Source organism: Aulonocara sp. 'chitande type north' Nkhata Bay, linkage group LG14 (assembly GCF_057382095.1).
Source record: "Aulonocara sp. 'chitande type north' Nkhata Bay isolate Kocher_YH1m ecotype deep benthic linkage group LG14, A_spYH_male_GT1.1, whole genome shotgun sequence".
Lineage (NCBI taxonomy): Eukaryota > Metazoa > Chordata > Actinopteri > Cichliformes > Cichlidae > Aulonocara > Aulonocara sp. 'chitande type north' Nkhata Bay.
Window position 1 is genome coordinate 2600812 of NC_141357.1, and position 72089 is coordinate 2672900.

At 42.9% G+C, this 72089-nt stretch overlaps 2 protein-coding genes across 2 annotated transcripts in view; both read left to right on the forward strand.

The window, feature by feature from the left end:
• LOC147313874 (protein phosphatase 1D-like) overlaps positions 1 to 1891 on the forward strand; it is an 8511-nt gene extending 6620 nt beyond the window's left edge. Inside the window, exon 6 of the mRNA XM_086260591.1 lies at positions 1 to 1891. This exon is cut by the window's left edge and continues 890 nt beyond it. The gene's annotated coding sequence lies outside the window, so the exon portion shown is untranslated.
• Positions 1892 to 9077: 7186 nt separating this feature from the next.
• Positions 9078 to 51329, forward strand: brip1 (BRCA1 interacting helicase 1). The gene is made up of 20 exons (XM_086260592.1): positions 9078 to 9337; positions 9667 to 9765; positions 10537 to 10648; positions 12813 to 13007; positions 14903 to 15045; positions 15196 to 15333; positions 21758 to 22030; positions 23171 to 23392; positions 23829 to 24028; positions 24111 to 24243; positions 24389 to 24543; positions 24649 to 24823; positions 24985 to 25125; positions 25469 to 25630; positions 38252 to 38414; positions 39024 to 39145; positions 48020 to 48132; positions 48212 to 48294; positions 48400 to 48717; positions 50339 to 51329. The coding sequence occupies exons 2-20, from the start codon at positions 9673 to 9675 to the stop codon at positions 51067 to 51069; spliced, it is 3672 nt and encodes a 1223-aa protein (XP_086116718.1). The 5' UTR covers positions 9078 to 9337; positions 9667 to 9672; the 3' UTR covers positions 51070 to 51329.
• The last annotated feature ends 20760 nt before the right edge of the window (positions 51330 to 72089 follow it).

Genomic DNA, 72089 nt, shown 5'->3' on the forward strand with positions numbered 1-72089 from the left:
AGTTTATTTAATCACTGGAGACTTACCTTGAATATAAACTGAAGGTGCTGCTACCATCACAGACCAGTAAGCTACTACATTGTGTGTGTTGCTATATAAATACATGTAATGTTTGCAAGTATCATGTTTTCTCATTTGCCATAATGCACCCCCACCCTGTGAGGTTTCTAATAGTTGTTAATTGCACAGTGCATCTTAAGGGATAGGTGCATCCCCTCGATTATGTTTTTAATGTTTGTTGTTTGGTGTCTTCACTTCCCTGAGCCTGCTTCCTACACCTGGTATAAGTTCTCAGAAAAAGCTTTTTGGCAGCCCTTTGCTTCTGTACATGTGTCTATAATAGTGAACTTCTCTCTGTGTGAACACCCTGGTGGCCCTAAAGGAAATCTTCTTCAATTGTGAGGCACTGCAAACAATGTTTACAAGTAACATTTACTGAGCTATTTCATGCTGCCAGCCTTTCACTGTGCACGAACCTTCCCCTGCAGAGAAGAAACTGTCATGCTCCCCCAGTTCATCCTGCCACTTCGTTTTATCTCATTTGCAACACAACATCACCACCTGCACCACCTGTTTCTTTAATACTCGCCTTCCTACGAGCTGTTGTCCCACCATGCTGCAGCGCAAGTTGTATAGTTACCAATGTATGCACAAGGCTCATCTGTGATTAAATACACTCTGCATGGATGGACTTTAAGAGAACTGTTTTGCACTATTATGGTGACGTTCATTGTCTCTAGGAGTGAGTTGCTTTTAACAAACAATGCAGCTAGTCTGAAATTGAGGATGTCAAATAATAAAATCGTTTTAGAATAGATCACTCACTGAGCTTAGTATAGTTAGGAAAACATGACAGAGCCCTGTATGATTCAGATTTTTCCTGCGAGAGAGTAACGACCATTACACAGGAAAGAAAAACTTCTCAGTCTTTGTTACGTGATGTGTTTCCACTGAGCTAAGTGCAATTTCTAACAGGAATTTGTAGCATTGTGGGTTATTTAAATTATACAGTGATAATTCATGTTTGACATACTCTGTAAATGCAGTCTGTTGCTTGGCTTGGAATTCCTCAATTATGATTTTTTTATATATATTTGAGAATTCTGTTCCTCTTTTTGTTTGCTTATTAATCGAAGTACTCACCTCCCTGATTCGGATAGCTGTGCTAACACCAAGTGCATGTGTACAATGTAAATGTGAAAAACACTTATCTGGAAATGAACCTATTTAAATAAAATAAATTCTCTGAAGTAACTTAATTACAATGCTTTGAAAATATTTAGTAATTAAAAAAATCATTATGCAATCTGAACGGTTTTGCAAACAAACAAAAAAACATTTGCCATTGCATATGTCCCACTGGTTGAACGTCAGAAGAGAAAGAGGAATTCTGGAGTAAGGCTGTGTAGGTTCTCAGTCATGGTAATCTAAGGAGATTGAATAGAAAAGACTTTCTCGAGTCTTCAAGGCGTCTTCAGGAAACTCAAAGGAGTCCAGTCGCTTTTCTATTCAAGCTCCTTAAAGTTCTGGAGTGAGTTAGATGAAGTGGTAGAGAGTATCCCCAGAACATGTTCAGGATGTTCTTCAGTATGTTATTGTCGTTTTCCTTGTTTTTGACTGCACCAGAAGCAAGCTAGAGACAGTCCAAAGTCTGTGGGTGACCATGAAATCTGGAGGAGTGTGACACACTGACCAAAGAAGAATGGGTGGGATTGTTCAGGAGGCTTGTGTGAGACTTGTTGAAAAAAATAGCAAAACACTGCAGACTGTTGTCCTGCAAAAAAAGATACACAACCGCTCGTTAGCATAAGGGGGGCTAATAAGTTTGACCTTGGTTTTTTTTGTTTTTGTGAAATTATTTTGTTTCTGTGTGCAAAGTTAAATAATGTAAGCATCCAAAATAAAACTAAAATGTTTGGAAAAGCTGTGGTAAAAATTCTTTGCTCTGTTTAACGGACAACAAGGGAAATAACAAAGATTTAATATGTTCATAGTCAGGCTAAGAACTCTGTCCTCATCTGTTGACTAGAATATATACATAGACTCAGTTTGTCGTTTGATAAATAGTGCTGCGGGTTGTAAAATGTTTTCAACGTGACAAGGCCAAAGCCTGCTAACTTCTTAGTGATCATGACTGACTATAACTGGTAGTTTCTTTTTCCCATCATAAAAAGGATTTGTTTGACAGCACTTTGACCAACAAAGTAAAGGTAAAAGAGAAGACAGAGAAGTGTTTATTTCAGAGCCCAACATCATTAGTTCAGTTGTACCTCAGTAAAACTGGATGTGTCACCAGTTTGTCAATGTTGACAAGTAGACCCAGTCTGTCACGCTCAGATGACAGGAAACTGGTTAGGATGTGCAGAAGCAACCCAGGAACCACGAACGCTCAAACATGTCAAGAACTGGAAACTACTGGAAAACCAGCATTGCTATCCACAGTGAAGCGAGTTTTACATGGCTATGGACTAGGACATTGCTGATCACGAGATGTTGTCTTGTTCCAAAATCAATCGTGCATGTGGGAAGCGGACATTTGCACGATAAGAGATATGCTAGGTTTTAACAACTGTACAGCAACTGTACCAACTGTCAAGCATAGTAGTGGTGGTGTCATGCTCTGGGGCTATCTTGCTGCCAGTGGTACATTGCACACCATGGACAGAATAATGAAGAAAAATACTTTAACTTCCCCTCAAATAAGACAGTTGAAACTTGGATACAATTAGGTGTTCCAACAAGATAAAACTCCCAAACACACATCAAAACCATATCATCACATTCAGAAAAAAGGTTAAACTCGAAATACTATTTTGAGTTGTTGCTTCAAGGCAAACAACCTTCACGGCTCCTATACCTTCTATAAAATGCCTTGTGTAGATGAGTTTGTGGTTCAACACACATCCTCTTTTTTGTACAAGGGTGTTACCATCAGTGTCCTTGCATCTGCCCATTGTCAGCCATTTCATTTTGTACAAATCTCTCCAACTCTTCCAGGGTTTTGTGGTTTTTCCTTCTGAACAGTTCCAACTTTCTGCACCACCTCTTCAATGTCATTATATTTATCACCACACTGTGTTGATGCGCTAAAAGAGAAATCATTTCCTTTGACTAAAACCGATTATGAAGTACAATTTCACCATCTCATCTACACAAGGCATTTTGTAGAAGGCTTTAATTTCCACATTTGAATTTTATTCTGAAACTCTTATTTGGACTTTACTCTGAAAATATTTTTCAGCTTATATCTCAAAATAGTATTTCAACCTTAGTATTGAAATTTGATCATTTATACTAGGGGTGCAACGATACACAAAATTCACGGTTCGGTTCGATACTTTGGTGTCACGGTTCGATATTTTTTCGATACAAAAAAAATGTTCATGCCTTTTTAATTTGTCATTTATTAAAATTATAAATATATATTTTAACTCAAAAGTACAGTTTTTAAATTTAATGTTGCTGAAACAAAAGTAATTAAAAAAATAAATATATCTCAGGGCTCTCAAAATTTCAAAATCCCTGGTAGCCCTTCGGGCAGGGACTCTTCAGTTTTTGGTAGCCCAAAATAAATGTAAGTAGCCCGAATAAAAAATAGAGCAATTTTTTGATTGATGTTTTGTTTCCTTTACAATATTATACATTAATGTATAATATTGTAAAGGAAACAAAACATTAATCAAAAAATTGTTGAAACACAAATTACAACATTGTATAAAAATTACAATCATCAACTCAAATATTTGGTTCTAATTGAACAGAAATTTCTATGAACTTGTAAGAACTGTGTAGGACATGAATCAGTCTGTGTCAGATCCTGAATCTGACATTTCCGCTGAAGTCACGGGTAAGAGACAAGTGGAACCAAGATCGAGGCCATTTGCTGTTTGAAGTTTGCAAAGACTGCTAAATTTTGCCAGTGGTAGTTCACTCTTTGCAACATAGTAGCTGTTCTAAACAGATTTTTCAGGTTTATTTTTAGTATGTTATTTGCAATTGGTGTTTGTTCTGGGAAAGATATTGCAGACTGAGCAATAATGCATTTCTTGCATTTCTCATGGGTTCTAATGGGGGCCTTTCTTAAAATGACTGGTCCCAGTAACAAAGGCGCTTGTCGACTCAGAAATCGAGAGAAAACCAACAACACACCTGGCAGAACATTACGTTATTTACACGGGTGCACATAAGTGGTCCGCATGTGCGCATTCGCTGTCAAAATAAAAGACGCGCACCAGATAAGAAGTTGCAACGCGCGTTTGCATCCATATAAAAAGCACTGTTGTTGTCCGCTAGAGTGGGATTTTCACGGCACATTCTGCACCACATCTCTGTGCGTTCATCATTTGTTTGAAGCCAGCTCACCTCCTGCAACCACTTTTCCGAGAATACGTGCTTCTTTTGTGGTTCGGACTCCTTCTGACATTTCTTTGGAGGTAGAGGAACACCAAAGTAATTGCTTAAAGGAGCTTCTTCGACATCTTTAAGAGTTTTAAACAAATGTCTGTCCTCCTCCAGAAAATCTTATGTATGCAAACACGCGTTGCAACTTCATATCTTGTGCGCGGTTTTTTGGGGGTTTTTTGACAGCGAATGCGCACCTGCGGACCACTTATGTGCACCCCTGGTTATTTAGCTCATCATATTGCAGCCACAGAAATTCTTTTGTCCATGAAACCATAAAGCTGCACTTTCTTTTTGCCTTATAGTCTGATTTGTCATAACTTCTCCGTTTTGTGGTAAGCTTTTCTTTGGCTGTCACTTCTTCACCCTGACCTGTCTTATTTGGCTCAGCAGAACTAAAATATATATCCTGCTGCTTTTACACACGCACTCACATAACGGTCAGCGATTCTCTGCGTGATCAACCTCTCACATGTTTAAGCTGCGGGAGATTTCACTTGTCATGTTTGCATAGTAAGCTAACGATTGATAAGACGATGTCAGAGGAATTGGTGCACAAATTATCATCACTCACAGATCAGTGCTGTCGCTCTCTATACACAGTTCACGCGATTGCAAAGTGAAAGCAAAAAACAAGCGCAAATTCAAACGCAGATAGATTTTGGTAGCCCGACTGGAAAAATCGCTAGCCCCGGGACGTCGGGCTAGCGATTTTGCAAGCCCTGTATCTGATTGAGGAATCACTCATCTTTGGAAAAGAGAGTTTATTACAGAGAAATGTCTCTTTCCAAAATAAAAGCTATACTATACGCTTCTTCTGGGCTATATTCTCAGCAGCATATTGTAGCGGGTTAGGGCTGTTCGGGGTTCTGTTTGTACAGTTATGTTTTGTTTATGTTGCCATAGTGACGGGTGACGCCCTCTCGCTGCAACGGTGTGTCCTTCCAGGGTCAGAGGGCGCCCTGTGTGTTGTTGTTGCTGTGCGTTACTGCGCTGAGCAGTTAGCTAGCGGCAGTGTTCTTCTGCAGATGTCAATAAACGGCTGTGCTCCCTGGCTAGCTCACGGGAAGCAAGACCAAACGATACCTCCGTCTCCTCCTTGTCTGAGCTCGCCACAATATTAAACATATCAGGTCCCCATAAGGAGAATCCTGTGCTAACGGCTGTCTAAATGACTCGGGTAAAGTTTGTAGCATGCATGCTTGTTGTTTTTGTCTGCTTCCACTTGTCTTTGCACTAGGATGATGTCGGAGTAAATGTGCAGTCATATTCGTTGTGTTCCCACTAGTGCTGTCAGCGTTAATCTCGTTGAAATGACGTTAACGCCACAACACGGCAAATCTCCGTTAATGAGCTACCCCTGCGTGGGGCTAGACGGCCAACACGTTAACGAGCTAACTGTGCTAACACACTAGTTCCCACCCATGTAATTGAGCATTGCGTGGCACATCCAACATACTGTTTTACTTTAGTCCATGACGCGCTTACCTTCAGGGTCATACGTCACATGAAAACCAAAATAATTCCAAATGCCAGATCTGAATGAGGGTGGGGGAGGTTCAATTTGCGATGTTGCAAGGAGAGCTTAACTTCTGTCTAGCTAGCTTGCCCTGCGCTCTTCCTTCTGACGATGCTGTCTGTGTTGAACGCTCAGTGGATCTGCGCTCGACAGTGCAGCCTAGGCGGAGTAGTTGAACGCAGATTCACTGAGCGCTCAACACAGACAGCATCGTCAGAAGGAAAGTTGATAAAATAAATTACAAATGTTGTATTGTTTGATACATATGCGTACCGAACCGAAAGCACTGTATCGAACGGTTCAATATCGATACGAATATCGTTGCACCCCTAATTTATACCTATATTTATTAATGGGGCCCTGATGCTACTTTGTAAGAAAAAAAACTCTTAAAAACATGGAAACATTATCGAGTGAAATATTAGCCAACTTTATCAAAGTCAAAGTCAAAGTCAAAGTCAACTTTATTTGTCGATTCTTCCACATGTACAGGACATACGGAGAATAGAAATTGCGTTACTCTTCAATCCCTAGATAAATAGCAAATGAACATTTAAATATATTTAAATATAAAAGTGATTTAAAAAATGCAAGTAAAATAATTAAAAAGTAAAAATTTAAATAAATACAATTTTACATATAACAAGAAAGCTATACAATATACAATATAATGGGTAAGTGACATTGAGTGTAAACCAGGCAGAGTAGTGCAAATAGGCAAATAGTGCAAATGGAGATTTAGTAATGTACGGTAAGAGAAAGTGTAACAACAAAGTCTTATGAGGTAATGGCAGTCCAATGCTCCACAAAGTGACTGGTAACTGGTGCAGGCCAGTGAGTGAGTCAGAGAGTGTGTGTGTTTGTGTGTGTGTGACAGAGTTCAGTGAGACCGTGGAGGAGAGAGGGGAGAGGGGGCAGAATCGGGAGGGAGTTAAGCTTCCTGACAGCCTGATGGATGAAGCTGTCCTTCAGCCTGCTGGTCCTGGCCTGGAGACTCCGCAGTCTCCTCCCCGACGGCAGCAGCTTGAAGAAGCTTTGCATTGGGTGCGTGGGATCAGCCGCTATGCAAAGGGCTTTTTTAGTGAGACGGGTGCTGTAAATGTCCTGGAGGGAGGGGAGAGAGACACCAATGATCCTCTCTGCAGCTCTCACTATGCGTTGGAGGGTTCTATGACAGGACGCATTGCAGGCTCCAAACCACACAGTGATGCAGCTCGACAGGATGCTCTCGATGGTGCCTCTGTAGAAAGTGTACATGATGGGGGCTGGTGCTCCTGCTCTTCTTAGTTTGCGGAGAAAGAAGAGACGCTGCTGTGATTTCTTGGCCAGTGCTGTGGTGTTGTACGTCCAGGAGAGATCCTCTGTGATGTGCACACCCAAGAACTTGGTGCTGCTCACTCTCTCCACAGACGCTCCGTCAATGGTCAGAGGAGCATGTTGGGTGTGCATTCTTCTGAAGTCCACAACAATCTCCTTCGTCTTCTCCACATTCAGAGAGAGATTGTTGTCAGCACACCACGTGGCCAGGCGTCTCACCTCACTTCTGTAGTCGGTCTCATCCCTGTTGCTAATGAGACCCACCACCGTTGTGTCGTCCGCAAACTTGATGAAGAGGTTGGAGCTGTATGATGGAGTGCAGTCATGGGTCAGCAGAGTGAAGAGGAGGGGGCTCAGCACACATCCCTGCGGGGCCCCCGTGTTTAAAATGATGGTGCTGGATGTATTACTGCCAACCCGTACTGCTTGAGGTCTTCCGGTGAGGAAATCCAACAGCCAGTTGCACAGTGAGGTGTTGAGCCCCAGCTGGACCAGTTTTTGAATGAGCTGTTGGGGGATTATAGTGTTGAATGCTGAACTGAAATCTATGAACAGCATTCGAACATATGAGTCATTTTTGTCCAGGTGTGTGAGTGCCGAGTGGAGTGCAGTGGAGATGGCATCATCGGTTGAGCGGTTGGGCCGATAGGCAAACTGGAAGGGATCCAGGGAGGGGGGCAGGACAGTCTTGATGTGTTGCATGACTAGTCGTTCGAAGCACTTCATCAGGATGGGAGTAAGTGCAACAGGACGGTAGTCATTAAAGCAGGAGGGAGATGACTTTTTTGGAACCGGAATGATTGTGGTGGCTTTAAAACATGTGGGGACGACAGCCTGGATGAGTGATATGTTGAAGATGTCTGTGAAGACATCAGTGAGTTCCACTGCACAGTCTCTCAGTACACGACCAGGAATGTTGTCAGGACCCGGAGCTTTACGTGCATTGATCCTGCTGAGGGATCTCCTCACGCTGTCCGGTGACAGAGTCATCACCTGGTCACCAGGAGGGGGTGGGGTCTTCTGTGCAGTGGTGCTGTTTTGGACTTCAAAGCGAGCAAAGAAAGTGTTCAGCTCGTTCAGCAGGGGGATAGTGCTATCACAGGTCTGTGGTGGGGGCTTGTAATCTGTGATGGTCTGAATGCCCCGCCACAGGCTCCGTGAGTCTCTGCTGTCTTTGAAGTGATGAGATATTTTCCTGGAGTACTGTCTCTTAGCCTCTCTGATGCCACGGGAAAGGTTGGCCCTAGCTGTCCTCAGGCTTGCCTCGTCTCCAACTCTGAAGGCAACATTCCGAGCTTTCAGCAGCCTGTAGACCTCTCCTGTCATCCATGGTTTTTGATTGGCCCGGACAGTTATGGTTTTCGTGACTGTTACATCCTCAATACACTTGTTGATGTAGGCAGTAACAGTCTCTGCGTATTCTATTCAATCAAAATGACAACAATAAATATTAAGTTGTGACTGCTGCTGGTTAGCATGCAATGTTTAAAAAAATAATAAATAAAATAAGTATGGTAAAAGAAATGTGGTAATGAAAGCTTAAATATGTCAAGAAGCTATCACTGATTATTGAATATTATATAATAGTTAGATATACATAGATTTAACTACATGTACTCCACTCTGGTATACAAGTTATTGCAGATCAATGCATTTATTGATCACTACTGAAATGCAGCACCGTCGGCCTCCTTTCACTTTTTCCAATTGCCCGCTAAACTTCCGGGAATAACAACGTGACTCTCCAGTCAACGGCGCTAATGTTTACTGACGTAATTTCCGGCGTTTTGTAGCCACATAAGTTGCAGTCACTGGTCAGCGCTAACTATTCATAATAAAAGCGTAAAATAGCGGGATGAATTTACATTATTGTACACACTATTGCACACGTATTTTTAACGTTGCCTAACTTCTGAGAATTGTATAAGTTAACATGTCAAAAGAATATAGAGCAAATGGGAATTTAACGTACAACATGTTTCGTGATCTTTTCCAATACCAGTTTTATTTTGAAAGCTTTCGCGTGAAGTTTTAATGTGCAATGTAGCCGACTTCCTGTCCGGATCCTTAGCGTGATTTGTGAGAGCGGGAAGAATCACAGTAAGTAAAGAAGATGTAAACAGCTGTATATTTTGCTGTTTTGTTTACAAATATGCAAATATATGTCTTTAGTGACAGGCGTGACCAGTGTAACCATGGGATACTCTAGTAGTACAGTAATGGTGCAGCTCGTAGTATTAGCTCTTGCTTGGTATTCGAGCAAAAACGTTCAAGCTAACGCATCACTTTCTCCAGCTTTACCTATCTGGGTGACGTCTTCAGACAGAAGAAATAGTGTAACTACTGCAGGCTACTTCGCAGTGCGTTAGTTGTATGTTACTGTACCTTACACACCTAACTCGTGTTACTCTGAACTTTTGTCGGGACAGGCGAGCATGACTTCATCACCAGTGGAGTACACCATTGGAGGGGTGAAGATCCACTTCCCCTGCAAGGCTTACCCGTCCCAGCTGGCTATGATGAATTTAGTGAGTCGCATCCATCTGTGCTTGCTTGTGCAGTGACAGAGGCTGTGCCAGGCTACACGTGTCTTTCTTTCAATGTCTCTGGTCATGAAAAAACTCAAAACCACACTTAATGCTGATTAAATGACGCTCACCTCCTGATGCACTGCTTCACTACATTATTAAAATATTTTACCAAAAAAAACAACAGTCTGCTGTGATCTGACTCACTACTAGTACTGTTCATTATACATTATTATTTAGTAATGTGTTTTTTTTCTTGATTTTTTTTTTTTAAGTTTGGATATCAAAACAATTTTTACAGGAAAACCACTTTATTATAAGCTAAATACACAACATGCAATCATAGCATAGTTTCTACTACGATCCTGCAAACCTCGCTGTTCCTTTGTCTGACTTATGCATGTATTTGCATTTTGAAAATGTAAGTTTGGGTCTTCTCCCTAAGTTCTTCATAAAGTTTGGTATGGTTGCACAGTCACATGTACCCTTTGCACAAAGCAAACAGACTGCTACACCTGCAAGCTTAATAACATGTTTCCCTTGAGATAGGCGAAGGGAGGTTTTCACCCATCCTAGACATACTCCTGTACAGTCCTCCAAGATCCTAATCTCACATTCACATTAGCTCGCAGGGAACGTGATAACTGGTTAAAACAAAAATCACCCTGAACATTATAATGTGGAGCATAAACCGTGGCTGTAGTGGACATTTCATTGTTTTTCACTTCAGCGTTGTATGTTTTAACTTAGCTCTTCTCTGTTGTTTTGTAGATTGTACGAGGTTTGAACACAGGGCAGTACTGTTTACTAGAGTCTCCAACTGGAAGTGGAAAGAGCTTGGCGTTGCTTTGTTCAGCCCTGGGTTGGCAGCATGCACAGTTTGGTAAGCCTGGTATGACTGAGTGCATGTACATGTAAAATTCAAGTTGGATGATATACTTGCACTTTATCTATACAATGAAATCTGCTTTTTCTGTCACATTTAAACTGCTCCAGTGGATACTCATAAAACTGTTTAGCTTAGCGTATGGACGAAGACTCCCTGTGAGTCTAAAACCAGGTCTTAAAGTTTTTCTGCTCTTAACTCTTTATGGTGCCAGAGCCGCTCATAGCTCTGGCTGTGAGTATAGAAGCCCCACCGATTTGGTGTTTATACAGTGGGGCAAAAAAGTATTTAGTCAGCCACCGATTGTGCAAGTTCCCCCACCTAAAATGATGACAGAGGTCAGTAATTTGCACCAGAGGTACACTTCAACTGTGAGAGACAGAATGTGAAAGAAAAATCCATGAATCCACATGGTAGGATTTGTAAAGAATTTATTGGTAAATTAGGGTGGAAAATAAGTATTTGGTCACCTCAAACAAGGAAAATCTCTGGCTCTCACAGACCTGTAACGTCTTCTGTAAGAAGCTTTTCTGTCCCCCACTCGTTACCTGTATGAATGGCACCTGTTTGAACTCATCATCTGTATAAAAGACACCTGTCCACAGCCTCAAACAGTCAGACTCCAAACTCCGCCATGGCCAAGACCAAAGAGCTCTCGAAGGACACCAGGAAAAGTATTGTAGACCTGCACCAGACTGGGAAGAGTGAATCTACAATAGGCAAGCAGCTTGGTGTGAAAAAATCAACTGTGGGAGCAATCATCAGAAAATGGAAGACATACAAGACCACTGATAATCTCCCTCGATCTGGGGCTCCACGCAAGATCTCATCCCGTGGGGTCAAAATGATCATGAGAACGGTGAGCAAAGATCCCAGAACCACACGGGGGGACCTGGTGAATGACCTGCAGAGAGCTGGGACCAAAGTAACAAAGGTCACCATCAGTAACACACTACAACGGCAGGGAATCAAATCCCGCAGTGCCAGACGTGTTCCGCTGCTGAAGCCAGTGCATGTCCAGGCCCGTCTGAAGTTTGCCAGAGAGCACATGGATGATACAGCAGAGGATTGGGAGAATGTCATGTGGTCAGATGAAACCAAAGTAGAACTTTTTGGTATAAACTCAACTCGTCGTGTTTGGAGGAAGAAGAATACTGAGTTGCATCCCAAGAACACCATACCTACTGTGAAGCATGGGGGTGGAAACATCATGCTATGGGGCTGTTTTTCTGCCAAGGGGACAGGACGACTGATCCGTGTTAAGGACAGAATGAATGGGGCCATGTATCGTGAGATTTTGAGCCAAAACCTCCTTCATCAGTGAGAACTTTGAAGATGAAACGAGGCTGGGTCTTCCAACGTGACAATGATCCAAAACACACCGCCCGGGCAACAAAGGAGTGGCTCCGTAAGAAGCATTTGAAAGTCCTGGAGTGGCCTAGCCAGTCTCCAGACCTCTGTGGCGGGAGTTGAAAGTCCGTGTTGCTCGGCGACAGCCCCAAAACATCACTGCTCTCGAGAAGATCTGCATGGAGGAATGGGCCAAAATACCAGCTACTGTGTGTGCAAACCTGGTAAAGACCTATAGTAAACGTTTGACCTCTGTTATTGCCAACAAAGGTTATGTTACAAAGTATTGAGTTGTATTTTTGTTATTGACCAAATACTTATTTTCCACCCTGATTTACGAATAAATTCTTTACAAATCCTACCATGTGGATTCATGGATTTTTTTTCACATTCTGTCTCTCACAGTTGAAGTGTACCTCTGGTGCAAATTACTGACCTCTGTCATCATTTTAGGTGGGGGAACTTGCACAATCGGTGGCTGACTAAATACTTTTTTGCCCCACTGTACCTCTTGTTTATGATTGGCAGCCTATTAAAACAATATTAGATTAAAGGTAATGATGAGGGAGCTAAAATGACTTATTTCAAACAATGGATTAAGATCAGTACGGATTATTTTAAATTATGATTCATGTGATAAAAATATTGAGCAAAATGGGTAAATTAAGACTTTAGTTTAACCACTGACTCATTTCTTTTGTTCTTACTGTTTTCTTGTAAGTATAATTTAATTTTTTCTTATACACAAAAAACTAATAGCCACTCAGGGTCAATGTTACTGACAGTTCTCTGTTTCACTATCGGATTATAGCCAAACTGCAGGAAGGAGGAAGCACCGGTCCAGACAAGAGCCACAAGTCCGACTCCCCCACGTCTTGCAAGTGTGGGTGTCACAGCAAATCCAGCAGGAACAAGGCAACAGCAGCAGACAAACATGCTGTTGTGGACCTCACTGTGTCACCCTCTAAAGACACGGCTCAGCCGTCGACTTCAGCACAAGAACCCAGTAAGTAGACCTGGGTTTTAGTTGTGAAACATACAGTACCTGAACCTGTACTCCTGTTGTTACAATGGTACCTGCAGCCACTAGTCACTCGATTAACTCGTAGTTAGCTGTTGATCACCTGCAGTTTTATGTTACACAGTGCAGCGTTTGGTTTTTGTCCTTAAAAACGTTGCAGAACCCGGTCAGTGCTCTGTGTATGGCTTATTTGTGTCAGCACAGATACGGTTCACAGTTTTACTGGTGTTTATGTCCACTGCCACTATCTTTGATTGTTAAATTGGGGCTGGTTGGGCTGCTCTGACTTAAAGTCCGTCTTTAAGGGGCATTCGAGTAGAAATTCAGACGAGCAAATCTGAAATTCTGGCATTAGTAATGTTATTTCTGTGGGCAGAATAATTAAATAGGAGGGAGAGTGGGTATGTCTCTCCTTGCACGGACTATCCAATCAATCACAACAGTTCCAAGGATGACTGATATTTGAACATGTCCTTAATTAAATCACCCTTTCACTTACTGCCATTTAGGGCTGGGTGTCGCCACTGATTTCTAGGATCGATTCGGTTCGATCCACGATTTGATTTGATTTGAATCGGGAAAATTTTGCCTCAGACAGTCAGAAATATTATAATTCTGAGCATTTATCAGCACATCTCTATATTTTTATATCTATAAAAAGACAGCTGACACTTGTGAGACGTCATCAGAGGTGTGAGCATCACAGCAGATGCCTTTGTGTCAAAGTAACTGAGGATAAAACACAGAAGTGCAAAGTTATTTTATTACGACTTTCTTGTTGGAAGTCAGTTAAATTAAAAAAAGAAAAACTGGCCGACAGCGCTGTACATAACGGTAGACTGGTGCGTAACAAGCAAGCGAATAATGCAGAAAACAGAGATTTTTAGATGGGAAACTGTTCTCGAAGTACACAGAGAGACAGAGAGCTCTGCAGGAAGTGCGATTTTCACCGTGGTGGAAGCAAAACAGGAAAAGTCAGGGGGATGGTTGGAGAGACAAAACCTGCCACTCAGAATCTAACGCAAAAAAAGACGTAAACGCAAAGCGCGGACCCGCCGACGCATCAGAATCTGTGAGCTGTCGGCTTTCAGCCCCGACGGCACGTCCACGGTCGGACACGCCGTCGGGAAAGCCGACACCTCATGATGCGTTGGCGGGTCCGCGCTTTGCGTTTGTCTTTGTGCAGAATCCCTGTGCCTGCTCTCACTTTAGCTGTTTGGTGTCTGTCGAAAGCTTGTGAGGTTTAACCTGAGATTCTGGTGTTTCAGGCTAAATAAATGTATATTTAAAAATCGATTCAGGATTTTAATGAATTGATATCACATTTCAAGCTAGAATCGATTTTAATCGGAAAATCGATACTCAAAACCCCCCCTGGGACCATTAGTCCAGATTTGTGTCTTAACTTTAGTTTTTATATGAAGTCATCTGGAAATGCAGCAGCAGAACATACAGAGAAAAACTACAACAACGACCAGCTAACCTCGGCATAACTTTCACTTTGGCATTAGAATGACAACGACTCACAGTTACAATGTTTTTGTTATATAGTCAGTCGACCCTGTGTATCCTCATTAGCTCGGTTATAAAGTAATACGTTCTTTAGAATCCTTTTGGTGGACTTAAAGGAAATTTACACATTTTTAACCAGGAGATTGGCGTCCGAATTACATCAATTTAATTTAGTTAAATTATTTAAGCTCTTAAAAACCAACACCAGTGTTTTGGAGCAACAGGTGCCTCCCAACAACGGCACAGTTGTTAAAGGACTCATCACAGAGGCTTGTGACACTTAAAGCATTTCATTAAACCAGTGTAGAAGATTATCTTACTAACTGTATATAAAACATCCATTTGCATGTGTTGTTTCTGTGTTTTAGTGCTTCTCCCAGAAGAAGGAGGAAGAAAACAGTCTCTAGCCTCTCGACTGTCAGAGAAGTTCCAGGCATCTCTCAGCTCCGACTGTGTGAAAGATGATGACTTCCAGCAAGACAGGAAACGCATCCGCACTGCAGAGAACACGGTAGGCACCGATGCCTGTTGTTCACTAACACCAGATTTACTCTGCGTTACATTTAAACAGTGATCGTATGCAGCATTAGCAGCTTCTGTGCTGGTTTCATTAGAATAAGAAATGCACAGATCAGTAAAGTTTCCTGTGTTTGCTTCTCAGAGCCGTAAAAGGCAGCGACTGGAGAAGGGAGTCGTGTTCACAGACGATGAGCCGGAGCTGGAAAACCAGCCAGCGGGACCTCAGAGTTGGAATGCCGAGACGAAACACCAAGCTCCCGGTTGTTCCTCTACTTCCTGCGTGAGTACGATCCAGACAGGCTCACAGGTCCTCTCCTCACTAATAGCTGAAGTAGTTAAAGTTCATAACACTGAACACCACTTTAGGAGGAATTTCAGAGATCAGCTCCCATTTCAACCACATTAAAATATTAAACAGTTATCATCAATGGTAACCTGACCAGCACACGGGTTAACGTTAGCTGTTTAACTATTAGCAATTACCCGATAGCCACATTAGCCATCTGTTATTATTAACATAGCCGCTAGTCAGGTAAAAGATTAATAATTATTGCAAACTGCACGACTGGCAGATGGAATATTGAGCTGTGACAGAGCGGATCACGGACACGTGGAGAAGCAGAGGGTTGCTGGCTGTGCAGAGCAGCAGGGGAAGTGAAGCTGATCAGAGTTCAGAGTGTGGAGAACCAATCAGAGCAAAAGCAGAGCTGCAGACTGAGGCGCAGCAGTGGGACTGGTGGATGTAGACAGCATGACAAACTCTAATTTTTCTGCTTTTACATTCATTTATTAAAGTGTGTTTCCTGTTTTGTTGTAGCCACCTGTGAGGTCATTTTTACAATGCAGCCTGTGATGGCTGCAGTCTGTCAGTGAGCGCTCTGCTTATTATAGCTTCTTTATTTATAATTCATCCAAATGTCATGAATGCTCTTCTTTTGAATTCTACAGTAACTTAAACAGTAATTAACTTCACCATGTGTAATGAAATGATTTAAACAATTTGTAAATCAATAAACCCCCCAAGCTTGATCTCAAATACCTATTTTGTTAAATCCAATATTAGTTGTTTGAGTTTAGAAAATCTGTTGAAAATTAACAGGTTAACAAGTCAGGATATGACTTCTTCAGCTTTTGTTGTTCCAGGATGGGGTCACGATCTTCCCCGTGGTTTTCTTCTGTTTGAAATTCCCGTATCGTGACAACCGTACCAGAGCCTGATAGTTGAGATGTTCTGTTGCAGAGGCTTTGTGAAAATGCTGTGTGTGAGACAGATCCAGCCTGTGTGCTGGCTCACTGAGACATCGTTACACTGGTGTTAGTTGTGCTTTAAAGGTTTGCTACACGGTGCCGCGGGCTGACCCTCTTATGGTGGATTTTCTCGCTTCGATCATATTAGAGGTTTTCAGATAATCAGCATCACCACTGGGTGGCGGTATACTCCACCAGATTGATAGAGACTGTGGTCAGAGGCTCGAACTTGTTTCGGCCTAACTGAAAATGTAACAGCGTGTGCGCTGTACTTTTCACTGCTGTTTTCATGTCTTTCACCATAAAATGTGTTTTTATTTCAAATGGCTTTAAAAGAATTGAAATCATGAGGAAGGATATGAGTGCCATCAACTTTTTGTGTCACAAAAAAAAGGAATTTGAACATAATAAATGTCTAATGTGGATAAACATGGGACCATCCTGTTTTCAAAGACACAAAGTTAGTAATCAGCAGTCAGCCCTACAAAATGACTCTAACATAATTAATTAATGAAAGAAAATCTGTCAGTATTATGGAATGTAATATATAGATAGTATCACAAATAACCTGTTGAACTTGTCTGAACAGTGTTGCAGCAGTGCAGTTATCAGAAAAGCTGAGTAAGGAATCCATGCACATACAAGACTACGCTGATCCTTTTATGTAACGTTTTATAACGGAGACTAAAATGGGCCAAACACTTGTAATATCTATACAATACTACTGAAACATTACAAAACAACAAAGTAATGGCAAAAAAGTCACGAGTCAAATTCATCAGAAATCTGGTTGTATTTATCTTTTCTGTTAACATGAAAATGAAAGTGCTTGGCGCCGAGTCTGAATCGAATGACTTCACAAAATTAGAATTTACAGCGTTATCATAGGTGGGTTGTTGACGTGATCCTAGTGATTGTTATGGTGACACCCCTCTAGGAAACAGTAGTATTTAGCATCATGTAGTATTATTTCTTTGGTCTATTAAGGATAAACAGACTGAATAATTAATATTACAGGCCGTCATTGTTGGTTTACCTTCATGTTGTTGAGTCTGTAAAAGTCTGCAGTTTTACAGTATGAGGGAAATCAGTGCTGTCATGTCAGACGGCCAACGTTCAGTTCAAACTGCTGGAAAGGGAAACAACCTGTTCAAACAGAAGTTGAACAACTAGCAACACCATCACTCCTGTGTCATATTTGTTGGTATATATTTTGGGGAGTTTTACTGTATGTGAAGTCATATTAGTAAAAAATGTAACAAGCTACTGTGTTGCAAAAGATGCAAAAAAACCAAACAGTTTTGAGACGATTATTAAAATAGTAGCTGATTCATTTACTTTGATTAATAAGCCGACTGCTTCTTTTAGCTGCTTCTACTGAGAATATTCAAAATGTGTTGAATTTTTTGAAGAATAAGATAGAACAAGTTTCTCCATGCAGAGCATTTCTTATGAGTCAGCAGTTTTACTCGCTGTCCTGTGTGAAGCAGAACCAGTCACAGCATGTTCTCAAAGGTCTCACGGCACCGTTAGTGATCAGTAGATCTCCTCCATGCCTGCTGGCAGGGCTGTGGCTCCCCACACCTACTGTTAGATCGTTACATGTAGAAACCTTTGGAGCACAAGCGCACAGGTGTTCACAGACACACTATATTGCCTGGCTGCTGCCTCTATACTTATGCTCATCTTGCTTATTGCTGCGGTTCTCCTACCGTCTTCTTCTCTTTTTTTGTTTGTTTTCTTCTTCTTTTTTGCAGCAGTGGATTTTTCCCGTCTTTTCTCTCTGTCCCTCTTCCCCTCTGTTTTTATTTCCCTCTCCTCTTCTTGCCCTTCTTTTGTCTACATCTTTCCCATCCCTCGGTCATAACTGTTCAGATTGTAATAACTTCAAAGTAAAAAATAAATAAATAATAAAGATGAATCAGGTGGACCAGTCTGGCAAAGCCATAATGATCCACTTGGGAAAACAAATCCGTTGGGCATTTTTCTTGGCCTTCAGACAATAATTGTGAACGGGACGGGCAAAAACAAAAGTGATCAATAGTGGATATCTGGAGGTTCTCTCTGGACAGACTACCAAGTTGCTCCTAATGATTGAGGCGTGCTTGGCTTTAGGATGCTGCAGCACAGCTTGCAGAGGTGGTTACACTCTCACAACTTCATCGTAACCTGCCGCAGGTGTGTGGCTGGGATCAGATGGTGGGAGGTGGAAAAAGAGGAGGAGGGAAAGTGAAGATGAAGAAGTGCGTCCTTCTCTGGTTTCCCTGCAGCTACGTGACCCGGGCTCTTTTGTCCTGTGAGCGCTGACTGACGGCCTGAATGGGGCCCTTTGAAGCAAGCTCCAGTTTTAATTAAGAGGGTTTGCCTCGCCTGGGCTGCTGATCTGTGAAAGCCACGGGGATAAATATTGAATGGGGTTCACCTGCTGGTTACTGCGCCCGAGGGATAAACAGGTGCTTTGGAGGGCAGGTATTTGCCAGGGCCCCTACCTGCACGCTGTGGCCATATCGGGAGGCGGGGGTGTTGGGTGTCATGTCTTCAGAGTTATTTGCTATTGAAGACCACCCTTACTAGAATGAATTCCAGGCCTCTCGAAAGCTGTGGAATGAGGAGCAAATTGGCGTCCAGCGAGAGGCGCCAGTGATACCTCAGTGATCAACTGCCTGCAGCCCCTGTGTGCCCTCCGACTGGCCCCCCGGAGTGTGAGATTTCCATCTCTCAGGTGTTGGCAGGGAGCAGAGCAACAGTAGCCTACCTGTGAATATTCGGAGGTGTTCGGTAACTCTGCTGACCTCTGTTCTGTCAGTTCCAGAGCTCTCGCTGCTGCGTGCGCTTACACCTGGCAGAGTAGGTGTGCCCTGCAGGCTTAGTGTAGCAAAGCAGCTGAAAGTACCTCTGTGCCATGCAGTGGACCTGTAAATGCAATGTTAGTAAGAGCATTGATGAGCATGAGGGTATTCCCGCAGGTAGCTGCACACTCAGAGTAACACCAACGGAGCTGCTCCAGGTTCAGAAGAGAACCATGTTCAGGACTATGCTGTTGTTGCTGAGCAGGGTTGTGCCCCTCTTGGCCTTTTTGCCAGTTATCTGCATTCCTTTCTAGGGGGTGTCTGCTCTGGGCTGTGGGGCCAGGCTCGAAGCCTTGTTGTCCTGGCATCTCAGGAGGCAGCCGCGTAAAAGGATACTCTTGTGTCAGCTGTTTCCTGCTGCAGCTTTTCACAAGGGCCTCTATTCATCAGCCAGCCCTTCTGCACTGCTCCAGCCCACCCCTCCTCCCCCCACCTGCCAATGAATAAGTAATTATTGGCCATCTTGGGGCAGGATATTTGGATGGCTCTATTTAACGTGGCAGCAGCAGGTAAGGTGATCGGGCCCGGGGCCCAGACTGTGGAGCGTAACTGTTTCAGCAGAGAAAGGTAACTCGAACTGGTGTTGGGGCCCCGCAGCACCTCTGTTTATTTTTCACATGGGCTCAGGGCTCGTTATCCCTCTTAACTCTGAGAGGCGGCTCTCTCAGGGCTTTCTTTGGCCTGCACTCCAACACACATTGTAATATTTGATGGGCAAACACGTTAGGAAAATCTGAGCCACCGGGTAACTGGAGCCGCTCGTCTGTCGTCAGAAGTGCTACCTCCTCATCCTCGTGATAAGCTGCAACGCATGACATCACATACCAGTCATTCTTACGTGGATCCTTCATATAATTTGCACAGAACTCTGACTTAAACACGTTAGCCCTCATTTATTTTGTGCTAACGGAAAGTATGATATCATGTAGTGGATAAGGTGTCTGTATCAGCGATGACCTTTTGGTCTTATACTGTTAGCTGGTTAACAATTTAAAGGCTGTCATGTCAGTAAAGATCTCTGCTGCCCTTAAACAGCTTTCTTCATTAACACAGTGTGAAATCAGTGAACGCGGAGCTTTTCATCCTCTGTTAATTCTGAATTGAAGGGATAAAATACTCTTCCCCTGGACTGCAGGCTCTGCTTCTCTTTGTTTTTTCTCATGTACTATGTGTATTATTAGAATAGTGGCTGCTCACATCAAACACAGCATGTTTGAGAAAAGCTTCAGACTGCCCTGCACGCTGCTGTTCTAACCTTGTTTGTGAACTACAGCAAAAAAGAAGACAAGTTTAAAAGACTAAGGGTGAATAGTATAAGATAAATAGGGTTTATTATGATGCTGGAAAAAAAATGCAAAGCTACTCTAGTAGGGCCCAGGAAATGACCACGGAGATGGAAATGAGCTAGATTTCTAGATCGTAGCATTTTATATATATTAAGCAACTGTGACGTCTGCTGCACATCAGATCAGGTGATCAGAGCATGAGACCATTCAGCATTTTAGCACTAATGAATTTATATAATTTAGACTTTGCATATCCTCTATAAGACGTTTGAAAGACCAGCAGAAACACCTCTGATGTTGCTGAAGTGAACAAAGATGTGTTTGATGGTTTCAGGGTGGATGATGGTGGAGAGCCGTGTAGATGACACATGAATACCTAATGGCTCTCCCATAATTATAATAAGAGATGCTGCTTCTTTTGAACTTTTGCTACATAAATAAAATATAATGTTAATAATCTCCATAACCTGCGTGTTCAGCTGGGGTGTTTCAAAATAAATGTAGCACAGAAAATGTTTCTACTACAAAATGTTATTAAAGAAAAAAGTCTGGTAGAAATAAATGAATTTAAGTGAATAAATAAATGTTTTTGTAAATCAGCTTTTCATCAGTTCGCTGGGATACATTTAACTTTATTCTCCGAGAGACTAGATTAATATTAAAGGCTGATAACACTGATAATGATTTGTACTCTCCTGGCTGGAGAAGCCAATGATTTTACATTATATGTGCGAGTGATCAAAGATCAGATGACTTAAAACAGAACAAAAACCGGCCGAACACATAAAGAGGATCAGTTTCATAAGCCATGCCGGCTGCACTTCACCTGTGACCCGGAGGAAAAAAGGATCCACCGCGCCGCCGGACAGCCAATTAGATTTTTTTCAGCCACCACAATGGTGACCTATCATCTTTCAGAGAGAGAAGGTCACCTGGTGAAAAGTGACGGGACACCTTGTGTATGGATGCAAATTCTTTATGCTTGCCTGTGTGTTTATCAAAGGAGCAAAACGGTGTCGAGGTGGTTGTGATATTCCTCATAATTCATTGAAAATGTTCACATACATAATATTAGGCCAAAGCAAGCAGTGATGGAGAAGAAAATGTGTCTTATTTATTCCAGAAAATCCAGAATTAAGGCAAGAAAATGAGATTTAAGACTGCGATACTAGTGGCCTTTGATTTCTGCTGTGGACCAGTGATATTTATCATAAAGCAACAGTTGGCATTGGCATGTTTTTCAGTTCCTGAAGCAACATCTGGTTCATGCTGTTAAACAAAAGTGCCAAGTATTAGTATTTATATGATTTTCTCCCACTAGGCTCCTGAACCCTGCTCGCAGTGCCCGTGCGCTTCAACCGAGGATGGCGTGAAGGATAAAGAGAAAGATGGCAGAAGAAAGATTCCAAAGATCTTCTTTGGCACTCGCACACATAAACAGATAACTCAGATCACCCATGAGCTGAAGCGCACCCTTTACTGCGGCGTGCCTATGACCATCTTATCCAGCAGAGACCACACCTGTGTCAACCCAGACGTGGTGCCTCACGCAAACCGCAATGAACGCTGCAAGGATCTGCTGGAGGCCAAGGATGTGAGGATGAACACTGACACACACACACGCAGACTCTCGCAGTGAATCTGTCCTGCAACATGTGTTAGGCAGATTCACTCGTTGCTCCAACAAGCTAGCAGCTCACTGCCCATGCCTGTTTGTAATTGCCATCAGTATCGACCCAGAGGAGCAGCAAGAACACACTTTAACACTCTGTCAGAGCCACTGAGGAAAATGCTTTTTAGAGGCATGAGACGCTTGTAGTCTCCTAAACTGGGCAGAGTTTAGGCGCCTGCTGTAAGGAGTCAATCACAGTGTCGTTGCAGGTGTTTGCTTCCCACATGAAATGACTGTCCCAGCCTTAACCCCTTACTGTGTGTCAATCATACAATGTGTCTTCATCACCTCAGGGTCGGCTCTGGTTACCATGTTGCACACGCTCAGAGATTCATGGTTCAGCTAATGCCATCGTTAGTCATAACGCCCTCCGACTGCTCGAGAGGTCATTAATCCTCCAACTCGCCTTCAGCAGACAGGCCTCAGTGTCAGCAGAGTGTCGAGCGTAGCACCGCGCCGTTTCATCCAGAGATTATTTTATTATTGTGTCAGAGGTTACCTTTGCAAATTCACCAAGGACAGGGTGGGACGTCGAAAGCTTCGCTGACAGAGTAACTGAGGGCTGGTACATGAGATGGCGCTTCTTTACACGCCGCTTACATTCACTGTATGAGTGAGGACATTTAAGCTGCTGCAACACCTGATCAGAGGCAGCCTCTGAAGTTCTGTATGTCACCTCTGGACAGAGTGGAAACTTGAGACTGAACAGCAACACAGAAATGCAACAAATGTTAGATATTGTAACCATGTGGAGTAGCTGTGAAAAAGTAAAAGCATTAGAATCAAGTTCAAATCAGATTTTTATTTCTTTTTTACTAGTTTTTACAGTTTTGTGTCACATGTTGGAAACAAGAAAGCCAGTGATCCCAGTACGTTGCCAGGGGCTGTGGCTCGGACGATGAATTTCAATAGAAAAGCTTCAAACTTTGAGTTTCAGAAAAATCAAGACTGTTTTTTCAATGTTTTACGAAATCTTACAGTCCCAGTTTTAGAAATGAACCTTTGAATTGGTAACATATAGGAGATGTTACACCTTGTTGTAACACTGTGTATGCGTTGCAGGGAAGGTCCTGCCGCTACTACCACGGTGTGCAGAGGATGCGGGACCAGAACACTCTACAACATGTCCATGGGTTGCGGGCAGCCTGGGACATTGAGGAGCTGGTGACTCTGGGCAAACGGCTTCACTCGTGCTCCTACTTTGCTGCCCGTGAGCTCATGCAGAGCGCCTGGATCATCTTCTGTCCGTATAACTACCTGCTGGACCCAATGATCAGAGAAAGCGTGAGTAGAGTTTGGAAGAGCGGGAGGAGCAGCTCTGGACTGTCAGCAAAAATATTTGTTCAAGTAACTTCATCAGTATGACCACGTCCAAACTCAGATTTGTAGACGTAAGATGGTGAAACCTGTCCCCTTCATTTAAAAGCTTTACAGGCTGTGGTGGCGTTGCAAACTCCGTATGTAAAACCACGGAAACGAGGCAAAAGTCAACTTAATTTTACAGCATGTTAATGAATCCACATTAAAGAGCTATGACACCATTGTTGTAGTTTCTACTGTTACTATATCTGATCGCCATGTTCCGTTTTCCCTGATATTTGCCTGTGAACCACTTTGAATGTGTACATTTCAAACTGTACAAATAGATTTGAGTAAATTTCTCTCACCAACAAACCAGATCGCAGGCCACTGATTCTGTCTTACTTTCCATCTCCACCAGATGGAGATTGACCTGGAAGGCCAGATATTGGTACTGGATGAGGCCCACAACATTGAGGACTGTGCGAGGGAGAGCGCCAGCTACACACTGGACTACAAGAGTCTGCTGATGTCCAGAGACGAGCTGGACAGCATGGTCAACAACAACATCCGACGTTCCAAACACGAGCTGCTCAGGGGCTTCTGCTACAGTCTGATCAAGTCAGTGACTGCATTTGTCTCTCTGCGCATCCTAATGCGAGCGAGCACGCGCACTCAGGATGTCTTTTGATTGTCACTCCAGCTGGATCCAGGAGAGCCAAAGCCTGATGTCTGAGCGCGGCTATGAGACTGCCGGTAAAGTCTGGAGTGGGAAGGATATAGTGGGCATCTTTCACACTTTGGGCATCACTGCAGACACCTTCAACATTCTGAAGGTACGCACAGCATATCGACCAGAATGGGCAGCACCAAACGGTTCATTCATTCTAACATAGAACATCCTGTAATCATGGCGACGCTAACATTGCCAGGCTGTCGTGTGGACAACACTGTTCCGTTCTTGCGTTTTCTGTGTGACAGCAAAACCTGGCAGCAGTCTTGGAGAAGGAGGAGCGTGTTGGAGTCGTTAATGGGAGAGAAGACGTGGTGCAGATTCCAACCATCAGCCCACCTACTGCAACTGTGCTCAAAAACCTCTTCATGGTGCTCGACTTCCTCTTCAGAGACAGCTGCAGGTCAGACACACGCTCTGGATGTGAGCTAAGTGATGCCGCTGCCATAGATGAATCCTTCTTGTTCTGGTTTAACGGTTTAATCGCTTGTTCTGTGTGTATTTGTAGATTTGCTGACGACTATCGTGTTGCTCTGCAGAAGAGCTATGCTTGGACAAACCAGGCTCCCCCCGATGTCCCCGACGCCCAGGGCTTTATAGTTCGGCCACGTAATAGACGCCAGACTGTCCGGGTCAAGGCTGAAGTCCTGACGCTGAGCTTCTGGTGCCTTAACCCTGCTGTGGTGAGACGGTCGACTTGGCTGACTTAGATTGATAACTGATTACTGAGGCTACACACAGGAAAAAGCCGTAACTTTAATGAAAGAAGGATTAGCAGTTTGTCCATCACATCAGGTGTTTTGGCCGTGCATACATGATCTCTCTCTGTGTTTGAACCTCCAAGGCTTTTTCTGACCTGAGTGGGTCTGTGCACAGCATTGTGTTGACCTCTGGAACCCTGTCACCCATGGACTCCTTTTCCTCTGAACTTGGTGTGAAATTCTCCATCCAGCTGGAGGCCAACCATGTGATCAATAAGTCTCAGGTGAGTGGGTTTACCCATAAACCTCATTATGAAAAAATATGTAGTGAGAGGCTCCACAAGGCTTTCTGACCTCAGCTCTAATTTAATGATAGCATGCTACGACTAAACAAGACTTTACATGTCTTTTCTCCACTTCCGCTGTTCCACTTTTGTCCAGCAGATGTCAGCGTAACCTAACAAATTGGAGCACAGTTGATTTATTGTGGATCTTCTTAATACGATTACAGGGAATGCTGACAAGCTGACCTTTGATAACTTAGCAGACTAATCAAGCAGCACACATGAGAGTGGAACAGTGCGTCACGTTTGTGTCTCTGATAAGAAATATGTCTGATCTCTGCAGGTTTGGGTGGGCACTGTTGGCACAGGACCTCAAGGCAGGAAGCTCTGTGCCACCTTTCAGAACACAGAGACGTATGCCTTCCAGGATGAAGTGGGTGGCCTGCTGCTCCACGTCTGCCAGGTCATGGCCAAGGGTGTGCTCTGCTTTTTGCCTTCCTACAAGGTAAATGTGCCGTTTAAACCTTCTCCTCCCAAACATGCAGTTAGTAAATATCACCTTTTAGCGTTTGTACATTTGTAACGCTTCTTTACAATGCCTTCACAATTTTTTTCATAAAATAGTTTATGAACTTAATATTTTAATAATTAAAATAATTGTAAACTCCCACAGGGGTCGATTATCTGGTTAGTAGTTTTATTAGTTACTAGTAATTCCTTTTACTCTCTTCACTGGCTCCCTGTTAAATCCAGAAAGTCTTTCTCTGCACATACACAGTCTTGAATAATCAGGCTCCAGCTTAAAGACATCTTAAAACCGTATCACCCCAACAGAGCACTCCGCTCTCACGCTGCAGGTTTACTCGTGGTTCCTAGAGTACAGTGGAACAACGACTTACGAAATTAATTCGTTCCAGAGGGTCTTTCGTAAGTTAAAATTTTCGTAAGTAGAAGCACCTTTTTCCATCGCCTTTTGAGTTATGCAATGCTGGCTGAAGACGAAGTTCTTGGTGGAGGAAGAGGTGGCGGAGTTGAAGAAAGCATACGTATGTGTACATGTACATAACATTATGGAATTTTATTTAATTTTTTGACATTTTCTATTTTATCTATTTCGTTAAGGTCAAATTTATTTATATAGCAGATTTCAAACAGCCGATGCTGCACAAAGTGCTTAACAATATAAAAATGGTATTAAAAAGCAACAATGTAATACAATAATAACAGTAAAAAAACAATAATAGGACAGTAAAAGAGTTAAAACAATAACTAAACTAATTCAAATAAGACCAGAATGCCTGGGTCATAGTGTGTTAAAAGCCAGGGCATAGAAATGTGTCTTTAGTAAAGATTTAAATTGCTCAAGTGTTTGTGCAGATCTAATATTTAAGGGGAGACTATTCCAAAGTCTGGGACCTGCCACAGAAAAGGATCTGTCACCACGGGATGTGAGGTTAGTCCGTGGGATGGACAGCATTAGTTTTGAGCTAGCATAGGCAGAGAGGAGCTCAGACAGGTAAGGAGGGGCTCGGGCATTAAGTGACTTAAAAACAAAAAGTAGAAGTTTAAATTGGATCCTGTAGGAGACAGGAAGCCAGTGTAAAGAAGCTAAAACTGGGGTTATATGCTCTCTCCGTTTGGTACCAGTTAGCAGGCGAGCAGCTGCATTTTGAACCATCTGAAGACGATGGATGGTGGCCTGATCTAGACCATAATACAATGAATTGCAGTAGTCTAATCTGCAAGTAAGAAAAAGGTGAATAACACGCTCAAAGACGTTAGCCGGGAGGTATGGCTTTACCTTACGTGGGCATTTTGCCGTACCAGGGGCAGAAATATTGCCGTTAAGTGCCTTCGTAACTAAATGGGGTCTTCGTAAGCCCGGGGTTCCACTGTATTTAAAAGTAGAATGGGAGGCGGAGCCTTCAGCTTCCACACCCCTCTTGTGCAGAACCAGCCCCCACCTTTTAAGATTATATTTAAAACTTTCCTTTTTGCTAAAGCATATAGTTAGGGATGGATCAGGTGACCCTGAATCCTCACTATGCTGCAATAGGCTGCTGGGGGACTCCCATGATGCAAAAGGGAGTTTTTCCTTCCCACTGTCGCCAAGTGCTTGCTCATAGGAAGCATCCGATTGTTGGGGTTCTCTTTGAATTATTGTAGGATTGTAACCTTACAATATAAAGCTGTTTTTATTTGTGAGAGAAACAGCCTATTTACCAATGTGTAGACAGCTTAGTGTGTAAAAGTAACCAGTTAGCATTTTTTGTTGGTGCTTCAGGACTCGACTCGACTATAATCTGCAGTCGTGCTTCTGGCTCCTGTGCATAATAGAATAGATTCTAGAAATGACTTAATGTAGGCATTTTTATTTCTTCTTACTATTAAACATTATTTATTAAGCTCAAAGGAATAGTCCCCTAAAAACACAAACAAATGCAGTATAAATGAAAATAAAACTGTTGTTGTCTTTTTACTTTCAATTACAAGCAAACGATCTGTTTTGTGTGGAGGCATCCTCTGCATGATGTTAAATTCACACTGAAAATGAGTCGTAGTGCTGTAGCTTAACACTGGGAGGCGCTAGAGACCACAGATTTAGGTAACATGCAATGCTTTGGCATGTATAAGAACATGGGACAGACAAAGTACCTCTTTAAGGGACGGCATTCCTTCCACTCCCACTGTGAAGATGCTGCCGTATCGCATGTTACAACAGATCTCCACTGATCAATGGAGGAGCTTGTAAGGAAAAATGGCGTCATCCTCACAGAAGTGTGTTCTCTTTCAGTTAATGATGCTGCTTCTGAGAGCGCGCTCATAGAGGCTTTGTCCCCCCTACGTTTGTCATTCATTTTTGGCTCTGAATCATTCATGTCCACCGTAGCTCAGTTGTCACATTAGCTTACAGAGAGCCGAGTGGATTTCGTACGACATCGTGGGTGCTTGTCCAAAGTGTTACATGTAACTGCAGGAAACCCTATAAAAGTCACTCTAAATGTTTTTAAGTAACCTGAAATATTTATTTTCGAATAAAGTCCAACCATCCAACAATTTGATCTTTTGGCACTCTGAACCACTCAAGGTGGAGCTTTTTTCTTATTTTCAGTCATATGTAGCGTTCCAGTGGTACATGTTCATGTTACATATGGCTAAAAGGTCAGAAGTGAATATGCAGCACAACATGTGCACAATCCCTGTGTGTTAAAGGTTAAAGCCAAAGAGATATTTTCTGTTCTTGGTTCTGTATATTGTTTGTCACTGAGACCGGATATCCTTGTATGGTTGTCTCTGTGCATGCAGGCTCGTCCACGCAGCAGGAAAATGTTTAAATCCTTGACTGTCAGTCACGTCAGACACATTTGGAGCAATGATACGATGCATGTTGTGCTTTTTAGCGTGCAACCTGCAAAGAGAAAAAGAAACCGCGTTATGTTAACTTTTTGCTTGCCTCAAATCGCACGCAATCATTTTGATGAATACATCATCAGCTTTATCTTTTATAACCTAAATCTTACTTATTCAGCCAGTGTCCCACTCATCTGTGGGCCACCACTCGTGCTGTTATCTTCTCCACTCACTTCCTGTTTGAAATGGAAAGGCGCACTGTCGTGAAAGCCAGCCGTCACTGATGTCTTGTTTTGCTGGGATGAGTCAAACAGAGGACTTTCACAGCTGTGCTTTGCCTTTGGGATTTCTGTCTTTTGCCTTTGGCACGTGTGCGCGGTCCATGTTGGACTTAAATTTCAGCATGTCCCACGCAGTGATCGCTGATTTGATTTCTCTGCAGTCCTTGTTGGCTCGCTATCCAGTTGCACTCTTAAAGAGCCGATGACACCAGCTTGCAAACTGTGAGGGAAAGCTAAGACTCTGAGCCTTGTTGTTTTCTCATTTTACCTTCCTTTTTGTCAGCCTCTGATGCCAACCGAGCAGCGACTATGAGCTGTGGGATGTTTTTTTATTATTGATAGCCGTGTAGGAGTCTTCTATCTCTCTCTCTGTGCTGATGCATAAATATTTAATCTGCAGTCAGCTCTTAAAGATGAGGAGATGAGGGGATATGAAGGGCTGGGGTATTAATTGGAGTCCGCGGAGGCCTCGTTGGTGCCGCTGAGTCCCGTCTGGCCTGCGATGTGCACGTTTTATGTGTGCATAGTCAACAGAAAGGTCATCTTCAGACATCCCTGTTCAGTGTGTCTAGGTGATGCCTATCAACCCCTCGTGCAAAGCTGCTTCTGCGATAGACGGAGAGAGCAGTGAGGCGAGTGTGCCAAAGAAGTGTCCCTCGAGACGCTGCTGCCCTCACATTCACACACATAAACACATACGAGTCAACAGTACACAGGTTGCATTGGTGCAGTTTTAAGCGTTTTACTAGAAAAAAATGACTTGGAATTATAGCGGACATTAGCATTAGTTTTATAAAGAAACATGTAAGCCCATAATCACAGTTTCCCTTTTTAACACTTAGGCTTCAACTGTCCCCCAGTTAATGCCCATTAAAACCACAGCAGGCTTTGCCGTCTGGTCTCAGCCGCCAAGGGAAGAGACCGATGCTCCGTGGGAGACTGATGGTTTATTAAAAGAAAAAAGCAGAGCTTTGCTGAGGTGAAAAGATGGTGGGGAATAAAAGATGCTTTTAAAGGAGACTGAGATAAGGGCCATTAGGTGATGTCGCCTCCCTGTCTGCGCGAAGACGCACCCAGCGCCGGCGCCTTGGCTCTGCCGAGTTTGTGTCAAATCAAAGTCAAAGCGGACTACAGAGCAAACACCCAGCAACACCACTGTCCTCAGCAGCACCAATCACAGCTCCACGTGTGGGGCTGCCGCTGTCTGTTTTAGGGAGCGTGGGTCAGTGTAGCATATCCCTCCTGGCTGTTTTAGAGCCGAGATGTTTTATTTGAGTTTTTACAGTGGAAACTTCAGCGTTACGGCTGTCTGACTAAGCTGGGGCTTCTTTTCGGGAAGGCTCATATTTTCAGAGTTAAAAAGCACATATTAAATGGTGCGCGAGTCATCTCTTTGTTGCCTAATCTACTGTAGCAAAGATTTGTTCGTGTCACCGCGACTGAAATAAATGAAATGAAATAAAGTATACATATGCAGATCATGTAAAAACAAATATAGGGCAGTGCTGCTTTGCATTTTGGATAATGAGCACGACCGTCACAGTTTTCCGAGTCTCAAGATGGAATTTTCCAATTGCTTGTTTTGTCAAACCAACAGTTTAACTCCAAAACCGAAGATGGGAGTCTCTAACACATCTAATGTGTATATGCACACAGCGTTATGTCATTTTACTTCCACACTGTCACGGTTTTTCCTACATATAAAATAAACTAATAATTTTGGTGCCCCCGAAATTCCTTCCTTGACCTTCCTTCATATAAGATCTTTGGTTTTGCTTGGTTTGGTTAAGACGTTTAATTTACTCAAGCATGAAGTACATTTTTGCTTACCAGATGGCAAAAATGTTGCACAGCCTCGTCTTTCTTTATGCACTGTGAGTATGTGTGTGTAAAACCCCCAACAGCTTTTTATGATTAGGAAAACTCTTAACAGCGTCTCTTATATTGTGATTCCAGCAGTGCAGTAAAAATGTAGCTATTCCTTTCTGTCTGAATACAACATGTGATCTGTGTGGTGATGCCTTTTAAAAAGAAAGCAACATTTTGAAATTAAAATATGTTTTTAAACATTTATGTCTTTGTTCATATTTAAACGCATCTTTAAATATGAACAAAGTAGAAAAGCTGGGCTCAGAGACACAAACATTGTAACAATGTTTCACTGAACTCTTGTTCACTTTGGTTTTAAATGAGATTTTCGAGAGTTCGGAACAAATGTAAAGCTGTTGGATGGAGAAAATGCTTTTTGTACATTTTTGTAGTCCAATGACACGACCTGAAGATGCTGTTTGATTGGAACTTTAAGATGATAATCTGCCAATGCATTCATTGGTTTTAATCCTATAGAGTTCTTATGGGTCTATGAAACTAGGCCAAACTGTGGTAGACACCTCAGGAGTTGTGAGGAGAAAAATCTTCAGATTTATTCAATAAAGAGAACGAGATGATAGTAAAGGCCTGGCAGGCTGTGATTGGTGCAGGTGGATACTTCTTATTATCTGGACTTTATTTTATAATCACCTTGGAAGGCATTTGATGAAGTAAAGGTTCGAGTTTTGAGCGGATCCACCGCATCGAAGTGGAGATTACGACCATAACTCATTTTATAATGAAATGAAAGATAACTGAATAATGCTTCAAAACACTTAAGTTGACATTTATTCTTATGAAAATTAGATGATGTCGTAGCAGACGACGTCCTCCTCTTTGGGCAGCATGCAGCGTTTTTGCAGCGTTCTGTTGTCACCGCCGATGTGGCCGGGCAGACGACGAGGGAAGAGCGGCATCTCAGAGGTGGCAGGTGGCTTCTCGCCACCAGTCTTGGCGTGATGGTTGCTGTGATATTTTGAGGGTGAATAATTTAAGCCGCAACAACACGTCTCCCCTCACCACTGCGAAATGTGGCTCCTAGCAGCATGTTTCATTAATGCCGTTGCCTCCTATCCCTTTCCATAATTCAGCAGGCACTAGAGGAGCTCTGATGTGTCGCCACGTAGCTCACTGACACAGGGGATCTGGGAAAGGAGATAGAGTGAGGCTAGATGCAGAGGAGGTGAAAGATGGAGCGATAGTAAGGGGAGAAAGAGAGGGGAAGTGTAAAAGTGCGAGAAAGACTACAGTTCACTGCTTCCGCCGCGTTGTTTCACCACCCCGTCCCAGTTGGCAGAAGGATCTGGCCCACTTTACTGCGTCAACGGCAGAGGCTGAGCGTTGCACCTACCATGCCTAGAAAGGGCAATGCATTATTAACACTGTTGTGCTCTCCTATGTGCTAAATACTGCTCATTCCCATTCATGTTGTACGGGCATCATAACGTTGCTGCTGTGAGATCCCTGCTGAAGTCTAAACATGGTGGTTCACAGATAAATTCACTTTTAAATGACAGCTTTGCTGCTTTTTAGAAGCAAGTTCAATAAATGCTTTTCTCCTGGATGTGCAGTGAAACATAATTATAATTAGAGGTTTTTTTAACCAATATATACCTATACAAATATAAAAATGAGCAGTTTTACCGAGTATAGTCTCCATGGTGTTGAATTGGTAAGCCTCACTTGTTTTATTTTTCTTAAATTAAGTTGATGATAAAATTCTGGATGGGAGAATTTTCTGTTTTATTCGTTAGATTAACATTTTATAACCAAGGTCCGACATCTAAACAGCAGGTCTTCAGATGATGCCCCTGAATTATTCATGATGCTGCTCATGTCTGTCATTTTGGTGGCTGCAGTTTCTGTGTTGAGTGTCTCACACTCCTGGTTGAAAGTGTTTGTTGAAGGTGTTGAAGATTTGTTTGACTGTACAATGGTCACTTTCACACATGCAGCCATGCATCTTGATAGCATCACACATTTTATTCCATACTAACCCATTTACAGATATGTTAAAGAAATGCAGACAAGTATTCCTATGGCACCCCCACTGGGTGGTTTAAATTCCAAATTATTCCACAATTCTAAAGAATTTGAGAAATGTAAATGAAGAGAGTGGAATAGTACAAAGACAGCATGTATAAGGATATAAGCTGATAAAATGTGATTGTGTTTAAAAAATAAGAAAAATCCGCAGTCCTTGTGTGAATGTCGTGGTAATTTGGCGATTCCAACTTTGGTAAATCTGACTGTTTGTACAGGACAGATGTTGCAGAAGTTTGAATTGATTTTAGATTTCGTTTAATCCACACAGAGTGAAAAATACATAAAATCACTTAAATCTTTTAAAAAATAATGCTGCAGGTTCTACAGTAACTTGCCGAAGCCGTTTTAACTTCTTCCCAGTGGACATAATTAACTGCAACCGGTATTTTTTGTTTGCTAGTATAAAAGGATTTGTTTGACAGCAGTCATAGACTGACTAACATACAGGTGTCGAACTCCAGGCCCCGAGGGCCGGTGTCCTGCAGGTTTTAGACGTGTCCTTGATCCAACACAGCTGATTTAAATGGCTAAATGACCTCCTCAACATGTCATGAAGTTCTCCAGAGGCCTGGTAATGAACTAATCATTTCATTCAGGTGTGTTGACCCACGGTGATATCTAAAACCTGCAGGACACCGGCCCTCGAGGCCTGGAGTTCGACACCCCAACACATTTCATAAAGTAGAACAATGAAGGAGGACTAGCTCCAAATTCTTTAACTTTACCTCAGATCAACCACTAGATGGTTGAAACTTGGACACAATTTTGTGATCCAACAGGAAAATGATCCCATATGTTACGCCCCAGTCTAGGGGTACAGGAACATAACATAAGGGGTAGAAAGGAAGTGAACCATACCCAGAAGCCAACCTTTGAAGTGAACGGTGGTTTATTTGTGTCTACACTGAAAACTGAAGCCTGGGGTGAACAAAGGACAAAATAACAAACAAAAACAAGCTAAGTCAGGAAAGGAGGTGTGAAACAAAAACCAAACAAAAGACACGTTCTACACCTAACTCCCTAAACAGGAGGAAACAGTACAAGAAAATAAGAAATCAGCTCAGCCCTTCAGTGTCTATTTACAAGTCAACTAATTTACACACTATATACAAACAACTCTGTAAATGTGAGGAACCACACACGAGTAACACAAGGTTTGAAAGCCAGGGTCAGGTCTGCTGCTGTGGTCAGACGCTATGGACCATGCCGGGTCTGTGCCGGGAAAACAACCAGTCTATATGAACTGTATTAATTCTGCCAAGAAGAGTGAAGTATTCAGGCAGAATTATATTAAATATCAAGCACCCAATTCTTGTTTCGTTTCATTATTTTTAACGCATTAATGATGTATGCTGTACAATCTTTACCAAAATTTAAAAAGAAATTGCGAAAATGACATGACAGGAGGACGCAAATCCTTTTGGGGCTGCAGTCGACAGCCACCGCAGTCCTCTATTGCAGCGGTCTCCAACCTTTTTTGCGCCACGGACCGGTTTATGCCCGACAGTATTTTCATGGACCGGCCTTTAAGGTGTCGCGGATAAACACAACAAAATAAAACTAGTACCGGTACCGAAAAAAAGAAAATTTATTCATAACGCACGTGAAAAGACCCAGGAAAACCGAGTAAACGATAAAAACGATAACAAAATAACGCTGGAAACCGATAAAAACCCTGAAAACTATACATTTCACACCTGAGCCTCAACTCTCGCGGCCCGGTACCAAACGACTCACGGACCGGTACCGGTCCGAGGCCCGGGGGTTGGGGACCGCTGCTCTATTGGACCAATGTTGTACTTCCATGTCTCGGCCAATCAGGTGGGAAAAGGGCTTATCTAACTGCCAGATGGTGATTCTAGTGCGGTTACCAAGGCCTCTGTGTTTAATTTCTCTGCAGGACTTTAGCCTTTTTGCCCAGGCGATCAGTTTGTAGTCGAGACTGGTCTCCTGTCTGTGCATTAGGAGACTATTATCCCTTTAAAAACCCCATGATCTTCTGATGAACTGTGACGATCGTCATCATCTTTAGGTGATCAATACAGAGACCAATCAGATTACAGACGTTAGATTGCCCAAACTGATCCGCGACTAAAGTGTTCACCACAAACCTTTATTTTGAAAGGCCCTTTGTGTTATTCATTGCTAAAAATACAAACCCCGACCTTTTGTGTAGTGAGTATAAAACACCGTCAGACTCCGTCACATCAGTTTTATCAGTAGGAACATTTTGTCTCCATACTCATCTCCATGTGGAATCACCTCCTTTCCAAGCGCAGCCTGGCAGATAATGGCTGTTTTGTTTAGTGGTAGATCAGCCTAAAGTACATAACCTGAATTATTCATCTCTCGCTTAAGACTGCACTGCAAAGCAATTGCAGGGCAAACAGTTTGCTGAGTTGAAGATGCACGTAAGGGGGGTCCTTGTTGATGTAATGCTGCATATTTAGTGAGTGAGTCATGTTTTATTGATGCAAACATTCTGACCTCGCTTGCTTTAGTAGGCACCAACCTGATGAAATCTTTCCCACGCTTCGTTTGATCGGTGTGGGGCCGTCACACTGGATTGCAAAAATATATCAGCGCTCCCCTGCTGTCCCATTTGCTTCTGTTGTTTTCCTCAGTACTGCACAAAACCCAAAAAGTAAACTTCTGTGCTGTTTGAGGTCTGCTGGTTTGTGGTGTTTTGGTTGCAACACAGGTGAACGCAATAGGTTTACAAGTGTGCAAATATCCTCTGCATTCCTCCCAGCCGAAGGTCTCACCTGCAGCTAGCTTACGATCGACAGTTTGACACTATTAACCCATTAAGAAGTTTTCTGCTGACTATGAGAAGAACTTTTATTTGACCCTTCTAACACATTTCCACGCCAGTGAAGCCTCTTTCTGGTTGTGAAGCCATGCTTATTCAAGGATGTAATCTGCACAGGACCAACACGAGTGGGGCTTGGATGAGGGCTTTTAGATCAATGTGCCTCCCCGGAGAGCTGCTGACTTTTTGCGCTAACAATAGTACAGCAACAGTGATTTTTATTGCAGAGGAGGTTTGAATACATCAGCTCTCTGCCAAGTTAAAGTCGAGAGAAGAAATCCAAGCAGTGTGAGGACACAGGAGCAAACATAATTGCTTTTCTTGTTGCAAGGTTGTTTTAGACTTCGAAGGTGTATTAATATTTCACAGTGTGGTACCTTGCACAGGGTACAGATTGACACTGTCTGAAGATGGTGGGTTACTTATTTGCAGATATACAGTTAGGCCCATAAATATTTGGACTAATTTTGGTTCTGTGCATCACACAATGAAATTTAAATGAAACAACTTTCAGCTTTAATTCAGTGGGTTGAACAGAAAGAGGAACTAAAGCAGTTGGACAAATTAAAACTGAAAAGGAAATGTTCATTTCTAATACTTGGCTGAAGACCGTCTGCTGCCAGTGACAGCCTGAAGTCTTGAACTGGTGGACGTCACCAGATGCTGGTTTCCTCCTTTTGGATGCAGCGGCTTTCAGTTGCTGTTGCTTTGTAGGCCGGTCTGTCCAAAGTTTAGTCTTCAACAAGTATAATGCAGGTTCAGTTGGGCTAATATCAGGGACTGGCTTGACCATTCAAGGATATTCCTCTTCCAGCAGGTCAGCTGCTGATCGGAAGGTTGGTGGTTCGATCCCTGGCTCCCCCAGTTTGCATGGCAAATATCCTTGGGCAAGATACTTACCCCAACTTGCTCTCCGATGCATCCATCGGAGTATGAATGCGTTTGAATAATAGTTAGAAAGCACTCACAGTATAGATAATAGTGCTTGTGTGAATGGGTGTGTATGGGGTGAATGTGGCGTGTTGTAGAGAGCGCTTTGAGTACTCCAGGAGAGTAGAAAAGCGCTATAAAAGAATCAGTACATTTACTTTTTTCTTGCCATCATTCTGTTAGAGGTTGATCTTAGTTTACTCTGTCCAACAATGATTTTCCAGAACTGTGCTGCTTTTTTTTAGCCAAGTCCAATCTAGCCTTTCTATTCTTGAGGATTATGAGTGGCTAACGGCCTGAACCCTGAGTATTTACTTTCACGCAGTCTTCTCTTTATGGTAGACTTGAATATCGATACGCTGACCTCCTGGACAGTGTTGTAACTGGCTGCTGTGAAGAGATGGAAATGATTCTGCGATCATACACTGCTATTATGTTCCGTGGACTTCCAGGTGTTTTTGCATTGCTGAGTTCACCAGTACTTTCTTTCTTTCTCAGGATGTACCAAACTGAAGATTTTGCCACTTCTAATATTGTGCCACTTTCTCGGATGTTTGTTTTCTATTTTCGCAGCATAAGGATGGCTTGTTTCACCTGCATGGAGCGCTCCTTTGACCACATGTTTTCTGTCCACAGTAACATTTTCCAAATGCAAGCACCACACCTCAGATCAACTCCAGGCCTTTTGTCTGCTTAATTGATAATGACATAACGAAGGAATTGCCCACACCTGCCTGTGAAATACGGTTGTATAAGGACTGAATGGCCCGTAGCAATGGGCCAGGCACCCCATACTCCCAGAGCACCCCCCACAGGACCCCCCCGAGCGACACGGTCGAATGCCTTCTCCAAGTCCACAAAACACATGTAGACTGGTTGGGCAAACTCCCATGCACCCTCAAGTATCCTCGAGAGGATAGAGCTGTGTTCTGCGACCAGGACGAAAACCGCATTGTTCCTCCTGTATCCGAGGTTCGACTAACGGACGAACTCTCCTCTCCAGCACCCTGGCATAGACTTTCCCAGGGAGGCTGAGGAGTGTGATTCCCCGTTGCAAGAGCTTGGTTTGCATAGCCGGCAATAAGTCGGACTTGTTCCTGGTGGGTGATGGGCTCCACCAGGGCTGCCCTTTGTCACCGATTCTGTTCATAATTTTTATGGACAGAATTTCTAGGCGTAGCCAAGAGGTGGAAGGCTTTCACTTTGGTGGCCTCAGAATCTCATCTCTGCTTTTCGCAGATGATGTGGTTCTGTTGGCTTCATCGGGTGAGGGCCTCCAGCTCGCCTTGGAACGGTTCGCAGCCGAGTGTAAAGCAGTGGGAATGAGAATCAGCACCTTCAAATCTGAAGCCATGGTCCTCAGCCGGAAAAGGCTGGAGTGCCCACTCCGGGTCAGAGATGAGACCCTGCCCCAAGTGGAGGAGTTTAAGTATCTCGGGGTCTTGTTCACGAGTGATGGGAGAAGGGAGCGACAGACGGATTGGTGCAGCGGCTGCAGTAATGCAGACGCTGCACCGGTCTGTTGTGATGAAGAGAGAGCTGAGTGTAAAAGCGAAGCTCTCAATTTACCGATCTACGTCCCTACCCTCACCTATGGTCACGAGCTGTGGGTAGTGATCGCAAATACAAGCGGTGGAAATGAGTTTCCTCCGAAGGGTGGCTGGCCTCTCCCCTAGAGATAGGGTGAGAGGTTCAGCCATTCGGGAGGGGCTCAGAGCAGAGCCACTGCTCCTCCACATCGAAAGGAGTCAGTGAGGTGGTTCGGAAGAAGATGGATGGATGGACATTCTGTTTGCTAAAATCCTCTGTGGTGATGTATTTCCTGTTTTCTAATCAGATGCTGGATAAACTGAGAGACCGATGGACCAAAACTGGTCTCTGGGACAAGCTAGAGCAACAGAAAACGGTGATCACAGAGCCCCGTGGTGGTGGAGGCAAGGGAGACTTTGATGAGCTGCTTCACACGTACTACAGTGCCATCAAATACTGTGAAGAAAAAGGTTAGACTGATACACATTGTTATGCTGACTCTGGAACAGCTGCTGTTTACTAGTGATTCAATGTGCATAATCCACAGCTGAATAATCCAGAATTCAGCAGGTTATTGTTATTGTCACAAAGTTTGTGTGCCTCTGTTAGAAGCAATCTTAATAAGAAACTGGCCAATGACCAATGACACACTCTTTGGAAAGGGGCTTGTCAATGGCTGTGATTTAATATTATTCTTATACGAGGATCTATAAGCTCATTAAGGTTATCTTAATGACCTTGTAGTACCATATCATCCCATTAGAGCACTTCGCTCTCACACTGCAGGCCTACTTGTTGTTCCTAGAGTATTTAAAAGTCGAATGGGAGGCATAGGGGGTCATATGATTGTTGGGGATTTCTCTGCTTTCTTTGTTACATCTGTGTTTAGAGGCTAAAAAAGTAAATGACAGAAATTGTTTTACTATCCAAAAACTTGGATAATGAATCCTTCAAATGGATGCTAGATCTGCCCAGCATCCATTTCAATGAGTCGTACCACTCGAACATAGTTGCGCACCACATACACGCCTTCTCCCACGTCATGTTCACGGCTCATGGCGTGTGTTTGTTTGATACAGATGGTGCACTGCTGATTGCTGTGTGTAGGGGTAAAGTGAGCGAAGGGCTTGATTTTACGGACGACAACGCCAGGGCAGTAGTCGCCGTTGGAATTCCCTTCCCCAACATTAAAGACCTCCAGGCAAGTAGAATCCCAACAACAAGCTGTGGGGCGTGTGCTTCAGGGCTGCAGGAACTCAGGCTATAAAAATGTTGTAAGATTTTAATGTTATAAAATCCAAAATGTGAATCATTTTTACATAATTAGGCAAAACATGAAGTGTGATGTGATAGAAATCATTTTTTTTTAAAAAGTGTTAGACATGTAACAGTATATGTAACATCTGCAGCTCTCCACCTGTTTATCACTGACACAGCGTCATCCACCTTTAACAGTGCCTGTGCAAAACCTGTAAAGCAGTTGTTTGTAAAGAAAGGGTGGCTTTGGCAGCACAGTGTAGGTTGGGCCTGTTTAGTTTGTAAGCATCTCCTTCTTTGCTCTTCAGTTTTTTCTCTTTGCCTCTGGTATTGAACACTTTGAACACGATAACTCACAGACATGAACGTGCACGCTCACACAAACACACACCAAATAAGAGCATCCCTTTTAGGTGATCCATGAAAAAGAATCCCAAAGCGATGTTGCCGTGTCTGGCCTGTCCTTAGCAGATAAAGTTGACCTTTAAGTTTGAGTCCCTTCCTCCCCTCCTGCCTCCCACTTTCCTCCCCTTGACTCCTTCTGATCCTGCTGTCAGAGCACAATGAAGCTTTCACTAACCTTTTCTGTCAGGGTAGAAAGATGTGTGGCTGATTGAGGCTTCCTCGGTCCTTTCACCTTTGCTTTTCACCTCAGCTGTCAGTTTCACCTCTGTCAGCTCTCAGGGCATGTCTTCAATTTTGCTGATTTTTCTTTATTTGTTTGATTTTTGGGGGGTGTTCTTGGTTTTAGCGTTGAAGAAGTGGGTCCAAGAGCTGTCCAAGCGCCCAGTTCACAGTTTTGTGCCAGTGTTAGTGTGAGAGGAGGTTTGGACCCCTACAGTTATTGTCTGCAAAGCACTGCCAACTTTTCCGAACTGTGCGCCCCAGCACTTTGTGATCCTGCTCTGATTGGCTCTGTGTGGCTGAGTCGTTCTGGCTCTTTTGTACAGTTTTGCTGTGGTTTGGTTTTTGGTTGTACTGAATTATATGGTGTTATATATTCATTCGGCTGACAAATTTATGGAATAAATACAATAAAAGCCGACTCACAGTATGTTGAAAGCGATGTTTCAGACAGGAAACAGGAACATAACACCGGGGGGAGGATTGAGGAAGCTAAAGCTAGTTAAGGGGGACGTGGAGCTGACCAAGCATGAAGATGCTGCATTTCTAATGACACACTGTGCATCAACAGCCTTTGTTTATTTGCAACATGCGCAGAGCTCCACAGACAGATCGCTGCTGCGTGACCAGGTGGCCTGCTGACACTCCTGCTTCTCACCGTGACTGTCCTTCATTTTTGCCTCCTTAGTTACACAACAAGAACACAGTTGTTAGCGTAGTTTTCCCCAGTGTCAGAACTGTAGTCACGTTAGACCCATCTATATCACTTATGTTTATACCAGCATTGCTAGCTTCCATTGTAGCAGAAGGAGCTAGTTCATTTTTATTAGTCTCAGCTTTATACAGCAATGTGACACAATGCATTTGGATGCAGTCTGACAGAAGTCATAAAAATGTCATTTATATTTGAAAAGACTGGCTGTCAAACGTTCTGTTTACTGTGGACTGAATGTGTTGGAATCCATAACGGTCTGCTTGTTTTCATCATCACTTTGAAACCTGACTTTCACATTGTCTTTCCATCTTTTTTGTACTGCACTCTAGTCGTGTTTCCGTCCTCTTCTTATCTTCTCTTTCAGCCACAGAGGCAGCCCCCAGAGAAGCCCTGGGAGCTCTAAAGGTCTCTGAGCTAACCCCATTACACTGTTGAGAGGAAGAGGACATTGACACTAATGACTCTGAGCCTATGTAGCTAGCTCCCATAACATGCTAAACTAGCACACAGACCTCTGTCAGACACATAACAGCTGCTTTAAGGGACAGAAAAGTTCAAACAAACAAAAGTTATAATAATGTAGCCATTAACAGATCAGTCAATATTTGTAGATATGACAAAATAAAGTTTTCATGGGGTTCTGTGCAGAATGTATGAAGCACCTTGATTCTTTATTTTTCAGCCATTCGGTTGTAGATTTGCTGATGTGCTCGATATCACTGTCCAGTTTGTATGACCCTATTTTGCCCAAGCTTTCTCTATTAGGTCCAGTGGCTGCTAAACGAGCCCAAATCATTATCCCATTGCCACCGTGCTGACAGTTTGGTTTTTGTCAAACGTGGTGCTTTGCATCTGTCAAAAGGCCGTTGTTCCAGAAGTCACGAGGTTTGCAAACCTAAGCTGAGCTGCTACGTGCTGTCTCCTGACAGTTCTTAGTGCACTCTGGTAAACGTTTAAATTTTACATGCCAATTGAGGCCCGTAGAGTCTGAGATGTTGCTCTGAACATCAGGTGGACCTTATGATGAATTTGCTGGTACATCCACTCCTGGGAAGATTGTAGCATTGTGAGAACACACGGCTCTGTACTCCAGACCAGCACGCAGCCAAAGCTGTTACAGAACTTACCTGTAGTTGTACTAATGTTGTTTCTGAAACAGCTACAAAGAAGTGTGATCTTTGTCATGGTGCAGTTCTGCTCATTACACAGAGTGTGTGTCCTGAAGCCAGCCTCTTCTGTCCCCGGTCATAGCGACCCAATACACAGATGCACTGATAATTCTGACGTGTAGATGACGATCGAATAAGTGCCTCACGAGCTGATCATGTGACCTCTTCTTTCTCATATTAAAACGTTTTCTTTACTCACTGATTTTCCTGCCTTTAATTCCCAGGAGTAATGCTGCTTTCTCCCAGCAGTCTTAGTGTGTCTGGGTTTGTGCACACCTTTCATGTATTAGCACGCTATCACGTTTACTCCGCATGTCTCACAGTGACATTCCTTTAATGCATACAGGCTCACACACACATATGTGACATATCCTTACATAGTCACTTCCATGCACTAGTGCTAACCTGTGCATTCTCCTGAGAGCACAAATGGACCCAGACACATTAACGCATTCATTCTGCTGTTATACGACAGCACCCCATTGCTAGGATAAGAGGTGTAAGCCCTGTTCTCTCCATTTAAACTACTCCAGCGCTCTCGATGCCTGCGCGGCCTGCATTCCCAGACGGGCATAACCTGTAGACGCTGGAGCACGTAGCATTTTACTGGCCTGTTGTGTTATTGTGACAAAGATCAAAGGTTGAACTTGAAAAGTCCTCTGCAGAGAAAGCCTTGCCAAAGGTGGTATTACATTTATGTTGAGTTTTTCCAATGGCATGTTTTTACAGTGAACAGTCACGTCCTGCGTGAGTAAGTCAAACAATAAGTAGGTTTAACAAGCAATAAAAAGACACTTACAACTGATAAGGCATCTCTCTCAGTTTAATGAAGAACACAGCCAACCTTTGTGGTTGCCCTTTATTAGAGACACGAGAGCATTTGCCTGTAAGCTTTTAAAACGAATGGATAACGGGGATTTTAGCAGAATGTTGGAGAGTTCATGGAACTCCTCAAGAATAGGTGCTGATGGATGCTCCAGGCACGCTCAAGCCACTGTACATGTGGCTTTGTCATCAGTAGCTGAAGTACTTCTACATAACACATGAGTATCCTTTGTTTAATCCTCGTTCTTCTTTTGTTAGTGCATTCTCGTGATATTATTCAGTAGTGTCTAAAACTCTGTTTATTCTCTCAGAGAAACAACACCAACCAACTGTCCGTGTTGTTAAAGCAGCTCTCAGACGTCTAATGCTAAAAACAAGCAACCGTGACCATGTGATCAAATGAGTCTAACCAGGGATTCATTAAAAGCTGTCCTGGTGGTGACTATGTTTTGTTTTTTTCACAAGAGCTATTTAAATATTGGTCCTAAATAATCCACACAGGTTGAAGATGATTTATCATCTACAGAAGGATGAACCATTTCAACATAAACGCTAAAGTTTACACTTTAAAAGATTTGCATGGTTGCATGTTACAGACGCATGTGTTTAAGGTTGAGACAGCTTTGTGTTTTAGCATGTTGTTGTTAGCTGAAGGTGTTATCGTAATGTATGCAGTTGCCCTTCTGTTACTGTTAACTCTGTTAGCACATTTAAAAAGAGCCTGGAAAAGTCCTGGGAGCGCGGCTGAAGTGTGATAGCTGCACCTACGCACAGCTGGTCCAGCTTTGACACACAGCATGCAGTCCTGGGGGTGGATAGATAGTCAGCCCCCCCGAAACCTCCAACCCTGCAGCAGCTCGGGGTCTGCTGTCTGCTTTGCATTTTGTGCAGCTCAGCGAACCCACACCCACCTGTCCGCACCCCACAATCATAGGATATTCTTCTAAATATGTTTTTTAGGGTAATATCACTGAGGAGCTGTGTCCAGGTCCAACATACTGTCACTTTCTTTTTTTTTCAATATGTCATCGTGATGTCATTAGCTAGAGTAGCTTCCTTTCACCCAATTTTTTTACTAAATACATATCCGCACCTCAAAAACATGTTTCTTCAATTACATTGCAGCTCGCCAATTCCACCCTCACGCGTCTGCTACTCCTTGTAGGTGCCGTGCGTGTCCTTTAATCCAAGCAGCTTTGAGATCTGGTAATCAAAGGTGGTAATCGTGGCTAAATCAAGACTGACTTAAGACAAAGACCAAAATGAAATTTAAAGAGGACTCGAGACCTTTAGTTAATGCCTACACTAGAGTCGAGCTGATTTTTACCAAGAAAACTTGTGAAACAAAGACGACTTTGAAGCAGAAGTTCAGCTTCTACGTTCTTTTTGATGTGGTTTACCATTCACTGCCAACTTGAACTTAAGCGTCAGATCAGCAAGCTTCAACCTTACGCTCAGTCCCGCAGCCTGACTTTACTAGTATGGGCTCAAACTGGTCATAAATATTTTAGCGCGGTTAACTCGCACCGCGGTCCAGCCCCACACACGGGGCGATCCTTGCTAACGGAGATTTGCCTCGTTGATGCGGTTATGGCTTTAATGCCATTTTAACGAGATTAACGCTGACAGCACTAAAATATTTTGTACTTGTAAATCAAATGTGTAGTTGTGAGTTTGTGAGTAGTTTGTAACCTTGTAAACCAAAATATCTGAAAATGTTATGTTTGTGCATCTTTAGATGAGAATTTGTTCGTGAGAATGTTTTTGTTAAGGTCTGCTTACAGACACGAAGCAAAGAACGACGTGTAAAACTCTGCACTCGCACACCGTGGCTGTGTGACTTTCAACTTACAAGTACAAATTTTGACCCAATTTTTCTTCCTTTCAGCTGATTGGCCAATGTCATGTCAGTCACAAATGTAACAATCCAATCAGAGAACAGATGGGTTTGGCTGTCAGTGATGCTATACTGAGCTTCAGGTCCTGGAAGGGGAAATGCCCTTTCACATGCCGGCGTTTTCCTTCATCAGCACAAGGAAAACATTCTGTGCGTGTCCGAGTTTGGTGAATTGTTGTTGCAGGTTTACGTGCTCACACAGGGACCTCCGGAGCCTTTTCAGCGGCTCTGTGGACCTCGGGGGGGGGGGGGGGGGGGGGGAAGCATTGTTGTGGAAATGACACACTCTTCACTAGTTGTGATAGTTACAAAGCTTTCTTCGTTATGAATGAGCCATACGTTTTTATTGAACGTTTGAAGATAATACAACACAAACTCTTGTAGAGGACATAAAGACAGAGAGATACATGCTTTGGAACGACAAGGATCAGGTGCATCTAGTACACGACAGAGCACAGCGGCCAGCGCAACAAGTTTTGGATCCTTAGCTCTTAGTCAGCGGTGAGTGCGTCTGTTGCGAAAGGGCCTTTATGCTGCACAGTGTGACTCGCAGCAGTGGTCCCGGGTCAGCCCTGACTGTGTGTTAAAGTAATAATGGTATTTCAACTTTATCCTTTCAACAGCTACCGAAGGTTAAGGGACCTAGCTTGTATGACCCCTATGGGATATTCCTATAGAGGTCCTCCAGCTTCAAACTGCGTTACCTGGAAATACAGTTTGAAGCTGGAGGACCTGAAGCTCAGTAAAGCACCCCACCGACAGCCAAACCCATCTGTTCTCTGATTGGATTGTTAAATTTGTGATTGACCAATCAGCTGAAAGCAAGAAAAATTCGTACTTGTAAGTTGAAACTCACACAGCATAAATGTATCTGTGAGCAGACCTTAACAAAAACAGTTTGTAACAAAGTCTCATCTGTGGATGCACAAACAACATTTTCTGATATTTTTGGTTACAAGGTTACAAAATCCAGCTCACAACTACGCATTTGAGTTACAAGTACAAAATATTTATGACCACAATTTGAGCCCATATACTAGTCATGGATATTTCCTTTGAGAGGAACAATTAAAGAATAAGTAGGTCTGTATGAAGCTCTAGTGTGAGCTGATCCATGAGCAGATTGGAGTGCGATAGCCTGATGTCCTAGTCTGATGTCCTGAGTGTGAGCACACACACACACGGAGGCTGTCGGAGACGAGCCGCTCAGCTGTCAGCTCGGCCACATGTGGCAGATGAGGCGCTCAGCAATCTCAGTGACAGGCACAAGATGTCCCGGACTGCCAGGGGCGTGCACGCTGACACTGACGTGCATGCACACGCCCTGCGTAAAATGTAGCTCAAACGGATGCGAATCATGCCTAGTGGTCAAATATATGTTTTTAGGGATGAACAGGTTGCTGTAGAGGACAAGGCGAAGGCAAGCGAGCGATCTCTTGACATTTTAACTAATCCCTTCTAGCTTGTGGTTTCTTGCACATTTGTTAGATTTGCTAGCAGCCAGGATTGGCTTTTTCACATATGCAACCTGTCATGTCAGATTGGACGATGACATGGGACAGACCAGGGATGTGATGGCTGGAACACTGAAACGGACTGTGATTGGATTTAGATGACACCACCGGCTCGAGGCTACCGGCCTTTCTCGGGCTCTAGAAGTAGATTCTTTAACTGCTTTGGTGTCTCACATGTTGGCAAACCTCTCACCGTGAACCCGGCAGCGTTTTCAAGACTTCCTGCGATACGGCCACACGGACGTCCCTCCTACTGAAAACCTCTGTTATTGTTTTAAATCTCTTGATAAGCGTCGGCTTGCAGTCTTCAACCTATAAAAACCTTTTTATTGGTTTTAGTGTGTTCCAAGGTAGCAGCAGGTGTTGCACGCATGTTTGCATGCTTGTTGGGTGAGGTGTGATTAGTCACAAACCAAGTTTAGGGTGACATTTAGGATTTCCTGTGACTCTGCTTGTTTGTTTACGCACACAAGCCCGGGAAGGCCACAGTGGCATTGCGTGATTGGCGTGAGGGAACAGCCCGTACCTGTCATGGCCCCGTGTTTGGTGGCTCTGGGCAAACACACGGTACCTGTCAAAAGCAGTTAGAGCCCCGTTCAGCAGCCTGCCCTGCACGGCATCCCGTCAGACGCCAGCTGAACTTTTCACTTGTCAATTCTGAAAGGTTAGCGCTAAAATCAGCAGCGACAGATGCAAATGGATGGATGCTTTCCTGGCATTTCTGCGCAGGGATGCTTCATGTCGCCTCGACCACCTTGTCTGCCCCCTCCTACCTCCGCTCTACTCTGTCATGGCCTCTCGTTAGCCCCTCTGTTACCCTTTCAGAATACATCTGTCTGTGCAGACGGGCAATACCTCACCACTTCAGGCTTCAAGCTTACTCATATTTCGGGGGAAGGTTTACCCAGTTGATGTTCTCCTTCATAGTCTGTTTTAATTCAATTTGTTCTTAATTATTAACTGTGCATGAATCCTTGTTACCAAAGGTGTTGCCATACAGTTATATGTATGGCAGGGTATTATGTTTGGCTGTAGTCAAATCAGAAACCCTTTCGTGACCAAGCTGTGATTTATAACCCAGATATTTAGTTAGTTTTGTAAAGAAATGATCATTTCAGACATCCAGTAAAAACAAAAATCTAGACATTTTCAGTTTACAGCTCCTCCACACACATCGTAAACTCCCTGACTTTGTACTCTGGGTCTGAAGAAACCAGCCGTTTGTAGCTTGTTGTTTTTATTTGTTACCATTCTTTATATTTTTGGGTGTTTTAAAAACTGAATCAGTAAAATGAATATGGGGCAAAAAAAATCAAAACAAAGAGCAACAATAACCAAAATTTGATGCAAATTGCTGCCATCATGGGTCGTAGACCTCCAACTCCATACTTTGCTGGTTGCATCTCAGTCTTTCTCTGTTGAGCGTCCCGGGACACTCAACAGAGACACCTGCCGCACCACCGGCGACTGAAAGACGAGCCGTCTTCACTCGTTTTCAGTTTAGTTTGAGGAGCCCTCTGAGTTTTTACTCCAAATATTTTTATTGAGTTATTATGAATACAGTTTACGAAAAGAAAAGAAAAAAGGGAAACACAAAAACTGGTTACATTGAATAGAAAAAAGCTTCTCATGTTAGAACATAAGTAAAGGAAAAGAAAACAAACAAACAAAAATTAACAAAATACGAGCACACCCTTTCCTTATAAACCCCACAGAAGTTAGCTGCAGCACCACTGAGCTTCATTAACAAGCCCTCGACGGACCCGTATGGAGTCATTTTGATTCATTAACTCGAGCTGTGCTTTACTGACTTACCTCCCCGACTCTTACCTCAGTCTGATTTTGGTGAACTCTGCCGTTGAGCCCTGGGCTGGCCGGGAATTGAACCCGACACTCACTGCCTAAAGGCATGTGACTGTCGTGTTGCCCTGATGTTTTGCTTTCACCGCTTCTTGTTTTTCATTTTAGCCTCGATGAAATGTTTTTGTATTTTTTTATTCCTGTTGTTTGTAAATATTCTCCATCAACACAAGTGACTTACAGACATTTAAAAGTTGTTCTGTTTGTGTTTCAGGTGGAACTGAAGATGAAGTACAATGACCTGCACTCTAAGTCCAGAGGTCTTCTCCCAGGCAGTCGCTGGTATGAGATTCAGGCCTACAGAGCCCTGAACCAGGCCCTGGGGAGGTAAACCTCTGCAGCTGCTTCAGATTTAAAACTGAGCCTTTTGCACTTCTAAATGAAAACTCCACACTTGATTTTACAGGTGCATTCGCCACAGGAATGACTGGGGAGCTCTAATTCTGGTGGATGATCGGTACAGGAATAATCCTAATAAGTACATCACAGGTACTCTGCACTATTCAGCCGCCCACTTTTACCACTAGATGGCACTGGTTATCCACTGCAAGATGTTTGCTAGCACTTGTCTCTGTTGTGTGTCTGTAATCTCAGGTCTGTCTAAATGGGTCCGCCAGCTTGTCCAGCATCACAGCACCTTCAGCGACGCAATGCAGTCTTTGGTTGCATTCTCTCAGGTGCAGAAGAAGATGGATGGGGCTCCTGCTGACAGGCAGGCCATCAGCTCTACTGTCTCGTCTCCCAGCAGCCACCTAGCAGCCGCTGCAGAGGGACATAGTCTGCCTGAGGCTTCAGAACCTCAGATACCTATCTCATGTGTCAGACTACCTGAACCCCAGCAGCACTCAAGCCCCTCAGCCGACCTCGTTTGTTCCCATACACAGTTGAAAGCTGAACAGAAAGAAAAAGCAGGTGAGATTGATGGATCTGTTGAGAGACGAATTTTCGGGAAGATCAATATCTCTTTAAAGTCTTATTGAAGGACCTAAAAAATACAGCAGGTATAGATCTCGGATCATCAAAGCTGGGCTCTGTCCTCTCTGTTAAGGCCTGTCCAATAATGCTGCCTTGAATGGTACCGAGAGGTTTACATGAGCAGTAACGATGAAGTAACTGAGGGCCAAGTAGCAATGGAGGCACCCATAGTGTTTCCACCCTTTTCTTGTGCATATCATCCTCTTCTTTCTTCTTCTGCACTTGGGAAAATGTTTGATACAGTCCTGATTTTTCTTGATTTGTTTATTTTTGTCTGTGCCCAGATACTTTGCCACCAGTGACATGAAGATGTATTCCAGCTCAGGACTTATTTTTCATTAAAAATGTCAAAAACCTTCAAAGAATCACAAAAGTTATTATGTGGATTTTTAAAAGCGTTCTGCTAAATCAGTGGCAAAGCTTTACGTTATCAGACCTGACTGTGGTGTGCTGCATTGTGTAAAAGCATACTAAATTTGACCAATAGGCTGTACAGCAGTAAGAACACGTGCCAATCAAATTCATGTTGCTTTAATGCGTCTCTTTTACCGGCACTTACGACGCCTTTAAAAAGATCAGTGAAGTAGCCGTGATGTCCGTGGACTCTCATGCATATGTAGAAAAAAACACGGAGAAGGGGCTTCGTTACCGTACAGGCAGCAGACGCGTACCGAACCGTGGCTATAGAGCTCCACTGAGACAGAGTGGGTTCGTTTCACAGTTCAGTCTTTCACATCTGTGTCCAACAATCTTGGGTGACCTGGTAGTCAGGTTGTTGCGTATCACACAGACTCCCTGATTTGAATTCCGGTTGGCTGAATGTCCTCACTTGTGTTTCAAATTGTGTAAATAAAGGTCAGAAAATAGAGAGATTTCTACCGCTTTCAGACGTCTTTTTCCTTCAGCAGATGTGTGGAAGGAGGTAATGTTAGATTTGCACGGTGTGAGGCAAGTCCAACTAAATTTTTCATGAATCGTGACCTTTTATGCACAGACGCTTTTGAAAGACGGGGATCAAAAGGTGCGTATCGTTTTTGTCAAGGGTGTGCCGGAGCATGACATCACGCGGAGGAAATACGCCGAGGTGACGTGTTTGCACATCGCCTTGGCGACGCCCATTGTCTTTGGGGTCATGACGAGGTTGAGCTGTTAGTCTGTTTGAGTTCAGTGTGGTGGATAGAGTGGTAGAGGAGCAGTAGCCCCCCCCACCCGTCATAGTTGGGAGTGGACGTTGGGGGCGGGGGGCCATGGGATCAGTTGAGTGGCTTGCCTCATTACTGTAAGGTCTTTTGCATGCCTGAGTGGCGCTGGAGCGAGCTGATGAGCAGATGTTGGACTGTTGCTTTTAATTAAATCCTCTTAACCTTTGTTCGGGCTCTATTGAGCGTATGCTCACGTTTGCTATATCTTTCTTTATAAACTGACCTCCTAGCACACACTGCTGACAGTCTCAAAACCTTGTCAGTATAAACGTGTGTTCTGTCAGTTTCGAGCTGCTTTAAGGAGAAAAAGTGTCCTTGTGAATGTTAAATTATGTCATTTTCTTTCCATGATGCAGACCAGTTGAAGAAGCAGCACCGTCCCTCAGAAGAGCCTCTCCCACTTCAAAAAAGAGCAGCGCTGCCTCTGTTCTCCATTTTCACCTCCAGCCCCACCAACCACACCTTCAGGAAGCCCATTTTTAAAAGAAGTGCACCGAGTAGTCCTGGCCAGGAAACGTCCAATTGTTGTGACGACAAAGAAAACCAGCAGATCGCCTCTGCATCACTGAAGACTAATGGTTCAGATGAAGCCAGAGGAGACCAAACCAGTCTGGCTCCAGAGCCCGCTCCAGTAACGGCCCCGCCCAGCTGTGAAAACGAACCACCTGCAGCAGGCAGTTCAGACGAAGACGAAAAGGACCAGACTGTGTTTTTTACTCCAGAACTTTTTGAGGGTGAAGGAGATGAAGGCGGTGCACAGGAGGAGACGAAGGCAGAGTCACTTCCAGAGTCGGTCCAAGGAGCAACGAGCACAGCCTCGGTGACCGAAGAGCTCCTCAGCTCTGAGCAGACCCACGTGCGAGGGCTCGCCTCGGCTCTGGATGGACAGAGTGCTGTTTCAGTCAGTGAGCAGAGCGCAGGACTGTCGCAGGGGAAGGAAGAAGTCAGAGGACAGAAGCAGTATGAGGAGGGAGAGGGTAGACAGAGAAGCAGCAGGCTGTCCAGGTCCAGACAGAACGTTTCCTCCACTCAAACAGGTCTCAAACTCAAACAGCAAGACGAGGCAGAAGGTCCTACACTACAATAAACATTCAAAATATGGAAACCAGATTCATGTTAAAATCAGCTGAGGTGCAATAGAAAGCCCTACATTCAGTTCATCATTTAGTCCTGTTTAATGATGTGTTTGTAGATTATGGGTGAGGAAGGGGAATGTTTTAGATGTCTGAGTGAACCAAAGACGGGCCTTTTTTCAGTCTCATTTACAACCATGTAATTATTTGTTGTGCAGTAAGTACAAATATTTGCATAAACTTTGTTAGTTCACAATAAAATTGTTCATCTCTATTCCTGTGGTGATTTTGTGACAATTTCTTTTAGTTTGATGTTTTTGTGTCTGTTTCAAACAGATATGAGTCTTACGCCGCTGGCAGCAGGTAGGTTGTGTGTTTATCATAGCTGAGTAAAGCTGGTTATTTGAAATAAAAACATAAACAGCTGTCAGTTTGTCACTAATTTGAACTTAAACTAATATTAATGTCAATAGTTGTCCTCTTCAACATGGCTGAGCAGCCATCAGTCCAGGCAGGCGAGTTAGAGTCATGTCAGCTCACGAGCGACGTAGAAACCAGTTTGATCTCAACTGGGCCAGATCAGCAAAACTAACAGCCACAAGGTTTCGCCTTTGCAGCGCCATGTTGGACCCCTGCTGGCGTCAGAACTGATAAGCCTTCATGGCGTGGATCCAGCAAGGCGCTGAAAACTGCTCTGAGATTTTACAAACATGCCGACTGCACAGCCTCGGCGTCTCTTGTTCCACGGTTCGTTCCTGCGGCGCTGCCATTTGAGTCCAGTGGACTTAATGTTATGTTGAGAAAACACTTTCAGATGATTTGAGCTTCGTAACGTGGCGCCTTATCCTGCTGAACGCAGCCACAAAAGCTGGTTACGCTGTAGTCGTAAAGGGATGGATGTGGTCTGCAAAAGCACTCAGATAAGCTGTGGTATTTAAACGATGCTCAATTTGTACTAACGGGCCCAAAGTGTATCCTCTACACCTTAAACCACAACCAACCTGACCCACTGACACAAGGCACAATGGATCCATGTTGTAAAGTCTGAGCCCACCATCGGATGATGCAGCAACACATCATTTGTAGCCTCAGACTCCAGGAGTAACAGCTGCTGTGTTCAGAGATGCTCTTCTGCATATTGTAGTTTTTTAAATCTTTGTGATTCAAGCAGATTCTCTACAGATAGAAATAGTTTTTAGACGTCTGCACATCTGTGTAGTGCTGGTATCACCACAGTAGTGACCAGAACACAATTTATTGAAAAAATGGAGTAATTAATAACTTCATCTACGGAAAACAATCTACTGGACTGAAGTGACAAGTCAGCATGGCCACCAGGCCCAGGGCTGCTCGACGTCCCTGCCAAAACATCCGAACCGCTCATCCAGATGAGGCTGGCATTGTCCCACTTTTCCGGCATCGCGCACTATTCAACAACAGCAAGTACAGCCGGTAACGTTCAGAAGGAAGTCGATAAAGAGTGAATTTGTTGTCCCATCCCTGCTGTGGTTCACTAGTTATTGACACGATCATTTCCATAGATTTGATTTCACTTCTGTGTGACTGTTTGACGGTAACTCCTGCCGTCATCCTCCAGTTGTAGAGGAACAATTGGTATTTGTGGCTCGTGCGTGTGCATAGCAGACTGTGTGTAATCAGTGTAAAGGTCAGACTTGAGTGTTTGTGTCAAAAGAGGGCATGTCGTTTAATCAAACCAATGCTAAATACAGAATCATCAAACGGGCCGAGTTGAAAGGAGGCAGAACGATGACATTAAACGTGATTACGCTGATGTGATTCGTCTCATTACGGGATGAGCTTCACCAATGTGTGATTTGCACAGACGAGCAGAGTCGACAAGTGTTCCATTAAAGCCTTTCTTTGCTCGTCAGCTGCCTACCCAAGACCCTTGTACATGTAATCGTGCATGACCACTCGTTAACATAATCAAAACTCGGAGCGCGGAGAGGCCGGCGAATGTGTGTTAAAAGCACTTAATAGGGAACCCGCATTACAGGAAGGCCCAGTAATGGCTGTGGATGACTGTGTTCTTTGCCATTAACCTAATTCAGCCTTTTCCCTAACCAAGTCATTAAAGTTACACTATAAAACATTTTTATTTAAGAGACACACACTGGAGCCAAAGTCACAAATTGGAAATGCAACAGAAAAAACAGTAATTTTACAGATTTTTGCTGCTTGCCTAAATTCAATTTTGGTGCTGGAAATGGTCTGTGCCATCAGAGGTTTTCAATAACGTGCTCTTTCTGCTCGTTCCACACTTTTTTAGACTGAAGTCATTAATTATTGTGATGGTGAAGCAAAGTGCAAACAGTCATTACCCCCAGTTTGGACCCTGCTTTTAAATTAAGCATAAAACTTTTTGATGAAGCTCATAGCAGCGCTGGGTAAGGTCACCCTGCTGAGGGTCTTCACGGGACGCTCTGAGCGCTTCTTCACTCGCCCTCCCTGAGCTCTTTTCCTCTTTCTGTCCCATTGTCATCAGGTGCTTGTTTGTATGGGATCGTGTGAGCTTTCTTTTTAATACTGCAGCAACGTGCTTTAGAAGTTAAAGCGCCTTGTCGCGACTGCTGCCAGCAAAGGGTGGGTAGGCTGTCAGGAGTCATGTAGAACATTAATGTCCTCAGAGAAGTGATGCATGTAAGATTTAGCTAATTTGCATCTGCACTGCCTGGATGGGTGAAGGAACCAATGAAAAAGCATAAAATCCCATTATTAAGGAACAAATGTGATCTAATAACTCAGATACCAAGTCCCATACATCAAATACGTCCGAAAAGTTATTTATTAAGAAATACATCTAAAAGAACAATTATAACCTGTTAGATGATCAATGCTGAGCTAACTTTTTGGTCATCTGGTTTCACACCAAGTGAGAGAAAGTGGAACTAAATGCTTGTTTTCAAACGCTCAGGGACTTCATGCCAGAGCTCCTTACGTTCCCTTGTTGAGCCACTGATCTCAAAGCTCTGGATGTGTGTTCAAAGCAAAGCTTGGGTGAAGTCAAATCACTTTATTTAGATAGCATGTAGTTCTTTCTTCCATAAGGTGTAAATAGAGCATAAAATATCTCAATATCAAAAACATAGAAACTGAAAAACACAAAGTAAAGGCACAGAACTCCAAGCAGACGCTGCCTGTTTGTGCTTTTTATTTCGCCTCACTCGCGCGCCTGTGAGAAAGACGAGCGCTCGGACTCGGTAAAGCCATCAATGCCAACAGTCTCATTTTTATAGTGCAGTTTTATAGCAACAGAGCCCCTTCATCTATCAACACACTGCTTGGCTCTCCTGCATGTCACATTTTGTCTGCAGTTTGTAGGATTCAGAATGGTTTTTGTCCAAATGTTTGCCCTGCTGAAGACAACTGTGGGTATTTAATGTGGGCTTTTTGCATCAGCACTGTCGCCTCACAGCAAGAAGGTCCTGAGTTTGATTCCACCACCTGGCTTTCTGTGCATGTTCTCCCCGAGTCTGTGTGGTTCTCTCCAGCTACTCTGGCTTCCTCCCACAGACTAAAGACATGCAGTTAGTCGCCGTTTGAATTGGCCGTTCTAAACTTCCCTTAGGTGTGAATCTGAGTGCGAATGGTTGTCCGTCCGTCTCTGTGTGTTAGCCCTGCGACAGACTGGAAACCCGTCCCAGGCGTACCCTGCCTCTCGCCCTGTGGTAGCATTCGGCCCTTCTGTGTGCACCACTGTGCTTAAACCATACAGATATTTGTTACCTCCCACCACCAGTTTAGTAGGGGAGACCGGGGATAGTTGTAACATTTTTGACATTTCTGTCTGTAAATTGGAGCTCTTTTAAGGTAGTGGATTCAAAATGTAATGCAAAGTATTTACATGTCTCTGCTATTAAATAGGTCAGCTATTCTGGGTTAGTTGTAACATATCCTGGGGTGAAATGTAACACAATGAAATAAGGGTACTAACAAAACATTAACATGTAATCTTTGTTTATTCAACACATGAATGCACTTAGAGCCATTTATGTAGCTGTGTGTGTGTGTGTGTGTGTGTGTGTGTGTGTGTGTGTGTGTGTGTGTGTGTGTGTGTGTGTGTGTGTGTGTGTGTGTGTGTGTGTGTGTGTGTGTGTGTGTGTGACAGAATGCAGAAATCTAGCTTTTGAACATATTCCAACCCCCCAAAAAAGACAAATTATGGAATTTTCTGCAACTGAATATTTCATTAATTTTGGTTGGTCTTCCTTGAGTTTGGCCTCATTGGCTCAGTGGGCATTATAACCGACAACTCTTGCACCAATTTTGAACATAACAATGAAGCTGAAAAAATGTAGTTGTTCACCAGCATCGCAATTCCATTACTTTTTATCATGGCTTACCTTGGTGTGGTTTGCAAAGTGCTTCAGAAAGATGAGGAAATCTGTTTCTTGCACCCATCCTGATTTATTTCCACTACCAGTACTTCCTACTGGTCCATCTCTGACACAGTGGTCTGCATAATGTATGTGTGGGAACACAAACAGTGGAGGAATTGTGTTGCCAATGGCATTAACCGCATATACAAATGCGACCAGTGAACCTCTCTCTGCTGATGTCGTTGCCCCAACTTGTTTAATATAAGTTAAAGTAATAGTGTGGTAAGTTGTAACATCTGCATTATTGTTACAACTGACCCAGACTCCTATAGCCATGAACTAGCTAACATTACAGCCAACGGCTAAAACATTAGCACTAAAGACCTACACAGAATATATCCCCATAGACATACAAATAACACAATTTAAGTTTGATGAGTTTAACTGCAAAGCAGATAATGCTATTAGAAATTGAAATAAAGTAGAAAAACTTACTTTTTGGCATACAAATTACTTTTTTTCATGTTAAATTGTCTGTGTTTGACGAAATGTGCTGATTTTTCACATGTGATAGCAGAACTGAGTTGGGCATGCACAGGATTAATCACATCATTTGAAACTTAGCCCTGATTGGAGAAACTGGAAGTGTTACAACTATCCCCGGTCTCCCCTACCAGGTTTGCAGGTCAAATGCTTGCATGGGCTTTTTAGTCTTTGCTTGCATTTCAAGAATTTTAGTCTTACTGAATAAATAAGGAAAAAAGGAAATGATCAGGAAACATTTGTGTTGTGTCGCCTCTGTTAAGTTTTTTATTCAGATTTCTTACAAAAAAGATCCGAATTACAAGCAGACCGTTTGTCTTGTTCACTTTGTTGTTCACAGTGTAGAGAGCATGCCGGAGCAGGCTGGATGTCGTCAACAGGAAGGCGAGTCAGAGTGAAAGCACTCTGTCTCTGTCTCGTCCTCCAAACGTAACGCATCGATATCTTTGACTCGTATGTGTCACAGTGAGACATTTTTCTACTCAGGTTGGGATTTTGTTTCTACTGTAAAGAGATTAAAACATGGTGCAGGGAGCTTAACTCAACCCAGGGCAGAAATAAGGATGTTCATTCAGCTTTCTTTACTTTGTGCCTAATAAACAAACCGCAGAGACACCAAACCTTTTGTTTTCCAGTTTCAGGGCGTATTGCTTCGAGTTTTCTGTCCTGTTGCTCTGATACTTGCGTGCATGTTTTCCTTTTATGACCTTCTCATATTGTTTGCACTTACTCCAGTTACAGCTGTGGGGGAACAGCCAACATCCTTTGCTGTGCTGTGTGCTGGATCTCCTTCTTGGAGGTGTTGTGTAATCCTCGCCACTGTTTCATGTAACACCTGTATAGCTGCAATGCTTCCTGTCAGTCAGGCAGGTGCAACAGCTTGTTAAGGTCTGCAAACACTCTCTTGTAACGGCAAACTATTTTACATATTTGGATGTGTGCAGGTGCCCTCCCCCCCGAAATGAAAATGACATGATGATTCTGTCTTTTTATCTTCTCCTTGATCTACAAAAAATATACAGTTAATAAAAACAACTTAATTCAGCACTTTTGCCTCACAGCAAGAAGGTCGTGAGTCTGACTCCACCTCCTGGCCGGGATCTTTCTGTGTGGGGTCTCTCCAGGTACTCCAGCTTCCTCCCACAGACCAAAGACTTGCAGTTAGTGGAGAGTCCAGGGTGTACCCCACCTCTCGCCCTATGGTGGATGGGAAATTGTCATATCTGAGATTTTTTTTATTTGTTACAAAAAGGATGAATGAAAAGCTTTTAAATGTGGTGATTCCATCACTTCTGTCAAGGGTTGACACAAATGTCTAGTTAGCAGTGGTAAGTTTTAGCTGCATTCAGCAGAGATGAGCTTGCTGTTTGTGCGCTGTGCTTGCCTTGATTTGGTTCAGATTTCTGTGAACTATGGCACAAACAGTCGATTTTTCCATCATGTTGCATTTAAACTCTGATGTCAGACCAGTCAAACCACAGCAGATGTCTCGCTGTGCAAGCTTTTGCTGAGCTTCCACAAACTCCATAACCAGAAACATAACTTATCACCTTGCAGTAAGTTTGCAATCAAATGGGAGGCAGCGTTTGAGCCCTGTGAGTGTGGCGTCCACCTACAGTAAAAGTTGTTGTGATTTCTTCATGAGCCTTAAAGTCGACACAGATTTTATGTTTCACACAAGCACAGAGAAAGGACGGTTTCTCACTGGTGAGTCATATCAGCACATTTCACATCCTGTGTGAGATTCAGTGCTTTGTGCTGTTATCATAACCAGAACTAATCAACTGCACGGCCAGATTAGATATTTGTAACCTTATTCCCTAAAAGCTGGAATGCTGAAAAGCTCCTCACATCCTTCATGTTTTGAAACAATTTAAATTTGATAACTAGCTAAATCCTGGCAGAAGTAAAGCTGTGGATGCATGACAAAGCTTTGGATTAATAGTCAGAACTTTAAAACAACAATAAAGTTTTCTACTCACATCATCACCAGAGACACAAATCTGAGCTTCTTAGGACTCGAGTATTCAGTGTGTGAAAAGGAGCTACTTCCTGTGGCTCGTGGTGGTTTCTGAGAAATTCCTCTTTAGTTTCAGTTTGTTCACCGCAGATGCAGAATATGAGTCAAGCCCTTTGTTTCTTTATTTCGGTCTTAATTTAGGTGCAGTACAGCATGCTTTGTATATCAGAGCATCTATGTTTTCACAGGAGGTGGATACATCCTGCTGCACTGACGTCTGTGTGCAGCACAACTTTGACTTTCAGCTGTCTGAAAGTGCGAGCTGCAGACTTAAGCTTGCAGTGTAAATCGTTCAGCGGTGAATGCCCTGCAGACTGCTCTGCAGGCCGACTCAGCAGTAGTTTAACTGGTGGGTTGAAAGTAAACGCACATCTTTACACGTCGCCTCTGATTTAGTTCAGATTTCCTGTGAACATGTCAACACTCTGTTTTCTCCCCTCTAAAGTCAGCACGGTTACATGATTTGCCCATTCTCATTCATACAGCATATAATGCTGTGCCTGAGGACCACTCTGTCACCAGGCTTCTGGAGTGCAAAAGCTACTTCTCTAGAGATGCACCACCACAGGGATGTGGTTCGAGATCAGGCACATCTCCCAGTTCTTAACACACATTATTTTTACAGGATGATGCTAGATCTGTTTGTTTGTATGTGTTCTAATGAAGCAGGCAGGTGGACTGACCGTGTGACTGAGTTATGACTGTTAAAAGCAGAGTATGAACGGCCTCCACTAACACTGTGATAAATCCTGGAGTTATTGTAGACTAGGATATGTCCTTCAGCGTGCGCATCACACAGATACATTTGTGTGACTTGATTCAGTTCCACAATATCAGTAAAATTAGAAACAGCCCACTTCAGAGTAAAGCTGGTTCTTGGCTGGACAATCGTTCTTTGTACTATCAGGTCACTCTAAAAGCTTGTGAGACGTGGAAAACATCATGTGGCCCAACATCAATGGCCAAGACTATCCTGCAGGTCTCTTACCGGGACCAGGCCACCAATGAAGAAGTCCACCTCTGGACTGCCACACATTGCCCTTGTGACAAGGCGGCCCTGTCCTCGTCCTTACACCCCTCCATGACTGAGAGTGACTGAGCGGCATATGCGCTCTGGAAGTCACATTCTACACCAACAAACGCACCAACTGCCCAAGATCACCATCACGTGGACGACGCAAACCAGGCTGCTCCTGCACGACAAGGTGGAGGACTTTCAAATGCGCCGACAGAGATCTGCCACCCAATGCGCCGAACGGTGCAGGAGAATCTACGTTTAAGTCTAAAAGCTCCCTGAAAACCCTAAAGATGATCCAGAACACTACAGTCAGAGTATTGACTGGGACTACATATTAGTTTATTTAATTTAATTTAAAATGCTTCTCAATCTTGAATAATCAGGACCTGCTATATCTGAAAGACCCCATAAACCTTATTAATACTAACACAGCTCTTTGCTCTCTGACTTCAGGCTCACCCGTGGTTCCTTTTCTAAAGTAGAGCTGGAGGCAGATACTTGAGCTACTTCTCTACTTTAAAGACTGGAGTTAAACCCGTCAGCTGTCTGCTCATTTTAGATGCTCTACAGGCGAATTCTTCTTTCTGATATATGATGTCTTTTGCTTCTGCGTGTTAGGGACTTACTGTGCCAATATGTTTATATTAGCAGAGCAGCAGCAGTGTAGCAAGTCATGCCCTTCACCCCTATCCACACAGACACACAAAGATCATTTTATTGGACAGTTTTCCTTTCAGTTTCCTGAAAGGAAAACAACGCAGTGAGAGATCCATATTTAAATGTGCTGCAAATTCAGTGTTATGGTGACAGTCTGCACAGCGCTGTTATTTAATAAGAAAATAATCTGGGTAGTGACAGCATTGTTGTTTGACTTGTACCACCAAGTGAACACTGCTGTTGCAGGAGCTCAGTTTTAATCAATGAGCACGCCCACTCCCTCTAATCTGTAACAGCTCACAGCATGTCTTGGTTTTATGTCCTGACTATATTAGACATTCAAAAGCTTTTTTAATTTATTTACTGGTACACTGTGCCACTGTATTCTTTTGTATTTTTGTGGCCACATTTTAGAATCTTATACAAAGTTTCATATGTACAGCGATAACAAGTTTATTCGACCACAGTAAATGTAGAGTTAATGCACAGCTACCCTAAATATTAATAAGTTTTTCTTCTATGTGCAAGCTCTTTCATCAAAACCTGTTAATGCTCAAATATGATCATTATTGTTATCCATACATTTTCAGATGATGCTACATTACAGGTATTTACTTGCATCCTTGAACAGAGAAAAGTGTCTCAGCGCCTTAAAGTTATGCTTGATTCATTTCTGATGTTTCAAAGAACACTGTGATCAAATTTGGGTATAAAAATGTGATTTCGGTTTATTTGCTTAATAACAATAAAAGTTTTAGTTTTAAATAAGTTTATACTTTTGATGTTTTTTTCTTTTTGTAAACTGTTTTTCAATAAATGTGACAGGTTCTGTATGTGCAGTTTTTGGTAACACGTTTATAACCACACAGAATTACACATTAAATATTAGTTAGTACTTAACTCATCATTTATTTAAAGCGTTGCTCCTTCCTTGTATGTCATTTATAAAAAAAACAATCTAAATGTTCAGTCCTGTGTAAAAGGCTCATATATAACATGTTTAATGAAAGTAAAACAATTTTCCTCGAAGTATAAAAATGTTATGTAGGCGATGTTAAGGGTTCATGGCATCATTTAGAAACTCTAAGTATTTATGCAAAAAGCTTGTTGTTTGTGAATGTGTGAATAAGACCGACTCGTTTCATACTTAATGGTTAACTCAGGCAGTTTGTTGTGTGACCCGAGGCTCATTTACCACACAAAACATTTATAAATGCAACTGAACGGTCAGCGGGACTTAAAGTCTGAGCTGTCTTCACAGCAGAAAAAGGAAACAGATAAAGCACAGCGTGCTACATTATGCGCTACATTCATACAGATATTAACCATAAGACACGCGGATTTTTATTTTTTGCTGCATTGTAAAAAATAAGTAAATAAAAAAAATGAATGTTTCTTAAAATGATCACTACATGCTATGAGTTAATAGTTAACAGTTAGACTTAAGCGTGACTCTGATGCAATCGGCTGCTTTTTATGGTTAATGACCGATTTAACTGCTACCACTTTGTCTCATTGAAAACCATCCAAAAATGTGACATGTCTGTTTAGTCCTTTTGCTTCAGCAGATCTTATGATGTGAACGCTGCTCAGATTAACACTATGACCTGTGAGATTATAAAGATTAACCCCAGCTCACCAGAAAATTCAGGTTTCTGCTACTTTCAAATCTTTGGGTTTATACTCATCTTGCGCCAGTCTTTTCCCCACGATTCGATCTGTATATAATAAAACATGAAAATAATTCTAATAACAAATATAATGTATAATAAATAATGTCATTTATAGTGTTAATGCGTTCAACTTTAGTCATTAAACAGCAAACAGGTTTGTACAAACAGAATGAAACAGTAAATAATTTAACACCGCGCTGTTCCTCCAGCAGGTGTTGTGTGTGGGCGTGTCCTGTCCTTCCCCCTGACAGCTGCCACCAAGCCAGCAAATACACGTTTTTAAAACTGCACTTTAATCACAAACATCTTGATTTTAAATCAACTTTGTGCCTCTTTCCAACTATTAAATGAAAGAACCTCACAGCCCATTCTTCATTCACTGTTTATAAGGTTGGAAACCTGCAGTCAGCTGAGACTGAAGAAGTCACCTGGATGACGAAACGTGTCCCCCACTGAAAACGTCCAGATTTGCTTACCTGGGTGACTGAGCGTGCATCGAGCATGTTGCTGGGTGTTCAGTCAGCACTGAACATGGTTATGATTATGCATAGAAATGATTGTGTGCTCAGGAACACCATAGTCAGTGAAGACAGTTCATTTTAAGTTAAATCCTCACAAAAAGAAAAATATACTTAGACACGATCCAGAAAAACTGTTGGCTTCCTTAAGCTTGTTAAGGTGGACTGGAAACCTGTGCTGTGATCTGACCAATCAGAATTGTTGAAAATCTCTGGTCTAAAGAGGAGAAGGAACAGGTTACTTAGTACAATGAAAGATACCTTGGCCCAACTTAAAAATGTGCCGGCATTCAAATCAATGTAAACTTAAAAAATGCATGTTTCACTTCCAACATTTGACTTATATCATGCCATCATTGCTCTGTGACTCGTTTTGAAAACAAGGTTGCGTTAAATCTCGGCTGTGCACGACTAATTTGTGTGTACGTATCTATTCAAAGTTTCGAATATTGGTGTTTTTTTGTAAAAGAGCTTGAGCGGTGGCCATCTGGATCTCAGTGTGAATCTCACTAAGCCCATCTGCCAAACGCCCCCCTCTGCAACCAGGGGGTTTAGGGCACACTTTGCTCCGGCCTTCACTGCTTTTTGAACACTTGCACGAGACATTTCATGTTCAAACTGACAGACACCATATTGCACGTGAAGCTTTGGAGCCTGTCTGGGTGCAATGGCCAGACACCCAGACTCCAGTTAGCCTGCAGCCAAGTTAACTGGTCCAACACTCTTGGCGTGGGGCGAGACACACTCTCCACAACTTTATTATCATCATTGGCTATTGTCATTTTGATTTGTTCATCTCAATCTGCCATTGTTGTGACAACACGCCCCTCCCCTTCTCATCATTTATCACTTTGTCGTGTGCACATCCCTGCTAAACCTGTTTCTCTCTGTAGTTGATTTCATATACATACAGTATATATGTGACTGCATGCATCACAGTCGTTTTTTAATGTTCCTTACAGAAATACATGGAGGCTCCCAAGCACATGACCTTTCATAAAAGCCAATCTTCACGGCCCAGTGGGTGATAAAGGTGATTAGTTTCATGTGAGTGATTTTTTTTATTGTACAAAATGAATTCTGTTCAGTATTTCCCTTTGAACATAAAATCACTGAAGTTTCTAGTTTCATAAGTGACATATTTAACTGTTACTTGTTTAAATGTAACCATCTAAGACACATGGCCACACAACCAACGTTGCCCTTGACTGTCTTTTTACAGAAGCTACTTTGAAGTTTTTACCACAACTGTAAATCTGTAAAATGCGTCAATTTGAGTTCTTTTAAAGTACCGACATGCTCATTAATTCTAACAGACTTATAATAAAGTTATTATATTTTAAGTCTGTACCTTTCATCAGCCGCTTCAGTTTTTTCTTAGAATGTAAAAAGGTATATTAAATATAACATTTCATATTTCTGGTGTCAATCCTTTTACTAACTACACAGTAATATTTAAACTAGAAGTCTAAAATATAAAAACATGCAAGTGTACAACGTGTAGGAATCTGAACAGAAAGATTTATGTGACTTTTGTGTTTTTAGTCGAATTATACTCACTGACACATCCTTTTAAATAAAGGGAATCAGTCAGTGTGTTGCGTAGAGCGAAAAGCTAATGAAATTGATTTCTTTAAGCGCAGCCTGATGAGGATTGCTTGACCGGATCATCTGTTTGTGGAGGCTCTTTAGCGGTCTGTCTACTGCAGCAGCTGTTAGAACTTGGCTTCGGTCAGAGGTTTGGAGCTCCTCGGAAAAAAAATCCAGATTTATTTCAGAGGGTCAGTGGAATTAGACACCTAATCTGCCTATGTGGTTTAATAAGTTGACTAATCTTGATATAGACATCCTTTGTTAGGGCTCATCTTAGTGCGCTTACACCATAAGCCAGTTAATGCTATAAGTGTGATTGTGGCAACCATTTGTCAACTGAAGTCCTGATGCCTTTTTAGTTGCGCACATTGTAAAGGGGTCTCAGCAGGAGACCATTAAGTACTGGCAATTAGCCATTTATGCAGCCTTACCCTAGTTATGGTAGATCACTGACAGAGATAAGAAACTCTGATCCATTAAACGTCTTAATGTCTTTGTGCAGTATCACGTTGAAGTGTTTTTGTAGTTGTTGTCTAGTTGCACATAACTTCATACTCTCCAGTCTAACCATGTTGACAAAACCCCCTAAAAACTACCGTAAGTAGCTAAAATGGTAGATGATTACACGCATAATTAATGGAGAGATCACCGGGTTTGTTTTCAATGCACGATTACAAGCCGCTGGTTGTGTTTTCACCCTGTGAGTGTGTGTATGTCATGGCAACATCTACAATCATCTAGCTCCATGTTCTTCATCCCGTATTGATTTTGGAGTAGCATTGTTCTCATCCTTTCTCCTCTCCAATCAATACAGTTGAACTTCTTCATTTAGAGGTGTAATAAGAGGTTTCACTCTGCCACATAAACCTATTGATAGCATTGATTGATCTGCTGTGAACAGAGAGGAAGAATTTGATGGGCCTAAGAGCTTTAATCTACCCCAGATTCAGTTTTTTTTAACCATCATAGTCTCTCAGTCTCTTTGTCAGTCCATCTCTCAGATATCTCCAGTTTTAATTGGATTGTCAGGAATTTCTTTCACAACAATTGATATTTGGACAAAGATCCCAATTTTGTAATTCTGGCAGCATCCCCTCTTCTTTTAACAACCGTCCTAAAATGCCCGGGAACTGAGGAGACCAGTTGGACTGTTGGGAGAGGAATATTGTACCGTTCTTGTCTGATACAGGATTATATCAGTTTAACTGTCCCGAGTCTTCTTTGTTGCGGTTTGTTTTTTTGTTCGGTGATGTGGCAAAGGTTTGGGTTTGTCTACGACTAAGCCGTGTTGTGAAACTACAGTATGGAGTTTATCCGTGTTTTACTGAAATTTGAGAGGCCTTCCATTATAGAGACATCATCCAGGTGGGAGCGCATGTTTTGTGTAAAGCATCTCCACTCTGGTGGTGTGTCTGTTCCACAGGCATGAATAAACTCCCACATCATAAGACAAACTTTTGAAATGAGCCCTGATAACGAGCCAGACGGTCCCTCTGTAGCATTGTTTATGTTTTCCAAAGAGAATTTTTACACTACTCATTTTACAAGAGCTTTGGACAACAGGCAACATTTCTGGGTAATGCTCACATAAGGCTTCTTCTTTGACAAAGCTTTAACCTGGTAAACTGTGCACACAGGCACGCCACGGTAAATTCTACCATCATGGGCAGCTTTTCTCCGTGACAGCTTGATTAGTGGGTCGTTGCATCAACCCTGTTTTCACCGCCGTCCTACTTTTAGTCGGCATATGTTTTACTGAGCTGCATAGTTTGCATTACATTAAATGACAGTATCTCATAAATCTGTCCAGAAAAAACATTTGCTTCTTATTTGGGAGCAGGACTCAGGTTCAAGTTGAGGTTTTGGTCAGGGCGGATGACCTGTCGAGCTTTTAACAGCGCTCCATTATCCTGGCATGCTTCACAAAGGAAAGGGATCTTGCTCTATGATGCACTGAATTATTAGCACAAAGGCTTTGTGAATACTTAGTCACAGACTTTTATACTGGAGAAGCAGAAGTTGGATGTTATTTAACAGTGCGTTTCCATTTGCCATTAGATGGTAAATTACCCAGCAGTCCTCACAGTTACAATGGAGACTCAAGCTCTTTGACTTTGGAGGGATTGTAACAAAAACAGTGCTGGACTAAATCACTGCAGGTAGCCGTGTTGGGAGGCTGTATTGTTTTAAGGCACTGGCGAGAAGTCCTGCTGAAAACACCATAATGGACGTAGTTATTGGCTTCTGAAGGGCTCAAACAGATGATCTGAATTTTCCATTCTGGTGAAAGAAATTAAAGCTCGGTTCATTTAAACATGAACTAATAATTTTTAATTAACCAAAGTAAACATGACTCCTGTGCTCGTTTTATGACGCCATGATAAACCATGTGAATGCTGCAAGACTGACAAGGCAATGATGTAAAGCATAACTCCATATGACGATGAAGTAGGAAGCATGGGGGGGTTAACATGTATTACACACATATACAAGCATACAAAGCCTCCTCATGGTTAATGTGTTGACTAATATGTGGTGTGCTGGGGGAGCAGCACAGCAAAGAAGGACTCATCCAGGCTGGAGAAACTAATCAGGAAGCCGGGCTCTGTGGTCGGCACGAAGCTGGACACTCTGGTGACAGTGGCAGAGAAAAGGACACTGAAGAAACTGCTGGACATTATGGACAATGCTGGGCATCCTCTGCACACGGTCGTAAACAATCAGAGGAGCCTGTTCAGCGACACGTTGCTTTTCCCAAAGTCAAGAACCAACAGACTTAAAACCTCCTTTGTCCCACACGCCATCAGACTGTTTAACTCCTCACTGGAGGGGAGGGGGAGGGGAGACAGGGGGGCAAGGGAGGGCAGGAACCACTGAGCTGTAGTGCTTTTTTTCACTGTGCAATATTTGCAATATTTTTTTCTTATATTCGACGGTGCAATAATCACTCACTCAAATGTGCAATCCTATCCATCCAGATTATGTATTCTGTATTGTTTGTATATATGGTGTATTTATGCTTATATCTGTACTCTCATTCCCCTTTATTGTGTCTGTAACATTCAACTTCTGTCGGTGCTGTGCTACTGGAAACTGAATTTCCAGGAGGAACCCACCCGAGGGATTCGGGTTCGTTTCATTTACGTAATCTCTATTCTAATCTAATCTAATCTAATCTAATCTAATCTAATCTAATCTAATCTAATCTAATCTAATATCACCAAATCACCAAAGCCAAAGCCTAAAACGAGAAATTATTTGTTTTCAGGTCCCTAGAAGTGTACTTTTACTTTTAGCTGACTACAGTAAGTTTTAGCTTTAGTTATCTATAATTATCTTTATGTGAGCTCGTGTGAGATGGACTGAGGTGTTGTGCTGTGACCGGTCAAAACTCGACGGACTCCGTGTGCTGCAGTCTTAAAAGGCTAAAGGACGTCTGGCCTTTTTGCAAGCAGAAAGTTCAAAAGCACCGACACTGATGATGATGATGATGTGACTTTTGATTTGTGATGGGCTGCGTTGGTGTAATTTTTGGTGTTTAGTTACTGTGATCACAGTTTAGTTTGAGAGTAATGCAGGGAGCTGCGCAATCATCCACGATAAGCATGCTTTCGGGCAAAAAGGCTCGCAGCACAATGCGATAAAGCCAGATAAAATAAGTGTTTGGAGTACGGCTGTGCTGGCAGGGTGGAGTTTGTGCAGTCTGTTGGAGCTCACATCGGGCAGGTGTGGGGAAACTCCCTCAGACACACATAATTGGCTCTACATATGGGAATCCTTCTGCAAATATTTCAGCAGATCAAACATGTAACTTCTCACTCATCCCCTGCTAAATGCTCTGCTTTTCTCTGCTCCGAATGATGGACTGCCTTTCTTTTGACAAAGTGCAGGTGAATGCTGGGGTATTAACAGCTGTCAGAAAGCTAAGTGAGTGTTGGGGACTAACAGATTTACAAGGTAATGTGTTGAGAAACGGAGGAGTGAAAAGCGCTATGCTGTTGGTGGTCCGGGTCTGTGTACATTAAGTAAGCCTCTGGACACTGTGTCAAAACATGTTGCAGCTTCAAGAGGACTGATAATAAATCGCAGGATTCACAAATGCAACATGTGGGCTCGTCAAAGAAAAGAGGAGCTCCCGACAGTTGCGGGACTCGACCCAACATTTGCCCCTCTACGGCTGTTTTTGACAACACGCTATATCCTCCTTGTTCCAGTTATCTCACACCTATTTTCACCACACAGCCATTCAAAGCATTGAGAGAAATCCCAAAGCAGTAATGACGGGAAAGTTCTTTGTTCTGGCCTCTTAGTGGAATCTGCTGGTGCTGACAGACAAGACTATTTAAGAACAGGAGCTCTTCAAATCAAACAGGACACACTCGGTGTTTAACTCTGTGGCAACATACCTGAAAGCTTGCCCTGACTCATTATACTTTCAAAGCTTGCTGGCACACCTCGTCGTGGGAATGACACTTCTCAGCCCATCTCTGTTTGAACAGGTTGATTCCACTTTCTCTCTGGGCTCTGCGTCGGGTATTCAGCAGCTTTTCCCAGTTATAATAGAACCCTAGCTGAATGCGTAAGCTCAGACTTCAAAAACATAAAGTCCTAATTGTGTCCCGATAGCGCCTGCTGCTCTCTTTCAAGTGCAGGTGATTTGTGTTTTATTGTTGATGGCCTGGCAGGCTGAGAGTGTGTGAACGTTAGATTAAAACGTAGAAAAAGGTGCTTCTGTGGATGGAGGGACGAGCTTCAAACAGTGAAAAGGTGGTTTATAATGTGCAGTGACGTGGTAGCATGCACTTATCATTAATAATATCTTTTGGCATTTTCACACTCACAGATGCATGAGTCAGGTTGCAGCGTCCACATGTGCATATCTGCGATCGTCGTTGTATGTATGTGTAATAGTTGCAAACATCATCCCAGCTACCACAGGCTACTGAGCATGCATGTGTCACACTGCTCTTGCTACATCAGTTGCTTACAGTTGTGTCTTTTTGTAAAATACACTGCTATACTAATAAACGTTTTGTTTTTATTATGATTACTACGAAAGCTGCAGCAGGAAGCTGCTCTGTAATTTGTGTTAGACGTGTATGGGCAGTGTGCAATATCGTTCTACAATAGCCTGGTGGCTTAACTCGAATCTGCTTGATTGTTTCCCTGTTCCTGTTTCTTTTCCTGTTATGATGAGGCATGTCGCTCCATTCTGAGATTTCAGTAATTAACCTGAGTTCTGATAGAGAGCGTTACTGACTGACGTGGTGGCAGTACGACGGACACATTTCGTTTTCTTTTATCCTGTGAAGAGTAAAAGGCGAACACACACGGTTCTCGTGTCATTTTGGTGAAATGTTATGTCATCCAAAACACTCGAGTGACATGATTCGTCCTCTGAAGCCTCTATCGGGGATGCTCCATCAGATGCATTGATGCGTGTTTGCCCATATAAGAGCGGGACATTAATGTGCTCTCTGAAGACTCACCCAGTTTTACCAGTCTAATAGGAATTCAGTCACGCATCAGTGTCCGCAGCTTGCTCTCAACACCCCCTGTTCGTGTCAGAAAACAAAGGCCACGGGCGTCCCCGCAATTCATAGCTGCTGGGGCAACTGGGACAACACCTCTAAAGCAAACAGGCTTACCTGCTCTTTACAACGGCAGCATAATGCTCGGCCTTTGTTCCTTCCAATCCTCCACCCTGGTCCTTCTGCTCCATAACAGGTGCCGCTTGAAGCTGGTCGTCTGATTCATTGTCCCTTCGTTTCCAAAAGCCCATCTCTTTGTAGAAGTGCCCTCCTGGCTGACTTTGTAGGTAACTTTCTCTAAATGCACTCAGCAAACCTACAGCCTTTTATTCGGTGTGCTACAATGAAAGCATGGCTTAGTAAGTGAGCAATTGTGTTTGTGCTCGTGTTTGTTCTGCTATTTTAATGAAGGGACACGACTACTTCCTGTGAGAAATGACACGGCTCTACCCTGCTTCGCACACTCCGTTGTGGTGTGAGACAAATATTTGTTTAAATGTCCCTGAAATCATCTTCAGAATGGAAATAATATATAGAAAAATCTCCTCCGATTTTCCTGATTAAATATGTCACTATGAAGTCCTGTGACTAATAAAATGATCTACAAATAACGTTGAATGAAATGCTTGCAAATAGAGATTATATATGTGTATGCACATAGTGACAGGTCCACGATTACTACGCTTCCCGCAACAGCAGCCATCTCTGTTTATTTTAGGGAAAAGCCCCCTAAATCCTTGTGCACCAAATGCTAAACCCTTAGTTTCAGAACATGAGTGGCCAGCTAAAGTGCATCAATATTCATGCCCGTCTTTGCCACTCCAAGATGTCCGTTGACCTATTGTTAAGAGACCCGTTGCAAACACTCACAGCCTGGTTTAAATGTTCTCAGTGCTCCTTTCCATAGCATTATGAGCACTGGCGTGCTCCCACCAACAGTCCCACTGTGTCCTGCGAGGGTTTTTCCTGCAATGAATTGTTTGCATTTTCTAAGACAGACCAGCCTTCATAACTTGTACGTGACACATGTTCAGAGAAGTTGTGCACAAAACATTTATGATTCCCAGTTTTGTTCTAAAATGCAGTACACTGTGTTTAGGTACAGATTTGTATGAATGCACTGTTTGTGACGTGTAAACAGAGTCAACGTTGGAAAGTTGGTCGTGCACGAAGCGACGCATTTACCAGCTGAAATGCTAGAAATCTGTCTTAGGTCAAAAAGCACGATCACAATAACTGTTCCAGATTTTGTCAACCAGCGGATACGTGTGGATTCCAAATCTTTTTTTCTTTTGCTTTGTGTTCTGTATTATCAGCTCTTTGCAATTTTTGTTGCAATGTTCATTTTGGTCTCAATATGGCTTTCTTATATAAGTTGCTGGAATGTCAAAGGTCATTGGTATACCAATACCACACTGGTCTTTCAAATAAAAGCATGCATTCTGAGAGAAAATGGAGGAAAATGAACCAGGAAATGTTAGTTGATTCATCTTCTGCTAACTTTGATTTCAGGCAGCACATAAACAATAGTAAGAGTAAAGCGGCTTCCTGTAGTTTTTACCCATGTTAGCTGGCGAGCTGCAGCTTAGCTTGGTAGCATGTATCTAGCTAGGATAGGCAGCTTCATCAAGTAAATGTCAAGTCTTAGGTTTTTCATTCATGGTTAAAGACAGATGACATACAGCACATGCAACACTCCACCGTTACAGTGCAGCGATGTCTCGTCACTGTTTTGGTCGGGTCCAGCTGAATTGTGTCATTAACACTAATGGTTTTCTAAACGTAACCACTTCAGTGAAAAAGGGATTGGAGCTAAAAAACAACAAATGATGACATGTCTAGTTATACACACTTTTCATTCAACTCAAAATAGGTGAAGTATGTTAGTTGCTCTTTGCTGCTGTAAACAGTTGGAAAGGTACAGAAGTCTTGCACCTATTCTTGTCTTTGAGGAAACAACTAGCTGTCATCAGGGCTGCAACAGTTCAGTATTAATGTGTTAGAAGTCTTCATGAGCAAAAATGAGTTTTTGACTGCAGTGTGAGTCAATATTGACTGTAGGTAGTTAAAAAGTGAGAGCGTAGGTAGCAGAGACAGAACAACCTGACAGAGCCAGCTCAAAAACACGTGTAATCCAAAAGACTGATAATGCAGTTTAGCTTGATCTGTTGTGAGACAGCGCTCTCCTACTAGTGCTTTTAAATATTAGAAGGCCACAATAAAGAGCATACTACTGCCTGTTCAACGCGCTCGTTTTAGCTTGTTCCTTCCTGTCCTTAAGCTACAAAGTGAGTCAGGTTTTCTAAATAACCTCCTGTCATTGCCCGTCTAGTGTTAGATTCTTTTTGTTTGCTGTACTCAGAGTGGTGAACTGTTCTCACGTTCTATTTTTATTTTTTCTTTTGGATTCATTCCATCAGAAAACGACTTCCTATAAAGTATTCAGGGTACCATTTCAGCTTATTTGTCTCTGAAACTACTTGTTGCTGATAAAGCATACAGTTTTATACTGTCTTGCTGCAGACAAGACTCCAGTAGAGATTTACAAAAAGATTTAAAGACTCTGGTTAGAAGTCGTTTTCATCCACTAACCCTTTCAATTCAATTTAATTCAATTAAATTTTATTTATATAGCGCCAAATCACAACAAAGATACAGAGAAAAACCCAACAATCATGTGACCCCCTATGAGCAAGCACTTTGGCGACAGTGGGAAGGAAAAACTCCCTTTTAACAGAAAGAAACCTCCGGCAGAACCAGGCTCAGGGAGGGGCGGGGCCATCTGCTGTGATTGGTTGGGGTGAGAGAAGGAAGACAGGATAAAGACATGCATAACCCTTTCAAAGACAGAACCTTTTCATAAAGGTCAGATCTATGCTAGTTTAGAAAAACTGCACGTTGTGGCTTCTGTTAAGAGCTGAAAGAGCTTACAGAAGTAGCCTGCCCCTCCTGGCACACCACATGAACTACAAGAAGAGTGCCTTGGATCAGCCTTGCACCAGGTCACTTGGCTTTCCTCCAGCCTCACTTCCTTCAGCTTTGTCTTTCACTTAAAAGGATTAGTAGATTCTCATCAGTGTCTTTGTTACTCTATATACCTTGTACTTACACGCTTTGTTATTAGATGACCTGTACTCCGTC

What these genes read in the sequence shown, in the direction of transcription:
- brip1 (XM_086260592.1), top strand. Translation starts at nt 9,673, where the DNA reads ATGACTTCATCACCAGTGGAGTACACCATTGGAGGGGTGAAGATCCAC. An exon ending in ACCCAATGATCAGAGAAAGC is followed by an intron (nt 23,393 to 23,828) that starts GTGAGTAGAGTT and finishes CATCTCCACCAG; the next exon opens with ATGGAGATTGACCTGGAAGG. An exon ending in CTCTTCAGAGACAGCTGCAG is followed by an intron (nt 24,544 to 24,648) that starts GTCAGACACACG and finishes GTGTATTTGTAG; the next exon opens with ATTTGCTGACGACTATCGTG.